The 72,089-nt window shown below is 29.9% G+C and overlaps 1 protein-coding gene across 2 annotated transcripts; it reads right to left on the bottom strand.

Annotated features, from left to right (window-relative positions):
- Positions 1 to 27,826: 27,826 nt before the first annotated feature.
- Polr1E (RNA polymerase I subunit E) lies at positions 27,827 to 71,763 on the bottom strand. Of its 2 annotated transcripts, none has more exons than XM_075367420.1 (7): positions 71,563 to 71,763; positions 62,760 to 62,962; positions 56,795 to 57,026; positions 52,545 to 52,740; positions 48,862 to 49,080; positions 41,908 to 42,033; positions 27,827 to 27,951 (listed from the first exon to the last, which is right to left on the bottom strand). In XM_075367420.1, the coding sequence occupies exons 1-7, from the start codon at positions 71,636 to 71,638 to the stop codon at positions 27,858 to 27,860; spliced, it is 1,146 nt and encodes a 381-aa protein (XP_075223535.1). In that variant the 5' UTR covers positions 71,639 to 71,763; the 3' UTR covers positions 27,827 to 27,857. The 2 variants fall into 2 exon arrangements, with proteins under 2 accessions (XP_075223535.1, XP_075223534.1); XM_075367419.1 differs by lacking the exon at positions 27,827 to 27,951 and adding an exon at positions 35,859 to 36,239.
- Between the last annotated feature and the right edge of the window lie 326 nt (positions 71,764 to 72,089).

Genomic DNA, 72,089 nt, shown 5'->3' with positions numbered 1-72,089 from the left:
CGCGAGAGTATATATATATATAGACTCATAATCAACGTACAGCCAAAACTATTATAGGTAGAGACTTGAAATTTTCAGGGTACCTTTGTATCTATAAGTAGGCGTGCACAAAGGATTTTGCGAAATTTTGATTTTAAGGGATTCAAATGAATAATCGATAGTATTTTCAGTATCGATTTATTTGTGTTGAATATATTTGTGTTTTAAAATCAATCGATATTGAATGAATGGATTACAGTAGTAAAATTTATTAATAATTTAATTTTTAAATTTAATTTAAATTTATTATTAATGTTGTTATTTATTGTTTATAAACATTTAAGAAAAAAACCTTATGATTTTTTGATGAGCAGTATTTTGATCATGTAAGCATGTGCTTTGTTGCTAAATATTAACTAATAATCTCTCTCTTTTATTAATAAAATGAATAAATAATAATAAGTAAATAAAAATACAAATATAAAATATAATTTAAAATAATGTACGCTTAGAAATTAAATAAAATAATCTGTAAATTAACTGACAGCAGAGTGCTTTAGAAGGAGAGAATCGTGAAGGGGTATTTTCGAAACAAACAAATATACAAACAGACTTTCTTCTTCTATGTATATAAAAGGCAATGCTCGTATGTGTCCGCTATAGACTAAAAAAATACTGGACCGATTTACGCGCGGGAAAAGAAAGAAGAGGAAAAAAAGAAAAATGGGAAATAGGGAAAACTGAAAAAAGAGAAAGGGAAATATTGAAAAAGGGAAAATTGGGGAAAGGGAAAAGGAAAATGGAAAGGGGAAAATAAGAGAACGGAAACAGGGAAACGGGGGATAAGGGGAAAGGGAAATATGGAAATTGAGAAAGGAGGAAAGGGGAAAACAGAAAATGGTGAAAAGGGAAAAAGGGATAAAGTGAAAGGTTAAATTTTGCGAATTTCGTAATGTTCGGTTTTTTAATGTTTTATCAAACTTTCAATTTTATTCATTTAATCTGTATATATATACTCAAATATAACAATACTGTAGTTGTATTGAATTATTATAGTTACGTGTTACGTTTTCACCCCCTCTTGACAACGGGTGCTGAAACCTAGCGGTGGCTAGGGTGCCCACAGCAATCTATGGTCGCCACTATCTACTCCTCGAGCACAGTACGTAGCATCTCAAACCAGTGTACCTCATACCTGACCCAAGGCGGTCGTGTCCGGATGGACTCTCTCAATTCTTGTTCGGATGAACATTACTGTGAGTTTTATTTAGCTTATGTTTGCTATCTTTGAAGTTAAGTTATAAGTTAAAAGAGTTATGTTACAAAATTATTTTAAACCGCCAAGACGGCGTACAATTAAACAATACTTCAGTAATCAACAAGGTGTTGTCTTTATATATTATCTATGAACACATACAATCCACCCTCGCTCTGAAATCTACCGCAACGCTGTTGAACAACGGCGTCCCGTCGACGTCGCAACATTACGGAAAAAAAATATTTTTGCAAAAAATGAAAAACGAAAATAGGAAGAAGAAGGGGAAAAGAGAAGGGAAAGGTTAAATTTTGTGAAGTTCCGGAATGTTCAGTTTTTTAGTTTTGGGCAACATTCCATTGTTTATCGTATATTCCTTCAGTATTTTTCATAAAAATTTTTATTTATCATTTTATCAGGATTTAATGAAAATCTAAATATAATATTGTTAATTAGATTTTTTTTATTTATAAAAAAATAAGTTTGCTATTAAAAAAGCATTGAGAGTGAGGCTACGTCGGGCGAGGCCGCGACGGGTAACCTGCTAGTATATGTATATTAAAATAAATTTAACGAATTCCGAGTGGAAATTAAAGAACTTCTTATCGGATAACAGAAAGAATAAAGATTTAACATAAAATTTATAATAAATAAAAAAATTAAAATAATAACAACAATATTAAAAATATGTAAAATAATAGCACGTCGTAGAAATAAAAACACCCTTCTAAAACCTCTTTATCATTGCCCAGGATTCGACGAATGTTTCTGGGCAATTTACATTTACGACGTAACGCCGCACAACATATGCAGTGAAACCTCTACAAAACGGAAACCTCAGAATTTACCGCTTCTCAAATCCCGATATATTTTTATAGAAATTGATCTCTTCAAGACGGAAAATTCCGCAATACGGAAACTGAAATGAAACAGATTTTACGTATTAATCTTGTCCCGTACGACGGAGAGGAAATTAAAAAAAAAAAAAAGATTGTACATTCCCACGATTTGCAAATTATAAATCTAATAGAAGTTTCAAAAAAAGTAGAGCTGTTTCAAAAATATCGTTCAGGTACCACTGGAATGTACGCAAATAAAAAGTCTTGGATGACGTCTTACATAATGGAAAAATGACTATAATTTAAATGAAAAAATGATTAGTGAAAATACAAATATTCTACTGTTTTTAGACAATGCGTCGTGTCACTATAGAAATTATTCTAACATAAAGCTTGTGTTCTTTCTTCCAAACACAACTAGTGTAACTCAACCAATGGATCACGGCGGTTATTAAAAACATAAAAATTCATTATCGGAAACATTCAGCACTCGCTAATCGCCAATACAGATTCATGTTAATCTGTTCAAGAACTAACGCATAAAATTACTATTCAGGATGCACTGAGCCGGTTTTCTTCATCGTACAAACAAATTACAAATAACTGTGTAAAAAGTGCTTTTAAAGAACCTGGTTTCTGCACGGAAACGGATAATGATATGTTCCCGGTAGTTTGTGCAATACAACAATATTGCGTGAAGTTGAATTTCTGTTGCAAGAAAATGGTCAAACATCGGTCCATGCTGAAGACTATGCGGGTATTGATAGTGATTTGATAACCGAAGAAGGATTTCAGACTGTAGATGAAATTATTTTGTCTGAGAGTAGCAAGATTAACGAAAGTTCAGAAGAAGAATGACAGGAAGAGGACATAGAAAAAAAATTAATAGTATCGGAGAAGCATTGGGTATGGTTGCACAGCTGGAAGAATTCGCGAGTCATATAAACAGCGATGATTTGCGACAGAATATGTTAACCGCTAGAAATATTATTGAAAACGAAAGTTCCAAAAATAAATTATTGAAACAGAAAACTGTACTTGACTATTTAAAAAAATTATTATTTTAGAATTAGTGTTAGATTATGTGTGTTAAGCTAAGTATATGTCTTCTTATTAAACGTAACTGTTAAATGAAAAATTACTAACGTGTAAAAATAAAAAAAAAACACTCTTTTAGTGTAACTGAACAATTTTTGAAAATTAGTAGTTAATGTTCTCTACATGCAGAATAATTTCCCGATTATTCCAAACGTTTATCCTTGTCCAACTTCATTTTACATTTGTATAATTCATAGCACAGGACCTCACGACAAATTAGCTCAGTTTTTAAAAACTCTGCAAGACGGAAACCTCTTCAAAACGAAATTCTTACTCGGTTCCGTCAGATTCCGTTTTTGGGAGGTTTTACTGAACAAACCACAACGACGTGGCGCACAGTCAAGCGGCAGTTACATCGTACAAATATTGGTGCGTTTACTGCTGACATAAAATTGCCTTGAGTGACTTTGGTATGGCCTAACCGCAATCGATAAAGGACCACTAACTCTCAGCGAAGGAAGGTTGACTATATGCGTCTTTAGCAGCGGAATCTCCACGTTCATTACAATTCCTTCATGGCTAGGGATCCAGCAGAAACTCACTTGTGTGTTGCGCCGGTTCAACTCGGCGATTGCATTATAGATTTCGGTGACCATAGGATGTCTAGAGTAGAAATCTTCTAAAGCTTGGACTGTAGTGCACGAATCGCTAGAAATAAGTATATGACAGTATTTTGGGTTAACGATATTCAAAGCCTTATTGATAGGGTACAGTTCAGCAGTAAATACACTTATAATGTTAGGTAGCCCAAACATATAGATTCTACTATTGACAACAAATGCACATCAAACAGTATCATTCTGTTTCGATCCATCACACAGATGGATCACAATGGTATACACAATACCATTGTGTCTGGTTTTATCTTGGAGAGAATAAGGTGAAACATTTTCTGAAAGTAGATAGATGGTGTTGAACGTTTTTTTGTATATGATAAGGTCAAAAATAAAATTTATAAAGTTGATTCTTCACGGAAGATATGAACAGGGATATGTTGGAAAAATAGAAGATATGTCAACGTTTAAAAGGTGTAGTAACCATCAGGTACAAATACCCATAGTTGCAGTATAACGTGGATTGTCTTAATTTGTAAATTATGATTCGCAAGAACTGCGTTTAAAGCCGGGTGGTTCAGTTACCCTTTAAGACGGGCAAAGTAAGATGCTAGAAGTTGGTCACGTCTATCCCAAAATGATGGTTCACCGCGCTCAACAAGTATGCTAGTGACAGGGCTTGTTCTAAAAGCACTTGTAGCAAGTCGAAGAATAAGCATGATGTACAGCTCTAATATCTTCAGCGCATCATACCGCGCTGAAGAGTGGACGTCACAACCATAATCTAAACGGGAACGAACTAAGAAATAATAAAATCGTAACATACACGACCTTAGCAACACCCCAATTGGTGTTGCTAAGAACTCTCAGCATATCTAGAAGTTTGGAACATTTCATTTTTAATTCTGTGTAATTGGTAGTTTTTTATATTTAACCTACGTAAGACGGCTGTCACAAATTAAATCTAACAACTTAACATAAGGAGAGATAGCAATTAGCTCTCTGTTTAGAAAGATTTGTAGTATAAGAGGGGCGAGAAAAGACTACACATTTTTTTTCAAGTGAAAATGTGAAGCCAGTAACCTTAGACCAAGCTTCAAGGCGAGATACAGTGTTCTGTAGTAGTCTCTCTGCTGTGGCTGTTGAACGGGACATAATATATAGCAAAATCATCAACGAATAAGAACATGAAACAGGTGGCTGTACACATTCAGTAATACTGTTGATGACTACAGCAAACAAGGTGGCACTTAATATACTTCCTTGAGGCACTCCATTCTCTAAGGTAACGCTATTCGATAAAGAATTTCCAACATGAAAATTTGATCATTTAAGAAACCCCTGATAAATGCAAGCATATTTTTTCCCCCATTCTTTATGAGTATTTGGAATACCACGTCGCCAGAGGCCTTGTCATACATCTTGCTGATATCAAGCAAGGTAGCGACGAGGCACTAGCGGATTAGAAAGCATTTTGATTAGCTGCTAACAGTGACACTAAGTGGTTAATGGAAGCTCTTCGTTGATGGGAACCACACTCTTGTGAAGATAAAAGGTATGGCTCTCTAAGTACAATGTAAGCCTACAGTTCACCATTCTCTCCATCAGTTTGCATAAAATGCTTGTCAAAGAGGTAGGGTGGTAGTTTGAGGGGCATGCTTTATCACTACCAGGTTTAAGTACTGGTCTGAGGATGGCTTCTGACCAGACTCGTGGGAAGACTTGTGCAGAGAATAAACCATTATAAATACAAAGTAAGTGTCATAGCGCCAAATTGGGTGCAAGAGCATTCTGAGACAAATGTTGTCAGATCCAGTAGAGATGTCACTTGAGTTGTTAAGTGTGACAACTTGTTGAATGTAAATGGAGCATTTAATTCACTGACCGAATCACCAACGTTTAACGTTAATACTTCCTCCTGTATCCATACAGACGTCACTACTTACTATCGTAACATTAATACTTTCCACCTACCTGTATCTTGTATCTCTGAAATTTATTAGTGTATGATGAAGTGAGAGACATCGAGCGGAAAGAATCTGCTAATGTAGTTACCACTGCATAAGATGATGAAACGAGTTCTCCTTCATGAATGAGTCTGAGAATGGGCTGTTCTGGTGATCCACAAATTGCATGAAGATTCTTCCACACAGCAGCTGTAGGAGTAGTATGTCAGGTGATATCCACATATTTACACTATGACTTCCCCTTAGCGTCCAAGAATACTGAACAGCCCACCGCTCTAGCCTTATGGTACAAATTTAAACTTTCATTTTTAAGCCTGTGATTAAATTTGTGCAGTGCCTGCCGTCTTTTCCTAATAGCATTTTGCAGTCACCATTCCAACAAGGAATGGAAGGACAACTAGGGTTTTCAGATGTTTGTGGAATATATCTACTAGCATTCTCAAGTATCAGGGATGTAAAAGAAGTAAGTTGTTCAAGGAGTGTCTGCACCGTTGTCATACTGTGATGGGAAGGCTTTATGGACGTGTTCCAATTTGCCTTTTCAACAATCTATCTCATTGGCCTTTTTTTCACCTCACAGTTGACACCAAAAGCCATAATAATTGTCCTGTGGTCACTGCCATAATATTCATCACAAACAGACCAATTCAGATGAGGGAGTAAACTCAGTGAGCATAAGGAGAGGTTGATATTGGACAGTGTACCACACGCATGAATGTGTATTATCCATCATTCAGTAGGAAGAGGTGTAAGTTCTGACTCATTCTGTTTGTCATAATTCCTCAAGAGGAACAGAAAGAAGAGCCCATGAAATATGTTGTGCATTAAGTCTCCTACTATTAACGATGGTGATGGAATCGGTGTGAGCAAATTTGATATGTCTAGAGCACTGAACTCAGAGTTCGGTGAGAGATAAAAATTGCACATATGTAATTTAAAGGGAACAGAGATTTTTACAGCAACAGCAGGAATGAGGGTAGCTACTGCTATTCTTATAGCAGACACCTCATTCTGAATGAGAATAGTAACTCTATCACTCTCTCTACTGTCCACGACACAGTCATATCTCTCATAGAAATGGCCTCTGAGTGTTACCACATCTTATTATAATAGATGCGTTTCTTGAAAGTACATTATTAATGGTTCACGTGCACGCATCAACACTCTACCATGCGGGACATTGTTACATCTACAATGCAGGACCAAAGACCTCTTAACGTTCCACTGAATAACACTCATAAATAAAGGTACAGATACAGAAATACAGATAAAAAAAAAATTAGTTGCAGGTGATCTGGATTTTCCTTTTTCAAATATTTTTGATTTTAAAAAACTTCAATGCCCTGGGATCGGACGGTTCCTCAACCATATCCTCCAGTATACGAGATGATGAAGGGGGAAACTGAAAAATGGGAAGTCACAGACGACATCCCAGAAGGAGTGTAGTTGTGTGGCTTCTCTTAACAGAGAGTATTAGGTGGCTTACCACCAGCTGTATTTACTCCTGTCTGTACAGGTAACACTTTGGAGTCAGGAACTTTAAGAGGATCCTACTAGTGTTAGATTCACTAGCTGCAATTACTATAATCTTTTTTATAAAAAAAAAAGAATGATCACTTATTTTGAAAATAAATTTGGAGGACAGCATTTGCATTTGAGGATGGACAGTTTTGATAAATTTTTTACAGCTAATTTCAAAAGTGGTCTACAATACCTCTTAAATTATTGTTTAACAATATAACACTAAAAACAAAATACAATTTAGCAAATGCTCCTACCTCTAAATGATATATTTTTTGTATAAAACCACTACTTGGGACTGAAAAATGGGAAGTCACAGACGACATCCCAGAAGGAGTGTAGTTGTGTGGCTTCTCTTAACAGAGAGTATTAGGTGGCTTACCACCAGCTGTATTTACTCCTGTCTGTACAGGTAACACTTTGGAGTCAGGAACTTTAAGAGGATCCTACTAGTGTTAGATTCACTAGCTGCAATTACTATAATCTTTTTTATAAAAAAAAAAGAATGATCACTTATTTTGAAAATAAATTTGGAGGACAGCATTTGCATTTGAGGATGGACAGTTTTGATAAATTTTTTACAGCTAATTTCAAAAGTGGTCTACAATACCTCTTAAATTATTGTTTAACAATATAACACTAAAAACAAAATACAATTTAGCAAATGCTCCTACCTCTAAATGATATATTTTTTGTATAAAACCACTACTTGGGATATACATAGGCCGCTTTTAAGACTAGGCTGTGAAAAAAAATTAATGATTGCCAATTTAGTTATTTTGGAAAATTTTTACAATTTTTTTTCAATGGATTTTAAAATGACTGTCACAACCTTTGCTTTACCATTTAACAATTTTGAACTTCTCCTTATGAAGGCTTAGGGTCTCATATCACATGGTGGTCTTAACCACAAATAGATTGTATTAAGGAAGAAACATTTTCTAAATTTCATTTTTCTATGTTTAACTGTTGAAAAGTTGTTTAAGGGTTCTCATACTTTATTAACACTCTCTATATCTAATACCTTACAAATGAAAATCTTCATTTCACAGTAATAATGGATAAACTACAGTTTCACTTTATTGATTGTATTTGATTATAAACAGCTAATATAAAAAATTACGATTTAAAATAATAAAACCCACTGGGTTGGTCTAATTGTGAACGTGTCTTTACAAATCAACTGATTTTGAAGTCAAGAGTTCCAACATTCAAATCCTAGTAAAGGCAGTTACTTTTTACGTATTTGAATACTAGATCGTGGATACTGGTGTTCTTTGGTGGTTGGGTTTCAATTAACCACACATCTCAGAAATGGACCTGAGACTGTACAAAACTGCACTTCATTTACACTCATACATATCATTCTCTGGGCCACGTCCTACATTCACTCTAAATGGTTCAAAACCTAATTATTCTTTACATATGCCAAATTGAGATAATTTTGCCTCGTAAGTTCTTCACATGTTATGAGTGGTGATCATCTTATAGTTTTTAGCAACATGCATTTTTGGTATTATCAGCGAGTAAAACTTTTACATTAATTAAAAACAAAAACGACAGACCAATTTAAAAACTCACCAAATAAGAAACCTAATATTTACTTAAATGCTGGTAATATCACTACAATATATACATAAATATTTAATCCTTAGATTATAACAATCTCATAAATAAAATTTAAATAACCCAATAAAAAATGTACACTGGGTAAATAAAGTAATAATATATTTATTTTCAGAGATGATATTCGTAAACAAATTGGTTTACGTGAAAGCTACAATTTACTTATTCAACAAGAAAAATTAAGACATAATCGTAATATACACTTAAGAGAAATATTAGAGAAAATAGAAAATGAAGCAAGTTTTTTAACAGCTAAAACAGACAGGTTACGTTTATTAAGGGTAAGTAAATTAAAACTTTAACAGATAATTTATCTTTTAATATTAAATAATTTATCAGTTTTGAATATTTAAATTAATTTACATTTATGTCATTTCTAAAAGAGCAATATATATTAAAAAATTGAAATATTAGAAAAAAAAACATTATAAAATACAATATGTGCATTTTTTTGTCTACACCAAAAATATTATTAATTTAATCTTAGGGTGGCCATATTTAAGAAGAATATTTCAAGATGACTGGAATTACATTTCGATTATTTCAAAAGTAAAGTTTAATTCCATCAATGTGATTTTACGCATTGCAAAATGATAAGCAAATTTAATCTCTTTAGGAACAATTTTAATTTTATCAAATTTATTTTTAAAAAAGTAAGAAACAATATTTTAATATGAACAATTATTACTTACTAGTATTTAGTGCTTTTTGTGATTTATTCTGACAAATTCACTGTCATTAAGAAAGTTTGGTAGAAAGAATTTATACAAAGCTTGCAACTACTTAATGAAAGTATATTTTCACTTCCTGAAGTAGGTAAATTAAAGAATGCAAACACCAGATAAAAAAAGGTAGCATATCAGCTGGAAAATTTAATCATGTGAAGTGATTACTATCACTAAACAAGTAAATATCAGTAAGCTAGATAAACACACGTTAAAATCAATATGAGCAACTTACCTGATTAAAAAATGGCTCTGACCAACGCATTCTGACCAAGACCTAAAAATATTTTCCATCCCTATATATTATTAAGACCGCTTTTTTTTGTTCTACAAATCAATTATTTACGCTTCTTAAATTATTCCAATCATTTAAAAATATTGAACTTTTTTGATTCTGAACTCAGCCCACATACAATCTATGTAAATGTTTGTTTGTTCAAAATCTTAAATCTCCGAAAGTTCTTCATCAACTGCTTTGAAATTTTGACACAACGTTGCATTCGAATACGCACGTGTTTTTATATACCTACTACTTATATACCTAAGATGTCACATCTGTGACAGGTAAAAACATGCATTTTTTTTATAACAGTGCTATCTGTTGGAAGTAAAGGCAACACATGCTATACTAAATATTTTACAATTCCATTTCAATGTTTCCGATATGTGTGTCTGCTTCAGACTAAAAAACTATTGGACTGATTTACATGCAGGGAAAATTGGGAAAGGGAAAAATCAAAAAAGGTAAAAGGAAAGAAGGAGAAAATGAAAAAAAAGTCAAAAGGAAATGGAAAGGAGAAAAAGAAAAGGGGAAAATAGGAGGGGGAAAGGGAAATAAGGGAAAGAGAAATGGAGAAGAAAGGGGGGAAATATGGAAAGGGAATATGGTAACAATGAAATGGGAAAAATTTAAATGGGAAAAGGAAGATAGGGAAAATGGAGAAAAAGGAAAAGGAGGAAAGGGTAAAAGGGAAAAGTCAAATTTTGTGAAGTTCCATAATATTCATTTGTTAATGTTTTATCAAATTTTCAATTGCTTTCATTTAATCTATGTATATATATAATTATTTTATATATGTACATACATATATATATATATATATATATATATAATGTACATATATAATATATGAGTATATATGCTTTGCTGTTGCTAGTCAAATCTAGCAACAGCAAAGCATTGCTGAGCCTTCTAGTTAATAATAAACCATGACTACCTGGAACAATTTCATATTTCTGATAACTTTCTTAGTATTCCTATAAGGGGCCATCCATTAATTACATAAGCATAAAGGGTTAACAGATTTTTATTTCATCTTACATGTAAAGCAAGGTTTAAAATATAAATATGTAAAGTCATTATGTAAGAAAATTTATTATAAAAAAAGTAATTTTATAATAAATTACTAATTATAAAATGTAGATAAAAATTCAAAGCAGCAACTAATTTATACAATTTTCAACAGTATTTAAAACTGATTAAATAGCACACTAACACTGAAAAATATTATTTGTTTAATAAATTGGCATGTACATTTAATGTTTAAATAATATTTAGATGTTCTCTACATTTAATATTTATTTAAACAGTAAAAATTAAATAAATAAAATTTACTATAGTATTATTTACTTAAAATTAAAAAATAAAATTTATAACTTTTTTATTTTAATTCGAAAATGTAAAACATCTTTGTAATTACCTTTTAAAATTTCTATGAATCCCTTTTAAAATTAAAAATGTTTTAAAACCTCTCAAAATTAAAAATTTCTTATACCCTTCTTTTTAAATTCATCAAGTGTTTTAAATTATTTTTGTTGACAACATCTTCTTCTTCCCATGTATATACATACGAAGTTGTTTCAATTCACAATTGCCTTCATAACATTGAATTTCATATCTCTTCAAAGGCCTACCTATTGCCAATCTTCCTTCTGGTTTGTATTTCATGACTTCTGGAGGGATTTTTCATAGTATTCACCATCCTTCTCTATGTAATTTTTTATTTTGTCATTAAAATGAAGATTCATAATTCTACATGAAGAAACATTTGGCTATTAAATACCACTTAGCAAACACTGGTAGTGTTACATGAGACAAAGATTCCTACATACATAGTTGGATAGCTCTGCCAGCAAATTCTATTCGATAAACTCTTGTCTTGGGTTCTAGAGACATGATGATGAATTAGTTGTCTATCATATGGAAAGATGTAATAGGAAAATGATGAGTTCTTGTCACCTTAAAATGGTGACAATTCAATTAAAGTATGGTAACTCAGATAGAAAGATTCCTGATCCTTCAGATTGGGAGTTGAATGACAAGGTGGTATTCGTACTGTAACATTCAGCTTACTCATGGTCTACTAACAGCCGCAGACAAAAAATAATCTTACAGAAAATTTTAGTGTCACTTTTTAAATTTATAGAAAAGTCAATTTTCATTTTTTTTTTTATCAAAAATATAAAAGGTAATCTATATAGAACATGCTGATTTTTATTTAAAATAAAGGTAACAGGCTATCTTAAGTTGTATTTTTTATAAATATTGGTAAGCTTTAATTAGGGAGCTAGAATCCTCTTCAACAATCAATAAAAAGCTCAGTTCCCATGAATTTTACTCAGTAATACTCTCAAGAATGTATTAAGAATTCTTTTGCTAAAATTTACTTCTAAACAGTCCTAAAGAGATATTAAAATTGTATCCTCAATTTCTTTTTATATTAGAAGATCCTCTTTTTAAAAAACATCCTACAGATATATCTTCTTTAACTCTGAAAAGGCAAGTAATAGATAAATTTTATCAGAGATACAAGCAAATGAAAGAAGATAACTTCTGTCAAGAATGTTTCAGGTCTTAGGACCTGCAAAAGTACAGAAATCTCAAATACAATCAAAAACTAGGCTAGCAACAGTTTCTTCCAGGAATGGAAAAAATATTCAAATGCCCAATCAAAACAGCTAAACTGAAAGCTGAAAACAAGGGAAAGTACCTTTTATTTACTTGTCCAACTGTTTACTATTCTAACCTAGGATGCAGTAGGTACTTAAAATTTATGAAATGGAGTGAACTTAACCAGAATTAATCTTATAGCAAAGATTAAGAACTGTTTACAAGTAAAGGACTTTTCTAAAAATACTTGCTAAACAAAATTAAATTTCAATCTATATTTATTTTAAATTAAAATATCATGTAATGTATGCTGAAGTTTAACTTTCATGAACACCACACAATACACTATTATTCTCTTACTACCTGTGTATCCTATAAATCAAACTGTGTGACGTAAAAATAAAATGCCAATGGTTAAAGCCACGTTTAATAAAATTGTTCTTGTACGTCTAATTTAAACACAGAATGCAGTTTCACAGTATGCAGTTACCATTTATTAATGGTTAATGACCATAAGAGTTGATGCCACTTTAAAAAAAAAAAAAGTAACAGAAATTATTACAAAAAACTTTGTAAAATTAACTATACTCTCAACTGTAGTGAATTAAGAATATATGATAACACTCATTGTAATAAATAAATGATGATACATCAAACAATGATTTTCTTATTTTATACAGCAAAATTATGAAGCATACATAGAACATCTTTATCCAGGATGGAGAGCTGCTGAAGATGAATTTTATGCAAATTATAAAAGGGAATTAGATGCAGTAGACTTAGATCAAAACGTAACAGTAGATGATAGTTATTTAAAAAATGAAAACAAAACAGTACCTGAATACGACACAAAATTATTTTCGTTTAGAGAAAATAATTCCACATCGAATAATAAAAATGTAACAAGAAGAAATACAGATTCACAAACAGATACAACATATAATTTTCAGCTGTTAAATAAAAATGCAAAAGAGAACAGAAGGATATTTTCATCAACACCTGATCTATCTATTGAACCAGTAATGAATTTTAATACAAATAGTATATTAATAACTAAACCAGAAATAACAGATACCAAAACAACATTTACAACATTAAATAACAAATATGATTCAACTACTGGTTCGAAAATTCTACCTGTGTTATCGTCTGGATATTCTTCTACAAAAAAGAATTATAAAGTAGACCTAGATAAAGATGAAAATACAAAAAGTGATTACATTAAAGATTCATACAATTCATCTTACACAAAAGATAACTCTTATAGCAATATTAGTGCTTTAAAACCATGGGATTATAGTAGAAAAAGTAATTCTTCCATATTACTTAGAAAATATAGTACAGATACACCACTAAGTACACAAAAATATACACCTCAATATTTATCAAGATCAAATAGTTTAGATAATTTTTCATTAAAATATTTAAATAACAAACATAAACAACCAAGTAAAATTTTAACAAGACCACGATCATTAAGTAATGATAAAATTAATAATTCAAGATCATTATATAGATCACAAAGTTTTAGACAAATTTCACCAGAACCAAGATTTTCAGTATCATCATATTTATTACCAAAGAAACCAGAAACAATAAAACATGACACTCATGTAGAAAGTTTGTATAGAAAATATGTGATACATCCTAATGACTATGATTACAATAAACTTTATGAAACTGACAAAATAACCGATAGAAATAATTATTCATACAGACATAACTTACATCCATCATATACATCAAGAAATCTAAGCAGTATTACAAGTGAGATAGATCCATACAAATATAGAAATTACTTAACAGAAAAAAATAATGAACCGTATAAATTAATGCGTTCATATATAAAACAACCATATCCAAATATTCCTAGAAGCTTTTCAATATCAAGTTTGGATGATTTAGATTATTTATCTATAAGAGATCGTTATCATAGTCCTTCTTGGAATAATTATCTGATACGACAAGAAGGATATAGTAACAGATATGATTACTTACAAAATCCTTCACCAAAATATCCATTACGATATAGTACAAGTACATATGGTAATTATTCACCATACATCAGAAGTTCATATCCAACCTATAAAACTGATAAATCGACAATAACAGATGAAAACATGCTTAATAATAGAAGAAAACCTGAATATAAAAAACCATTACGAGTTCATTACGCAGATGAAATTGATAATAACAATGATAATTACAAGAACATTGCTTATCCTTATCGTAATGATTTAAAAAGCGATTCATTAACAGGAAATACATTAATAAGAGATATGTATCCAGTAGAATCATCAAAAAATAAATATTCTAGGAATAAAGATGACAATGACATGGTAACTACATCTTCAGTGAAGGATTATTCTGAAATATATCCTGAAAAACATAATGAATTAAATACAGTTGAAGAACGAACCGAGGAAGATATGTCACTTGAAAATCCTTCCATAAGTTCTGAAGAACCCTGGGAAAAGAAAATAGATAAACTCAAAGAACTAATGAAATACGAATCAAATAATCCAGGTGAAAGTAGTGATAAAGATAAAAATCCAAGTGTTTTACAAGAAAATACACCAGATATGATTCAAGAAACTAAATCAAATATTGATTTAACAAATAATTTAAATTCCATTGAAATGAACAAAAAGCCATTAAATCAACTAACACAAAATGAAACGATTACAGAAACTGAAGATGAAAACGACGTTCAAGAAAAAGAAGATTTAACAAACAATGTAAAATCTATTTTACTTGATGATCCAGACAATGAAAGTAAAGGAACAGAATATGAAAAATATTCAGATTACCGAATCGAATCTGATAATGATGGATCAATTAAGTCTACAGAAAAGTACACACCAACAGAAGAAAATGAAAAACAAATAGCATATGAAGATTTGGATAATACAGATACTACTGCTTTATCAGACGACATGTTAAAAACAAAAGAATTAGATAATTTAGAATTAAATACAAAATCTGAAAATGAACAGAATTACAATGAAGAAACAGAAGATATGAGAACAAAAGATAATACAATAGATGAAAATAATGATAAATTAAATGAAGTTGAAATAAAAAATAATGATGACATTGAAAAATATCAAGATTTATCAATAAAAAATTACTTAGAAGAGAATAATGGTAATGATGATATAAATGAAAACAAACATCAAACTTCAGATGAAACTGAACAAATCCAACATGTAAATGATGAGGACTTAAAAGAAAACCAACAGACTGATCAAAATAATATTCCACAAACTACACCTACTTTAGTTTCTGAAGATACACAAAGACCATCTGTCAGCGAAGATAAATTTGAAGTAAATGATCAAGAAAAAATAAAATCAGAAGGGGAACAGCAACATAAAATAAACGATGGTGAAAATAATTTAAAACAATATGAAAACGAATCCCAACCATATACTGCAGTTCAAGATGATTTTCATGTTGACCAAAAGGAATATCCTTATAATCAAGAACCATATATGATAAATACTAATTATACAACAGAAAATCAATATCCCAGTGAAAATCAGAATATCGTTCCAGAATATCAACAAGATTTGCAAAACTATGATCAACATGAGCAGTATCAAGATTCGGATTATCAACATTATCCACAAGAAACTTTGAATGAATATAATGAAAATGAAAAATATCCTACAGAAGACAATGCATATCGAACAGATGACACAAATCAACAACAATATGTTCAACCAAATGAAGCATACCAAGAAAATATACCACCATATGACCAAGAAGTTAATCCTCAATATATTCCAGATGAAGTACAACAACCACAATATGATCAACAAATGTATTATGAAAATTATAATACACAAGAAAGTTATCAAACTGATACAGATAATCAAAATCCTGTTCCACAGTATGTTGAACAACAATCTTTTCCACAAGAACAACCAATAATGGAATCGCCTAATAAACTTCAAGAAGATCCGCATCAACAACCTGCAGGATATGTTGAAGATCAAGGGATATATGATGAACAAAAACAAATTCCAGCAATAAACCCACAAAGTGGGCAAGAAAATATGACAGAATATCCAACAGATAATTTTGATAACAATTACATAACTCAAAAACCAACTGAAAAACTACAAGAATATTCTAATCAACCTCAACAACCACCACTACAAGATTTTAGTAATTATCAACCTGATCAAACTCAACAACCACCACCACAAGATTATAGTAATTATCAACCTGATCAAACTCAACAACCACCACCTCAAGATTATAGCAACTATCAACCTGATCAACCATATGATCAATATGGTTATGAACAAAATGCTGTTAAAGATGGTCAAAACTATCCTCAGTACTATGAAGGTGATCAGTATCCAACAACAGCAGGAGAAGATAATCCTCAATATAATCCTAAACAACAATATACAGAATATCCTCAAGATGAAAATGTTATGCAATATCAAGATCAAAATTATTATGATCAATATCAAGGTTATCAAAATCAAAATCCTGATGAGTTTCAGCAACAGCAAGTAGGGCAATTTGATAATTCACAACAAAAGTACAATGAGCCCAATTATGATTACCAGAATACTCAACAGGTTGTGTCCGAAGGTGAACGAGGTAAATGAATAAAAAACTATGTGCATGTGTGTTGTTTGTTTGACCATGTGTTTAAAGATACACTGATAATCATATTATATTTTTATAATATTATAATATAGTATATTATATTATAGATATTATATTTATATTATTAAGTGCTATCTTAACATACATTAGTGAATACACCCACATTTATTAAAAAAAATGTATGTACATATGAATATTTAAAAATTAAATTTTGCCACACAAAATTAAAATGGCTAAAACCATTACACTACATAAAATAAAACCATTACATCTAATAAAATAACAACAAAATAAATTGAACAAATACATCAATATCACAGAAGTCAAATAAAAACAGCAAAATCTTTTTAAAACATAAACGTTTTACTGCACCAACCTTCATTTTTGTACACTACAGTTACTGCCATATAATTTCTTAAATTAAAAAACAAAGATATACTTTCATCCTACCATGTAAAATTGTGTTTTTTATATATATATAAATAGGTTGATGTAGTGGTAAAACTCATCATCATAAATCAGCTGATTTTGTAGTGAGAGTCCTTACGTTCGAATCTCAATAAAGACAGTGTTTTTATTAGGATTTGAATACTAGATCATGTATATTCGTGTTCTTTGGTTCTCAATTAACTACACGTCTCAGGTATCATCAAACTGAGTCTATACAAGATAACACCTCAATCACATGTCATGAACAACGTACACAACAGTCTACAGGACCTGAATCCAGAAAGCTGATTGGAATATAAGGAAACTTCCAGAATATTAATAAAATAACATTAAAATACTCAGTTTTATAGGATTTCTGGTTTTTTTACTGCTGTAAATTGAATAAAAATGATCAAGTAAGTTACATTCAATAAGGTACCACCTTTTCTTCACAATAATAATTGTAAAATTAAACATTTTAAAATTTAATTTAAATTTAAAATTTTAATTAAGAATTAAAATTATTGCAATATGATTAACAGTACATAAAAAGAAAATGGATGGTGCTACTGCAAAGGAAAGAAAAGATTATTTTGCTGTATTTTTGTCTAGAACATTAGGCAATGAAAATTATTAAAAAGATAAACTTCTCTAATGATAAACTGAATCAAATTTAATAAATATAACATTACATAATTATATATTACATAGATGTACAATAAAAATTTTAACTTGTTTGCTAACATTATTTAAGTTTTGAAACATTTTTTAACTTGGTTCAGTTTATCATTTAAAATTTTATGATTTAAATAAAAAGGAGGTAAATATCCATTTAACTCACTCATTCAAGAATATTCTTATGTAACAATAATTTAAAAAAACTTTATTAATATTCTATTATCAGATGACATTCCAATCATTAACACATAATTAGCATTACGGCTTTCAATAAATTACTGTATAATTTAAAATTTTCAGTATGATGTTCTATTGTGTACATGATTCAATGCTTGAACGGGTAACTTAAAATTAAAGATAATATAATATGAGTTTTCTAATTACAAACAAGTTTTGTTGCTTAAGTAGAATCGTTAAGCTTTTTTTTTAGTGAACACCTTATGTTTGTATTATCGAGTTCTCAAATGCAGTGCCACCATCATTAACTGCAATTAATAGCGAGTTAAGTGTAATTTTGACTGATTTTCTTTGATTATTGAACCTCAATAGGAAAAATGTGCTGATCAATCTAACTTTCATTTTTCTAAATAAGGCGTCATTAGAACTGTTTTATCTATCAATTACTGTGTAAATTACATGAATAACAGTTTATTTTTTTCAATACAGTCACTGTTACTTCTGTAAAAGGAGGAAGAGAGAGAGAGAAAGAAAGAGACAGAACATATTCTGTGATTACATATTCTACCTTGTACAGAAAATATATTTAAATTTTATTTTCCCAGAAGATAGAGCTACAAATAACTGTATTAAAGGGTAAAATATGGTGATCATGTCAAAAATGGGATACTGCTTTTTTGAAAATATTTATATTTTAAAGTCCAATAGTTTATCTAAACAAAAAACCTATATATATATATATGTGTGTGTGTATGTGTGTGTGTCGCACTGCTTTTGGCCTTGCATCTCAGGATTGATTGGTTCAAATACTTTTTGATATGGGACATTGATCATAATATTTTTTTTCAAAATTTGTTAAGGGGGTGGGGATATCAAAAAAAAATTTGATTTTTTTTCAGATGGATTTTAGAGAATACTTTATTAAAGCAAATTTGTTACCTACTTCACATATAAATAATTCAGTTTTTTCTCAAAAAATCAACCCCCACCTCTTAAAACAGAAATATAGTTTTTGTTCTATGCTTTAATTCCTTTAGTTAAAATATTTTTAAGTTTACACTAAAACAGAGGTATTAAGAAATGCTACAATTACATTTTCTATTATAGATCCTGGACCTAAATGCAGCTTTTTGAAAATTTTCTTCTTCTTATTTTACCCTTTATGGAAGAGAATTTTAGATTTAGAGAAAACCTTAATTAACCCCAAATTTGTTAAGCTTAACCTTTACAGCATGATTCCAAATTGCACAGCAATCTCTTGGGAGATGATTATATAGCCAAAAAGAAAATGGTTCATATGAATGTAAGTCATAAAATGGTTCGTTAGTGAGTTTTGGCAACATTTAGCCCTGCTTTTTGCAACTACTTTTGGCATTACGAAAGACGGCGTAAAACACGAAAAGGTTTTTTCAGAAAACTCACTTTTTTGGTTTGGAATAAAATAACTTTATCAATTTACAAATAAACAAAAATTTCTAGTTATGTTTGTAGAGAATTTAATTCTGAGAAAATTGATGTTTTTTAACGGTCTCCAAGGTGAGAATAGTAGCATCTTGGCCTTTCATCCGGAGGTCCTGGGTTCAAATCTCGGTCAGCCATGGCATTTTCATGGACTACATTTCCATATCCCAAGTACAAGTTTCCAGCTTACGTGGCAATGTCATCACACAAAAATAAATCTATTAATATTAAACACAAATTTGAAAAGTTCAACTTTAATTACAAATAAAACTGCATCGAAAAAGTGATACGATTTTAAACAGCCAATTTACATACAAATGCTAAAAATTATAAAAATAAATTTGAAAGTCACCCTTCTAAAACATATTACAATTTTTTTTTCATAGGTTGGAAATAATACCTGATCAACAATTAAATTTAGTGTCTAGCATTTGAACATTCATTTGAGTGGTGTTTATGTATATGAATATTTTTAGAAATGTTTTCGTAAAATTTATTCCCCACCTAAAAACCATATATTCTGTTCTTTGTCTTACACCCTTATAATTTTTATTATTACATTTTTTCTTCATCACTTAATTGGCTATAAAAATTAAAGTCGCTTTGACACCTATATTATGTTCCAGACCCAAAATGAGAAACAATTTTTTTCATTATTTTTATAATAGTTATATGTTATTTTTTCATCATCATTAAACAATTCTATTTTAAATCTATTTTTTTAAATAACTGTCAGACCCTTAATGTTTTAATTTCAACAACATTTTGCAATGAACAAGCTGAGCAAAGTATTGTATGGCTTGACCGGCTTAGTCAGGAAAGTCACACGATACTTTGCTTGTTTTTATTTTTTAAATTACAAAATAATTTGCAGTTCCATCCTCTTTTCAAACTGTTATTTTGCTTGTAATTTACTTACTAAGGAAAAGTTTTTTCAAATGTCAAGGATGTTAAAGTTTGAAACAACTTACAATAGAGATTTTTTAACTGAAATATCTGTTTTGAAGGTATTTAGACAAAAAGGTGTACTGAAGATTCCCTGTTACTCAGGGAGTCTTTTGTAAAGCAAGCATATCAAGAGTGATTGGCATGGTGCAAGTTTTAAATATTCTATATCTCTTTTATTTATAAAAATAAAGTTGCAACTCTTGACTACTGTAGTTGATTACAAGATGTTAATATAATGTTAAAAAATTTATTTCACTTATTCAAATTAAATTATTTTACCACTACTTCAATTTAATTTTTGAAAATAAGAAATATGACAATCTCTTTTTTCTCAAAAATAGCATCAACTTAAAATCCATTTCTTACATAAGGCAACCAAAAATAGATTTTACGTTAAATAAAAGGTACTTTGTTAAATGAGATAAAAGTAAGATGGAAACAATTAAAATTGTCAATTGTTTCCAAAAAGATTTAATTACTTAAGAAGGTCTAATAAAAACACTTATTTACAGGAATAGACCAGTTCCCAACAAATCCTGAACCACAAATTCCAGAAGTTAGTGGAGAGCAAGATGTTGATAAAGATAATCTTCAACAAGAACAAACAAGGTATGTAGAAAGGACATCTAATTAATAAAAATATAATACTTATAAATTATCTATATTCCTGATGACAGCCAGGAGTGATAGTTTCTACACCACCAGTTTTTTAAGATGGCTTTTTCCTCTTTAAAGAAGAGGAATGCTTTGATCAGGCAGTATAATCACCTAGTTAATGAAATACAACCAACATCTTTAAGAACCAATTCTTTCCAACTTTGAGCACCTCTATTTGTCACATCTCCAAAATTCTGACAAATAAAACACTGTTTGTGTTCAGCACATACGTCTTACTTGAACCAATATGTTCCCCACTTTACTTGTTCTGGAGATAACATTCAAAGTTAATAAGATTGTAGGTTCTGGCAATCTTTTCTATTTGCATGTCCCCAGATATGGTTCACATTCACCATCAACTAAGCTTTATATATCTCATCACTTGAGAGCTCCTTGAATCACAAAAAAAATAAAACTTTGACTGGAATTCAAAGATCTGCTTGGCCCATCAATTACTTATAGTTTTTTTGATCACAGAAGACAAGTTTTCAAGAAATTGCTCTAAAGCAATTCTTCTGTGAGTCTAGTTATTATAAACCTGGAGCATGTGGCATTTTATTCACACTACTGTTATTACCTCAATCGTTAGGTGAATTAACTCTTCAATTTATATCTTTGTTAATCCTAAGCTAAAGCCTTTGACATTTTTTAAATTTAATTTTAAGTTGTTTCTTAACCAACAAAATAAAGTTCTTTGTGAGAACCAGAACTACCATAAAACCAGGTTTGCACAGCAGTCCATAATACTTGTTTAAGATTCACTATGTAAATCTCCATTTCCATGATGTCTCACTCTGGTAACCCTAAGTTGGCCTCTCACTATTACAAGAGAGGTTTGTTTCAAAAACACATTGCAAGGGCCATGATGTGATATTGTTAAATAAAAAAAAGTACGTTATTTGCTTTATCATATAAAAATTGAGTAGATATTTAATGTAAGTGTAGCCTGTTTATAGTGAGAAGAAAGACTTAGGTTCCTGAAAGAAAGAAGCTTGGGCCCCTGGGAGTGATCCCAGGGGCCCAAGCTACTACTCCCTGTACTTCCAAAAATTGAGAATTCCTAAGGGGTCTAAAGAGGAAAACTATAATTACAGGTTAAACAGTAACAATCAAGAAAACTGATTTTGCAGCCCAAAAAGAAAAGGAGAGGGACTAGGGACAGGCTACTTATAATTAATACCATGCAATAATGGTCACCACATTCCTACTCTTAAAATTATTTGTTATAATTTTAAAACTTTTATAACTATTACTGACTGATAATTTTTAAAATACTGCTTGTGGCTGTTAATTATATGAACAAAAATAAATATTTAATCTTTATCATATGAACCATTTTTTTAAATTTGTTATTGAAATTTTTACCCTATCTGTAAAAATTCCTGAAAATCAGTCCATATTTTTCAGTTTTTAGACATAAAACTTGATGCCTTTTTGGAAATAACAAAAAAATACTTTCTCGAAAATAATCAGTTTAACCAAAAGCTCAGAATCAGTGTTAGTAAACTAATTATTAAAAAATAATTACAATAAACTATCACTAGATTGGTAAATAATAAAAATTATAAACTTTTGTTTGATCCTCCAATCCTGTTTATCTTATTCTGCTACCAGTTGACTTTTTTGTTTTATCTTTAACTATTCATTAATCACATTATATTCTACAAATTTTGTATTGTCAAAAATTAACATACAAACATAATAAAATACCATACATTAACTCATACATTATAACTGATTAAGTAATAAAAGGAAATAATTCTTTAAAAAAACTAAAAGCAAGTTTGTTAATTTAGCTAGAGCAGTAAGTTCACCGATATACTTTATAAAGTTTGTCTGTTTAATAGAATGATAATAAGCAGAATGACGGAGCAAAATAATTACTTAACAGGAATTGGTAACAGTTTAAATATAAAATCAGGCTTGGAGTTAACAAACAGAAAGTAATAATTATACTTTCAATTTATTAAAATTATGAATCTTGGATATTAAATGTAGAGTTTTAAGTGTCTGTAAGTGGTTAATTGGTATATATCACTGTTATTCAAACTGTGTTCCACAGAACCCTGGGGTTTCACAAAATGTCATAAAGGATTCCATAAATATACATAAAATATTCATCAAAATGATGAAAATAATAAAAATAAAGCATTCTGAACTGACCAAATGGGCCCGCCATTTTCGTGATGAATCAATGTAGCAGCAGGCTACATTGATCACTAGTAGTGTATGTAGGGGCATGGGGGAGCAGAACACTGCACGAGTGTCAAACTATCATCGATGTGCATGTTCATTCGACAACCAGTCACATATGAATGTATTTGTGTCAGCCACAAATAGTGCACATTTCAACCTGCTAACCATAATTAACCTTTTAACTGCTATGGGCACATATGTGTATAGTAATAGTAATGCCTGACTCACTATAGACATATACTTTTATATGTTTGCAGGTAATGGTGCCCGTCTTGCTATGCCCACACGTAAAGCTGTGTTTACAGCTTTTACGTTACAAATATACATGTTTTCAGTTTATATTTTTACTGTACTGTACTGTAATCTACCGTATATTTTATGAATCTGTGACAATTTTTACTATCCCATAGAAAAAGTATTGAGCCTGGTGGGTACGGTGACCTTGATCAGTATCTAGCATATACCTACTCACTATTTATTCAGTAGCCAGCAGTTAAAAGATTAATGTGTATAAATTGTATTTTTATAATTTGGTTATTTTTTCTGCAACATATACTTGTTATAGTATTCCGAGGTAAGCCTTTTGTAATTCTCGTGTTTTAATCATAAAATTTATATAATTTTAATAAATCCATTACAGATGGATTTCTGGTTAAAAACTGGACAATTAAAAAGAAATGGCAACAATACAGCCACAGCTACAACAATAAATGACAAACGTGCTTCTAATTTATCTTCTGAGACCGAAGAACACTTACCTGATATGAAGTAATGTAAATTATCAGAAGGCAGTATTGAAAGAAGAGAAATATGATAGAAATGATTTAGCATTGGGTTTACTTGGACAGGAAATAATGATGAACCGAATGGATTATGTATTGAATGCAAAAGTTGTTAGAAACAGTAGTGTAAATCTAGCCAAACTAAAATACATTTGGAATCGAATCTATATCTATATAATAAAACTACTGAATACTTTCAATGTAAACAAGAAGATCTAATATGCAAAAAGAACGCATTTTCTAAATACATATTTTCCAATAATGAAGCATCTCTTGAGGCTTCTTTTCGAATTAGTTATCGAATTGCTAAGGAGGGCAAAGCATAATAATATTGCTGAAAAATTAATACAACCTTATTTTATAGACGTAATTTCTTGCAAACTTGAGATAATTTTATTAAAAACTTTAAAAGCATACCACTTTCTGACACTACAGTGGCAAGACAAATAAAAGAAATGGCACAATATTGTGAACTTGAACTTTTGTGTTGCTTAAATCTTCTTCGCGTCGTTTTATGTTGCAATTAGATGAATCTATAGATGTTGCTGACTTAGCCATTTTGATTGTATCAGTACATTACATTTTTAATTCTTCAATCCAAGAAGATATGCTTTTTTGTAAACCACTTGTAGGAAGAACTACTGAGAAGAAATTTTTAAACTTATTAATTCATACATGCAAGAACATGTACTAAGCTGGGATTTATGTTCACATATTTGTACTGATGGTGTAAAATCTTTATTAGGCCGCGGAAAAGTAACTACATCATGAATTATTGCAATAGTTCCACATATTGAACATTCTCATTGTTGTATTGGATTGTATAATCCATCTCAAAATTTCAATAACAATCAGAATTTATTACCGACAGAACAAGAACAACTGATTGAACTATCAACAGATTCTATGTTAAAAGCAGATATGAACGAGATCTTGATTTTTTGTTACAAATTTACTCGAATATCCTCAAATTTCTGCAAAAGCTATAAAAATCTTAATGCCCTTTGTTACAACATATTTATGCGAAAAGTCATTTTCAACATATGTCAGAACAAAAATAAAATACAGAAATAAATTGGATGCTGTACATGAAGTGCATTTACAAATAACGACAAATACTGACTTTAAAGTTTTGCACAAAACAAAGCAAGCTCATTCCAGTCATTAAAACTGAAAATTTTATTTGTACATTTTAACCTTATTTAGTAATACTTTTTTAACTTTTATTATAATATAATAAAAGAATATTAAAACATTTTTCTTTACATGTACTACCTAGGTTGTGAATATTCTATTGTTTATGATCCCAGGTTCTGTGAAATACGAGTAATTTTTTACTCTTAAGGGTTCCTTAAATTGACAAAGTTTGAAGACCACTGGTGTATATCATGTAAACATATTTAAATAATTTTTTTTTTCTTTTGAACTGATTGTTGTAGAATATCTGTATAACCAAATTTCTAAAATGGTACTTTTTAGAGTGATTTAAATTAGGAAAAACGAACGATATCCAATAATTTTGTTAAAACTTCTTGAAAGTGCTTAAAGTACAAGGAAACAGAGAATAAAGTAGCACTCCAGGCAAAAGTAATTAAAATTAAATTAGTATATTAAAATTGTATCAAAATAAAACAAAGCAGTATTTGTCAAACTGATTTTGGCAATATCAGCTTCGAGATTTATTAACAGTAATTGTGCCTAGTGTACAAAATTAATGGCTTTTGTAATAAATTTAGATACGATTAGACAACTCACTTTGTTGTTTTTTTATTTTTTAGGGAACCTGTTAAGGAAAAAGAAGTTAACAATAAAGGTGAATTAAATCAAGAAACAAATGATGAACAGAAAAAGAACAAAGATCAGAAAATCATACCAGAAAAAACTAACGATATGACAAAAAGTAAAAATAATCAACCAGAATCAATACCAGCAAAAACTCCAAAAAAAGGGAATGAAAAGAGTAGTCCTCAATCAGAAAAAAAATAAATTGCTTCTGTTCAATAAAGCTAAAGCAATTGATCAAGTATAATATTTACAATAATTTAAAAATTTTTCTTCGGGATATTTTTTAAATCTTTAACAAAATAAAAATGATAATGTAGTATTTTCATAGTTATTGATGATAAAATTTGATTCTTTTCTATTATCTCTACTAATCTGATTTTATGAATAAAAATGCTTGCATCAATTTCAATTATTATTGACAATGTAAAAACAAAGTTGCACTGAGTTTTAATACTTTTCTAGAATTTACTGATCAAATGAAATACACAAATAATGAAAATTAACATTTTCATTCAGAATTAGCACACCCTTTGGGGGTTAATCATCCTTTCCCCTTTGGGTGCCCTGATTTCTTTTTCCCAGGATAAATAGTGTGTAAAATGGGTCAATCCCAAACCGATTACATATCCATTAGCTGGTACGTCAACTGTCCACTCAGTAGATAAGATGGCAACCTGTTTCTGAATTGTGTAGGGTTTTAATACCTTATTCAGCATTTGCAATCTGCCAAACTTGTGATAAAGGTGACTACAAATCAAAGTTTGATCTCCCAATCCATCTTTAATTTAATTCTTAGATTGTCTCAAGTATATCTTGCAATTTTTCAACTATATAAACAGATTTTCTAAAAGATAAAACCTCCAAAAACAAAACTTTGCTTTGTAATTACCATATTTATTTACAAACAGTTAGTATTCTTCATAAAAATGTAAAACTTACCGTAAATTCAATTTACAAAAAAAAATTGTAGCTGCTAGACTTACACTGTCTTAAGAAGTAAACACAAAAGTAATTAATCAATGAAAAGCAAACAATATAATATATTTTTTAACAAATTCAAATAATGAAACATGTTAAAAATATCCAAAATCAGTGAGAAATATCTATTACAAGTAATTGCAGTGTGAATATTACAATCTACCTGTAAAACCATGTCTGTAAAGCATACATTTAATTAAAGTAGCTAACGGTTACCAAATCAGATAACCTACAAAAAATGCTGCTATATAATGCCTACCCGGTGAGTATCTTTTCAAAACCCTTCAGGTTTTCAAAAGTTGCTCACAACACTCACGTATGCTTTTGTCATTCAGAGAATTTCTACAATAGAATCGCGATTAAATCTTTGTATGACAATTACTGAATTTGTTTCTGTAAACCAGTATAAAACGTTTTTTTCTCTTGTGGCAAAGCCATGGTACTGAAGTTCAGGCACATAACAACTTAGCCTGTGCAACAGTCAAAGCTGCTATCTGACAGAAATGGGTAAACTAAAAACTTAATTGTTGTTGCTTCAAGATTATGCATAAAACACTTGATAATGCTGCAAAATAAAAATATAGTCCTTTTTTGAACACCCAGTATACTAATAAAATTTAGGGGTTGAAATTCTACTTCTCATCAAAAGGTAAAGAAGTTGATCAGTACCTTATCCTCTGAAGTTACAGTGTTCTATCTAGAACGATCTTAAAAGTTGTTGCAGGGTTTCCATACTTTTGACTCCCATTGTATAATGAAATTAGTATTAACAAACCACTGTAATAAAATAAAAAATTTAGTTGGTGGAGAAAATATCTGTAGTGAACTTAATTACTTAACAGACACTTTTTTATTTTTAATGTTAACATTAAAATAAATTAAGAGTTAAAAGTGGAATATCATTGTTCTTGATTACAATAAACCAATACTTCCAACTTTGCGAGTTATTTTTTTATATATTATACATTTTCAAACCAATATGCATGTATTTATTTACATGCTCATATTCATGCATGCACATGTACATATAAATATTCAAAATTATTCATTTTTAATAATCAGTTACATATATTAATTAATTGAACATATTTTAACATAAAAATATATAGTGCGATCATTTTATCATGCACATCATGATATTACTCAATATAATTCCACTAAGGATTATAATGTAGAGATACACACATTTGATTTGATTCATGGAATGTACTTAACTGGTAATGTCTTAGAGCACGTGTTTGAAATGTTCAACATTTTCCTAAAGGTAGGTCCAAACCCTTAACATCACATCTTTTGACACTCTTTGTATGGTATCAGGGCTAATGGAGTTTATCTCTGCAATAATGGGTCGCTCCAGGTCTTGTATGTCCAGGAGCACGTTGGTTTGCTTGATAAATCCCCAGAGGAAGAAGTCTGGTGATGATAAGTCAGGGGAACGAGGGGGCCACAGACCTTTTGAGATCATGGTATGACCAAACATTTCTTCCAAAAATTCCATGGTGTTTTTAGATGTATGGCACATTGCCCCATCTCGTTGCAGGTAACAATAGCATTCATCAGGTTGGAGAAGAGCTTCAAATTGCATAATTATTTTCTGGTATGCCAGATTGTCAAGGGTTTCATAAAAAAAAATATCAGGCCCAGTATTTATCATCAAGAAATTGCACATCAAACCCACCCCTGCCGTCTGTAAGTGCAATGATGATTCATGTAATATCTGTTATGATTATTGATATAACCACTAAAGCAGAAAATATGCCTGATCAATAAAAAACACATTATCTAGTACGCTCATCCCATTACTTTCCACCTGGTTGATAAACCACTGGTAGTAACTTATTCTTTTAACTGTGTCTGGGGGTTTTAGTTCCTGTATGCATGTAGACCTAATTTTTTATGCAATATTCCTGTTTTGGATAATAATTTACACAAACTTTTCCTTGGAGACTATCTGAGTAATTCACATACTGCGCAATAAAATGATCATGATTAAATGAATATGATGTTTTTTAATAGCAAAAGGGATCCACTTTTACAGCCTAGTAACTAACTGAAGGTGTTCACAAAAGATATCCTGATAAGTTTATAAAATGCAATATTAAAATAAATTTGGTAAATACTGCAAATAAAAATTAATAGTTTTGAATTTTAGATGTGTATATATATATATATATATATATATACACACACACACATACATATATATTTTATATTTTGAGTTACAGTTGACTCTTGATAAAAACTTAATGGTGGTGGTATTGACTTAATAATGTAAAAAAAAATTAAATAAATACAACAAAATATAGCTGACAATAATTTCTTCATCAAATTAAAAATATATTTGAAAATTCTAACAAGAAGTAAATATTTACACATATTTTATACGGGATACATTTACATAAATTAATGAAAATAATAATTTACAAAAACACCAAACTAGTTGGAGATTTTTGTTTGAAAATATATCAGGGATATCTCTAAAGTAAAGACTGCTGGGAAATTTCTCTCCTTAAGGTTGGCAAACCTGTGTCATTCATGGTTATACTAGTAATGAACACACTGCATTGCTGTCTATAAGTTGTCGTGTTTGAGTGTCTTTGATTACATATGAGTTATTATGTTATAAAATGAATAGGAAAATCTATATTGCTGCCGACTGTGGAATACATTGTCATTAGTTTTTTTAAACCATCAAAATGTTAAGCTGGCTGAAATCCATAGGCAGTTGGTTGCTGTGCACAGAGATAATTTAATGAATGAAAGAAATGTTCAAAAATTGTGGGAAAGGTTTAGAAATTACAGAATTAATATGCATGATGAAGAATGTTCGGAGAGGCCCTCGATAATCACTGAGGACTTGCTGAAACACGATGATGAAATCAGAAAAGATTGTTGCTCAACGATTTCCGACCTGGCCCTTCTTTTAACTGATATTTCAAGAGCTGTTATCAGTCACATTGTTCATGATCATTTAGGCTTCAGAAAGGTTTGTCCACATCAGGTGCCACACATCTTAAAGGAACATCACAAAAAAAAATCCAAATGGGATCTGTTTTGGAATTTTTGATGCACTACTTATTTTTGAGTTCATTTTTTAACTCAAAAATGAGTTCAAAATGAACTCATCACCTTTTGATGAGTTCCTTAATTCAATAGTTACCAGCGATGAAACACAGATTTCGTATTACATACCAGAGAGAAAACAGCAGCTGAGTGAATGGCATCATCCTCAATTACCAACCAGACCGACAAAGGTCAAGCCATCTGGATGCAAACTGATGGCCACAGTCTTCTGGGATCGGTTTGGCATACTGCTTATTGATTTCATACCGCATGGAGCCAACTATAAATCCAGAAGCCTACTGCAAAACTGTATGTAAATTACAGCGTGCCATTCAAAATTATGTATTTTTACACGATTACGATAAATAACTGGTTTTCAAAAACTGAATCTCTTTTTACACCCCAAAAAACAGAGCGAACTGATGCCTGGGTGTGAAGCCCATCCACGCCGGGCTGAGCAGTTAGTTAAGGACATACAATTATTAAAGATAGAGAAAGTAATATAGTCATCCAAACCTGAATGACACAAGAAATGAGAGCTTTCAAGCAGAAAAGAAATCTGCTATTATCAAATACAGATCAGATTAGAAAACAACGTTTTTAATTGTACAGTATTGGATAAATAAATTTTATTTTAGAATAATAATTTTTTTTAGTACCTTTTGTATCAGGGTTAATTAATTTTTTAAATTTATTTTTCATCTATTAAAATTATAATATCTATTATACCAATCCAAATAACCTTAACAGCATTTGAAACAGCAATTTCAATAATTCAAGCATACGTATTTGCTACACTTGTAACTCTAAATCAGATCTAATCTTAATCAGATTAGAAAAAAAACGTTTTTTGTGGAGTCGAAGGCTTTGTGAAGGTGTAAAACACGTTAAAGAGGAAATGTAGAAAGACCACAGAAACCTTTGAAATTTAGTGTTAATAGCAGAATGTTAAAAATTAGATAGGCCGATAAAGTACGGTATGAACAAATCACAAGATGAATCTGAGAGGAAAGTAGATTGTGGCAGAACCTTCTAAACAGATGAACTGGATTGTTGGTTATATATAACACAACCAGTTCAAGTTAATCTAATCAGATAGTGACGTAAAGAAGGTAACAATTGTAGAGAAAGACAAGTTTAAAACTGATAACTGAGGACATAGGCTGTAAGAAACATTGAGATTAGAATATTAGGTCTAACAAAAAAAAAAAATTGAAAATAGTAATAATAAATCACTGATTGGTTACTCCAAAATATTGAAAAATGAAACTAACTATAATTTAGTACATTCGAATGTTTTAGTCTGTGTATATATATATATATATATATATATATATATATATACACACGAGGTGTGTGAGAAAAGTAATGAGATTGGTTACACTGCGAGCGATCTGGCAACGCTGTGTCTACCGGTTTGTTCATCCCTTCCCCATGCTACGTTTCAACTCCGTTCAGCCAGCATGTTATTTTTGAGAGCACCATCAGTGAAGTTGTGTTTTTGTTGAGCGTTATGAAAATGGAGCATCGAATTTACAGCGACGTTGTGCAATCAAGTTTTATGGTAAACTTGGGGACTCCTCGAGTGTGACCTTTGAATAGTTAAAAAAGGCCTATGGGGAACATTGCTTATCAGAAGCACAAGTTATCCGCCGGCACAAATCATTTTTGGAAGGCCGAGAACACGTTGAACATCAACCTCGCTCAGGGAGACATTCAACTTCAAAATCTGACGAAAACGTTGAGCTTGTGAGGGTTCTTGTGAGATCAGACCATCGTTTAACAACAAGGATGATGAATGAACAAATTTAAACGCTTTCATCGTACATCAAATTTTGACAGACGATTTGGACGTGCGAAAGGTTTATGCAAAATTGGTGCCGAAAAACTCACAACGGAACAGGACAATCGAAGAAACGTGTGCGTTGATCTTCTTGAGAGGATTGACAATGGCCAAGAATTCTTCAATTGTGTGATCACAGATAATGAATCCTGGATATTTGAGTACGATCCTGAAACAAAGCAGCAAAGCGAAGATTGGCACACTCCGTCATCTCCTCGACCGAAAGAATGTTGAATGAGCAAATCAAAGATCTAAAACCATGTTGATTTGCTTTTTTGACAGTAGGGGTATCGTGCATAAAGAATTTGTTCCTCCAGGACAAACTATCAACCAAGTGTTTTACAAAGGTGTCCTTGAAAGGCTCAGGAAAAGAATGATTCGCATGAGACCAGACATTCCAGACAAGTGGATACTTCATCATGACAATGCCCCGTGTCAGACGGCCATTTCCATCAGGGAATTTTTGACCTCAAAATATATTCCGACGGTCAACCCCCCTATTCACCTGATTTGAGTCCTTGTGACTTTTTCCTTTTCCCGAAATTGAAATATGTCTTAAAAGGACGTCATTTTGGAACTCTGGAGAACATTCAAAAGACTGACTGACAAGTCAAAAGCCCTATCAGTTGAAGCCTTCCAGCATTGCTACAAGGAGTGGAAACGACTCCGCCAGTGTATAACTGCCCAAAGCAACTACTTTGAAGGGGGTAATATTGTTGTTTGAAAAAAATAAAAACTTTGGTAAGAAAAACATCAGTCTCATTACTTTTCTCACACACCTCGTATGTAGTATATATTAGTCAGTCAGCTTTAGAGCAAAATAGGCAATTTTTTAATAATTATTATTAGTAAAAGAAGCTATACAAAATCCCGTTATGAGTGCCAAAATAATAATAATAATAATCTTGATGTCTGGGAATTCTGAATTTTACAGTTCAGATCTTGATGGCAAAAACAATTTCTACTATAGAAATCAATAGCAAATATCTTTTCACTTTAGAATTAGAATCTATACACATTACATATGCACTTTAATGATTCTGACTTTCAAGTGAGAATTGTAAAATGCCTTACCTTTGTCAGGAATTAACCTAAAGAGAACCAGATAATTAGTCAGCATGCTAAGAATTGAACAATGTGATACACAAGACTTAGCTAAATGTTATCAATTGTAAAGTTGAGTCATATAAACAGAGACGAAACTTTATAAAATTTTCTTGAGAAAATTTATATCACCAATTACGTATCCCAAAAGAGATAATCATTAATTTTGATCAATTATGAATTATCAGTGCAGCTGTACACTTAGAGAATCTAAAAAAACTTCAACAAGCAATAGAAATAAAAAAATTAATATTTTATTTTTATATCATAATGCTTTACCTTGCACAGTAATTTCAGCAATTTTGCTGAGAAACCTTTGATATCCTTCCAAATATCCTTACCTTACATAAAATTATTTCCAATGCCTTCTATATATTGAACAATAACAGGCATAGCACAGTTATGAAAATGAAAGAACTGAAAAACAACATTAAAGCATGGTTGAAGTAATGGGTGGAGAATTTTCTGAAAATGGAATAAAGAAGCTTCAGAAACAATATTGAAGTCAATGGTGATCTAGTGGAAAAATAATAAATTTATCAGTAATAAATAATAATAAATTTACTTATTTTACTTGGCTTGATAAGATAATCTTATGTCCTTTAACTTCATTTTTTATTTCAAAATGGACTTGTTTAAAAACAGAATATTCTACATATACTGGATACTTACACAAATTACATATTCATCAATTTCCTTGTATATATGAGGTCTGTAAATAAAGTAATGAGACTGGTTCAGAAAAAATGTTTATTTACAATCCAATTGTACATGGATTCTATCACCTTCAAAATAGTTCCCTTGGGAAGCCACACAACACTTTAAACGGTTTTCTCACTCTTCATGGCAGTGTTGGAACTCAAAAACCGGAATATCCTTCAGATGGTTGGTTACATTTTTTTAATGTTTTCTACTATTCTAAAAAAGCGTCCTTTGAAGTGTTTTTTAAAGTCGGAAACAGGAAAAAGTCACAGGAACTCAAGTCAGGTGAACATTGTGGTTGAGGAACTACAGGAGAATGTTTTTCTTTGTAAAGAACTCATTAATTGACAGTGCAGTGTGACAAGGTGCATTGTCATGATACAGCATCCAGTTGTCTGATGGCTGGTCTCACATAGGCAAGTGTCTAAAAATTAGACACAGGTTTCTGCTCTAAACCAAGCAAAAATAACAAGATAGAAAACATATACTCACTAGGAAGATTAAATCCTAATCGGACCAAATATTAACCAGATTTTTAAGAATTCTCTATCAATAATTCTCGAGAACAGAGATCAGAATAATATTCATTTAAATGATTAAATGTAAAATCTTTGAACAACAAAATAAAAACATAACTTTTTTATCAAGGTGAATTTTTTATTGGTAATAAATAGTTGTGGATTATGAGTCTTCCACCTTATGTCATATTAGTGAAATTAATAATAAGAAAAGACACATATTACTCTATTGCTGTAAACCAATGAAAGTGGTCAAGGTAAGAGTGATGGAACTATAAATTGCAGCTGGTATTGATGAATATGAACCATTTCTGTCATGCTTGACAAGTACTGAATAAATAGGCAAACGTCAAAAATATGATTAAATAAGACTTAGGTAAGTGTCTAAGCATGAAAGACATTATGTTCAATGAATAGCTAATACCTCCATTATCTGTAATTGACCAATAACTTCATTGTTTGAGAGCAGTCAATTGACAATGATCAGGAAAAAAGTTCCAGTTAATACTAAAACTAGAATAATATTAACAGTAAAACAAAGATTATTTGTATAACAGCCATGCCTTAACAATAAGTTACCAACTTAACTAACAGTAATAATATTTAAATTTATTAGCAATAACAGCAGCACAAAGTTACAAAACTGTTAAAACAAAGTAAGCGTAGGACATGTTACCTCATCAGGAATAACATTATATAACAGCTTATATAACATCACTACTACTTCTGTTGTACATATATAATTCATTTGTTAATACTTTTTATAACACTCGGATTATGCAGTGTTCTAGTTAGTTATACTGCAGCTGCTACTCTTTTACTTCATTTAATTAGAAATTTACTTTCTACTGAAGAAAAATATTGTCGGAATAAGTAAACAGAGCTATTTCTTGTAAACTTCTTAAAAAAGTTAATTAATTTAGTGACACTACATTATAGATAACTGTAATAATTATCATATTTAAAATATTATATATTGTAGACAGTGCTGCACGGTAAAACTGTTCCTGCTTCATTAGAACTTTCAGTACCATTCTAATTTTAAAACTATAATAAATACATAATCATATTAAATGTAGTTTGTCATTGTACTGTTCCACAACTAAACCATTACAATAAATTTTCTTTTTATGAATAATTCTTCACCAAAACATCTTGGAATGTATGAATATGATATAGAAAAATTAGCAGGTAAGTAAAAAATTAACAACCTAACCCCAAACTAACTTAACCTTTGAATAAAAATCAATACTGCAATCTACTATGAAGTTTAGCTAATAGTTTTATTAATCTGACAATATTAAAGCAAAATGTCTTAAAGCAAACTGTCTATACCTAATTTCATACTCTGAGTGCACCACAGGCTGGACTGTAGTTCACTGTAAATTAATTAAACATTTAACTGATTACAACTATACATATGAATAGTTCATAGTATACAAAAAATCTGCACATGAATTTACAATAAAATAAATCAAATTTATTATTTTTTTACACTTAGAATAATTATTTTACTATTTACAATTAAATTAGTTAAATTACATTAAAACTGTAATTTTTTTTAAAACAATTTTATAATCATTGTATGAATTAAAAAATAAGGCACTATAATATACCTCACAATATTCTGTACAGTTAATATAACTGTATATAAACAAATTAGAACATTGATTATTATTTAATTTTTTTTAAAAATCAACAGTTATTTTTTCGAAGGTCTTTTTCGACCTCTTGGTGAATTTAACTGATATCCATTAGGCAAGGGAAACTGTAGTTTCCATGCTTTCTGTCCATATAATTGAACAAACCCAAGTGCTTTAGAAACAGTTATTAATCTGTAAAAAAAAAAATATATATATATATAAATTTGAGATTGTACATAAAACTGATGAAATATAAGCATAAAGTAATTGTCATTTGATAATAAATTAATAATTTTGGGAAGAAATCAGGTAATCTTCACAGATAGTAATAATATTCACAGTAATTACCTGAGATTAACCCATTTTTACAGATAATTTATTCATTCTACAATAGGGTGGTAAGAGAGTATATAAATTAGCTGAGTTATCACCAACTAGAGTTCTACTCTCTAGCAGTACAGAGTACAGAGGTTCATTGACATTGTAATTTTTGTCTTACCTATATGACTTATCACTTGTCTTCTCCCTTTAAAAATAATCTGTATGGCTGTTGTATGAACATCATTTGATGTTCACAGTGAACTCCTGAGAGTTACTGTCAAGTTTATCATGCTGCATATGTGTGGTAAACAACTCTTCAGTATATTTTCCCCAGCTAAGTTGAGATAACGTAAGAAATGCATCATTCTTGTCAGAAGGGGTACATTAATTGTTGACATTATCTATCCCAGTTTTTCTTATTGCTGCTTTTGATATTTGCTTTACTTTAACCTTCCTTTGAAAGGATCATTGAATTAAAGCACACTGTAGAAGCAAGGAGAGCTTTTATGCAGGAAAAATGTCTGCTAGTATATGAGAAACAGATCTAAAAAATAGAAAGATATTCTTAAAAATATTCATGAGGAATGCTGCACTTTAATAATGAAACATGGACAATAAGAAAAAACAGAAAGGAAAGAAATAAGATGTTTAAAATGTGATGTTACTGGAAGATGTTGAAATTAAGTGGGTTGATAAAATATGAAATGAAGAGGTCTTAAGATGATTAGGTGAGGAGAGAGTTTTGTGGTGGAATGTTGTGAAGAGATGAACTAAAGTGGTAGGCTATTTAATAAAATAAGATGTACAGGCTTAGTTCATTTGGAAATAAAAGAAGGTGTAGAAGATAAAAACTGTAGAGGAGAATAGCATCAACCCAGCTAATCATTTGATGAAAAAATAAACAAAAATGTATACATACATGTATATGATGTGTGTGTGTGTGTATGTGCATGTGAATGTGTGCATGCACAGGCATGCAACATAAAAAAATAAGCATAATTTTTTAATTACACATGCTATGTAATTTTAACTGAATTTCTCTTTTTCTCACACGATGGCAGCATTGCCTACATTATTTTTATACAAATATTATTAGCAATATTAGATGCTCAGTTCAAATCTGGCAGCTGAATAATCAGAACATATTTTATTATGATGATTATTTTTTCTGTTCATAAATGACAAAGCAAAGGATTTTCATTAAATTTTGCTTCAGAAATGGAATGTGCAGTGAACTGGAGAAGATGATAAAAAAGGCTTTTGACAAGGATGTTATGTCGACACTAAGAATTTATGAATGGTACAAACAGTTTCAAAAAGGCAGAAGATAACAAAAGGTAGGATATCCTAACACATTGACAATCAATGAAAATATTGACAAAATAAAGGATAGTGTAATTGATAACCAATGAATCAATATTAGAGAAGTTGCTGAAGAGGTGGGAACTTTTATGACTTGGGTGAAACAATTTTAACTGACACTTTAGATATGAAATGAGTGAAAGCAAAATTTCTTCAAAACTGTTGAATTAAAATAACTTTACGGTTGAATAAAATAGCTGTGTCAGTTACCAGTAAATTAAACAATTCCTTTGATTTATATATTTCTACAGAAGAAACCAGTTTAATACCACAAAATTATGCTGATTTAGATAGAGATATGAAGAATTAATCATTAAAATAAAGGACAAAATGAAAACAGTTACATCAACCCAGGAAAAAATTAATATTTTAAGTTTATTACCAAGCAGCTGGAGCATTCAAAAAAGTTAAAATGAGTTTAGTATTTGTCAGTATTTAGCCTGTCAATTCAAACAATTAGTTAAAACAAGTGGAATTTTGCCACAAATCGGCAAAAAGAAACTCAGTCACGTAATTGATGAAAATGTTACTAATATATCCTAGATTTTTACCAGAATGATGAGCAGCACAGCCAAATGGTGCCAGGCAAGAAGGATTGTATCTCTGTAAGAAAACTGTCAGGAAGAAAATTAATATTCAAGAAAGGCTTATCTTATGCAATTTAAAAGAATTGTACACAGCCTTCAAAGAAAAACATAATTTAAAAAATTGGTTTTTCAAAATTTGCTGATTTAAAACCTATATTTTGTGTTGGCTGGTGGGTCAGGTACTCACCCTGTTTGTGTTTGTGTTACTCACCAAAATGTAAAACTCATGTTATCTGCTCTAAAAATGAAATCTGATTATAAAATTCTTCTTTCAACCATGGTATGTGATAAAAAAATGAAACTTGCATGCTGTCACAGTGTGAAAAAAGTCCAGGTACTAATGAAGTGCTCAGACTACTGCAAGAGAGCTGGGATGATTTTGATTCAGAAATTATTCTCAAACAATGGTTTCTGTTGACCGTTACTTAGATAAACTTGAAAATTTGAATAATCTAAAAAGGTATCATTTTGTTCAAAGAAACAAGCTAATTTCCTCAACATTAAAAAGGAAAACTTGGAGGATGAATGTATTATAATAGATTTATCTCAAAATTTTCCTTTTGTGATACATGATGAAATCTAGTCATATCACTGCTCAAAAACTTATGCCACAGTACATCCATTTCTCATATATTTTAAAAAAGAAGGAAAATTACAAAGCCAAAGCTACTGTGTGATTAGCGAGTACTTGTAGTACAATATTACATCATTCTTCTGCTTCCAAAAGCAGGTTATAAATAAGTAAAAACACTGTTACCACAAGTTAAACAACTTTTTTATTTTTCTGATGGCTCCTCAGCCCAATATAAAAAAAATGTCAGAAATTTGTGCTTTCAACAAGAGGATTTTGAAATCGCAGCTGAATGGCATTTTTTTGCCTCATATGATGGAATAGGATCATGTGATAGTATTGGTGGAACTGTAAAAAGGACTATAACTAAAGCAAGCCTTCAAAGGACAATCAAATTGTTACACCTTCTGAAATGTACAATTATTGCAAAGACAATATTAAAAATATAATATTTATTTTCTGCTCTAATAAAGATGTTCAAGAGACTGAAGAATACCTCAGTTCTCGTTATCAGTAATTACAACAGTCCCAGAAACAAGAAATTTTCACAGTTATGTTCCAACAAGTCCAGGTGATCTCTGAATTAGAAACATTTATGTTAGTATCAGTACACAAGGACACTAGTGTTTCTGATTGCTTTAAAGGTTTACTAAATCCAAAATGTAAAAATGATATCTGCTGCATATACAATGGCACGTGGTGGTTAGTCGAAGTCATTGAAGTCAAAATACATGAAAATGAAGAGGAATATCGAATACACTTTTTCCATCCGCAGGATCCTGGTATTTCATTCAAAAAATCATTGAAAGATAATCAAACACGGGTTCAAATGGAAAATATTTTAAAGATTCTCTCGCGTTCAGAGCTTTTTCTATCAACTATTGGAAGAGGACGGACATAACATTACACCAAAGATGAATGAGGACTTATCAGTTCTACTCAATAAAAAAATGGCAGGAGCACTAAGTTATATTAGTTAAGATGTTATCAAAAAGTACAAGATTTACATAACTTCCATTAGCAAAAGTAAAATAAGGCAAAAGAGAATCGAACAACTTGTTAATGTATTTGAATTACCATTTTGTAATTATTAATTTATCATTCTGTATTTCATTATTTATCATTTTGTAGTTGTCTATTTATTAATATCAATTTATTCATTCTAATCAGTTTAGTTATAATTTTTATAATCTGAAAAAAATATATACATCAGTATTATTGGATATGTCGTTTATGGTTAGAAGAAACAGTGTTTCTAACGGCTTCATTACTCATCAACCTCTTTGAGTAACAAAAAAATTAATTTTATATGGTTTTATTTTATTTTAAAATAAATTTTATATGCTTTTTAAGTACATAAAACATACTTACGGCTGTAAACATTTCAGATTTTTGTCACCTGTCCCACATGTGGTTTTTAGGCCTCAAAAATGAAACACTTTCAAAATCTTAAAATTTAGCAGCCATCTTTTTAATGAAGGACACTCAGTAACAGTCCAATTTTCTTTTTTATTACTACTAGTATGTAAGAATTAAAAGGTAAAAACAGGCCTGTTACCTTAAGCCCTTCATTATTTATTTTGGGCCCAAAATTTTAAAAAGCAATTATTTGTAAATGTAACTTCAGTAAACATTATAAGATTTGGTTATGCAACAAAATCAATTTTCAGTACACTAAGATGAAGTTCCATTTTTAGTCTTTACAAAAAGCCCTTTATGATCTCTGTATGATATAAAATAAGAATACTACAGCTCATGGAAAAAGTTAGGAAATAGTCTATTAATCAAGAAAATAATTTTTTTTAAATATAAAAAAAATTTTTTGCCACTACTATTTGGGTAGTTATCATATAACAAATATCACCAAAATCAAAAACAGTAATGGAATAAACCTAAGTGTGGTCAAACAATTCTTGGAATTTGCACCTCAATAACGCTCTAGCTCACACTTTACTAATAATTCACTATTATCCACCCAAAAATAACATCATATTGATGCTGCAGCCTATTCTACAGAAATGGCAACCTGCAAATTCTTCTTGTTCCCACTGATGAAGGGAAAGAATATTAAAAGGGCAATGATTTATGAAAATAGATGAAAAAAAACAATCGCTAAGTGAACAAAAGGCAATACCAAAATAACTTTCTAGAAATGTTTTGAGGATTGGAAGAAAAACACTGGCATAAGTGTGTTGCATCTCTTGGGTGCTACTTTGAAGAGGACAATATCAATTTAGAAGAATAAGTAAATCCTTTTTTAATAAAAATAGAAATTCTAGTTATTTTTTCATCTCCTATATATACACGTATATAACTTCAGATATAAATAAGGAATTGTGCAATTGAAGTGTCCACTAACAGAAGTCACTCATTCATTCTAGTGCAGTACATCAAAATCAAACCATTAAATATATGATTATTTTTATATAGTTATTTTTTTTGTTTAAGTTACTGTACTTTTTTAATAAAACTAAAGATCCACAGAAATATACATCAATGACAATCTCGAATCACCTTTTTATTAAATTGTTTCAGTATACTGTCAACATGTAGATGGTTAAAAAAGTGTTAAAATTCTATAAAACACAGATTTCCTTCTTTTATTATTTCTTTGAGGTATTTTGGTGTATTAACATAATATATCCATTTTTCTATAAATAAGACAAAATTAAATTTTGAAATGTTGAAGAAGTGCTTAATGTTTCATCAATAATATAATAAATGAGAAAAAGAACGCCAGTTATTGTTTTCTTAGTCTGAACGTAGACTATTTGGCGGATCTCATTTTGATATATATTTGAGGAAATCATACTACTTCCATGTTATCAGATTTTTTTAATTATTCAAGAAAATTTTTGTTCTAAAGACCTTGGATAATGAAGGCTTTAAGTAAAAGCAAGCTACACAAATAAATAAACTAAAAAAATACTTTTTAGTGTAATTTAATACATTAATTGTAAAATTGTTATTTAAAAAAAGCACACCTAAGTTAAAAAATAAAAATAGTACTATTACTTACCTTTTTAATGCATAATTATTAAATAAATTTGATGTAAACTCATGTTCTAATTTATAATCAAATGCAATCATTAATAAGACCAAGGCATAACAAACAGCTTTATCTCGCATATAAATAGGTCTTGACCTGGAAAATGAAAAAATGTACATAAAAGATTAATGATAAATAGGAAAAAATGTACAGTTTGTGAGTGACATTGCACTCATGCCTACCACTAAATTGTCACTTTTCAGATAACTATTGTCACTTAACAGATCTATTCTGTAACATTTTTGTCTCCCATTTCTTACCTTGTGTACCCATTAAATGGTGTACTCATTAAATTGAATTAAATATATCATATTCTTCTCATCGGTTATATACATGGAAAAACTGTTAAATTAATGAAGGGTGTGTAAATTAAGACATTAGCTACATGTGAGATCTGGTGTAAGGTTATAATTAAACAAATTACTCCTGCAATGTACACGGGCGAGACAAAAATTATCTATACTTTTTGTTCTACAATCTGTTTATACAAAGGTACGGATTCCACATGTACATCATATTTCTACACAGTCATCTTCCTTGTCAATGCACTTGGTACAGCAGTTCAGAAGCTTGCATATTCCTTCCAAGGTTTTCAGTTGGTCGCAAAGCCATTTTTGCACTGCTTCCTGCATATCTAAGTCTGTGGAAAACTGACGATCTCGCAAACATCCTTGAGTGGCCCAACAGATGAAAGTTGGAGGAAGCAAGATGTGGGCTGCAGGGAGGGTGTTCCACTACCTTAAAATTCAACCTGTTGATGATTTGAATGGTGTGACAAATTGTGTGCAGGTGAGTCTTATCATGCAACAACAACACTTTCTTTGACTATAGACCTTTGCGTTTGTTGCAAATTGCAACAAAAACAAATTGCTGGCTACAACTTGTTTTCCAATATTTCACTGTAACTCATGCTGTTGATGTAGTCCCTTTTCCACGAAGTCTTCTAGTATATACCCTTTGGCGTTCCAAAAAACAGTTAGCATAACCTCTGCCGCCAATGGCTCAGTTTTGAATTTTTTCTTCATCAGAGATCCAGGTGGTTCCACTACATACTCTGACATTTCAATTCTGGCCCTTAGTGATAAACCCCCCATCTCATCACTGGTGACTATTCAAAAATGTGCCCCATTCCTTGTTGAAGTGATTGAGTAAGCGTTGACAGACGTCAATTGTTTAAACTTGTATTCTGCAGTAAAATATTTTAGTAACCATGATGCAAACTTTATGAAAACCAAGCTTGTCGTGGATGATTTTATGGTCAGAATCATGCCTGATATTCAAAGAAGTCACTACTTCATTGATAGTAACTCATCTATTCACCAAAACCATCTTTCAAGCTTGCTGAATCTTGTAGTCTGTGGTGGAAGTTGATAGATGTCAGTTCCCTCTTTGTGTGTTACACTAGTCAGGCCACTTTTAAGACTTCTTTATCCATGAAAAAACACTTTTATGTGATAAGCACTGTCCCTATATTGTGAAAATCTATAATAAATTTCAGCCCCTTTCACCAGAATTTCAAGGTGAATGAAAAGTTAAGTTTTCCCCATATCGAAAAAATACATAATGGAAACAAACACATGAAAAACTTTATTACATTTTACAAAATAAACATTAAAATAATTTCATAACTTGAAAAGTTTTGTTACCATAAATGTTTGAAATGTCCTCCATTTTCTATTATATAGGCATCAATACATTTCTCCATATTAGTAACTACTTTTTTAATGGTTAGAGTACTGATATGGAATAATTCAACTACAATTTCTGCTTGAATCCATCAATTGTGCAAGGATTTCTGGACAATTTTTCTTTTAAATAAACCTAAAGAAAAAACTCTGAGCGAAATCTGCTGATCTACATGGCCATATACCATAAAAAATGACTTTTCCCCCAAAGAATTCACATAGCAGTAACATTGTGTATTTGTTCTGAGGAACATAATTTAGCTTTTTTGTGGCTTTGCATACACTACCTTACATTACAATCTGTTGAGATATCCTTCTTAATTACTTTCAAGGTGAACATGCCTGAGCATCAATTGGAAAGCATGCACAGACATTTTCAAAAGAATTGTCATTTAAAACTCTTGGCTTGCCAGATCAATTTCATTCATCTACACAACTGGTTTCTCTAACGCAAGTGGCTATGGATGAAAATTTTAACTAATTGGGTAAATTTGATTGAAGAAAGTTATAGCAGTCTTCCTGGGACTTTAAAAATGACTGAGATTTAAAATAACTCTCAAGAATTAATGCAGAATGAGACTGTGTAAAATGTATGATAGTCTTTTTACAGCACACCTTCTACTGAAGGAGAGAATGAGAAGAATACTTGATTGTTGTATATGTTATTTCTACATCAAAGATCACCATTCCAGCCATTAGTTCCAACCTAAAAGCAAATTTTCCACTTCAATGGATTAATGAATTCGGGGTTTGAATAACTTTTTACCCACCTTTATATCCTTCCTATGTGAATAAGAGAATTTTTTTCTGGGTACATTAAATACACATTCTGTAATTAATTGATCTTGTAAAACCAAAAATGCATAAAATAAACACGTGCAAATTAAAGAACTATATTATTACTGTATTTATAATTATATAATGAAATCTTACAAATTTGGACTGTAAATGTAAAATTTATAAAAGTGCAAAGTGTATGCGAGTGTAAAATTTGGACTACCTTTCACACTACATAAAAAAATCATATATTGAAAAAGATGTATTTCTTAACACTGCGCATTTTAGTAAAGTAGGTAGTGAATATTTTAGTTATAAAAAAAGTCATAGATATTACATACCAACAGCCTTATCAGTATCTTAAACAAGTAAATCGCTCTTAACCACTCCTTCCTTTTAACAACTTAGTATCATATCTTAATTCACACCTGTCTTGTATATTTTTTCTCCTTGTAATGTACATTTTCCCATACTTATTTTCTTATGTATTTTATAAAATTAAATTTTTTGTTCTCAACCTATACTACATGTTATAAACATTATTATTTACTATGAAGTGAGCAAGGTATGTAGGTAACTGCTTTCTGAACTCAGAAAGCCAAACCACTCAACTTGCGATCCATATCAACTTAAGATTCTACTTGATAATGGACTTTGTGACAAATTTTTTTCTTTTTAAGTAACAATTATGTATTTTTTTTTTTTTTTAATGTTAGCAGATGACTAGTTCTTAAATCTTATTAAAATTAGATTATATTAAAATTACATTTAAGCATGAAGTCATCTTTCAAATTACATAAAATAAAATTATATAAATTCAAACTGATCCAACACTCTACAGCAACATTTACTGGGTACTTGAATTTTAAAATAAAGATTACAATCAATGTTACGACCCAAACTGTAAAAAGTCATCACATTTTTACTTCAAACAAGCATTATCATATTGATATACGTTTGAATATTTTTTTTTATTAATTGAATTATTTTAGAAATGTCAAAAAATCAGAAAATAATAAGTAAAGAAAACAATAAGTTAAAAGTAATTTCTTAAAGTGAGCTAATCTTTAGAATAACTATAAAATATAACATTATTATTACTAATATTATCAGTACTGAAAATTAATAATGGAATACGCCATTACAGCTAACAGTATTCCAAAAGTTCCATTAATAATAACAACAATATTCCAAAAGTTAAAATTTTTTTAGTATAAAAATAAAAAAAATTATACACAGAATAGAGTCAACCTTCACCCAGATGTTTTTTTGACAAACAATTAAAAAATATTAAATGTAGACTCTTAACTGCCACTGACTACACTTTATTTTAAAAGTCTAAATCAATGAATATGTGTGAAAACCACATGAACAAGGGGCAGTCAATTACAAAACAGACTTTTGTCTTTATGGCTCGCATATGAACATGAGTGGACTGAGCATGGAGGGATACTGCAAGTAGAAATATGTGGAACATGGATTGCTCCAATTACCTTGGCATTCATACCTCTCTGGTCAGTAGTCTCTTGCCAGACCAAGAGGTTCCATCTTCAGTTGTGCAACGTATTATTGTGAAGTTTCTGATGAATGAGGGCATCACACACTCTAAAATTTTGACTAGACTCCATGCAGTTTGGAAATATAATGTTTTTAAGTACTCAAATCTATGACTGGACCAGCAAATATATAAAGGAGGTGTGAAACTGTAGAAAATTGGCAACAGTAGGCATACAAGGACAAGGGTGATAGATGATATCATTCAGTCGATCTGTGACCTGACTGAAGACAACTGGCACCTGCAGTAGATGAAATTACTTCGAAAGTGGGTATCATTCATGGAAGTACAGATTCGATTATCATAAGCACCTGGGTACAAAAAATTCTGCAAGGTGGATTCTTAGATTTTGACCCAAAATCAGAAACAGGACAGATAGGAAATTTACTAAAGGCTCCTGGGTCAATTTTCACAAGAGGGAAGATGTTTTGCATCAAATAATCACATATTGAGATGTGTTCTCACTTTACTTTTTATCAAAATCGGGCAAGTATGGATTGGCATAGGAGTGGAGAGTCTTACCCGGTAAAAGTGAAAACACATCCAACAGCTGGAAAAGTCCTTACAATATTCTTCTAGGACTAGAAAAGTGTACTGTTCATCAATTTTCTCCATGAATGTTGCACTGCTGCATACTACTGCCAGCTCTTGGACAAAATGAAAGCTGTGTACAGGAACAAAAAGCCTTGTCAGAGATGCAATTCTCCTTCACAAGAACCGATCTCACACACTATCTGGATAAACTGAACAAAATTTACTGGAAAACTTAGAACATATCCCAGTCAGCCCAGATTTTTCTCTCTGTGATGTTTTTTTTTTTATTTAGGCATTGAAGGAGGCCTGGGAGGGCATTGATTCCAAAGTGATAATACAGCAAAGGAGTCCATGTGCAACTGGCTCTTGAGAAAAATATGTAAAAACTTCAGGGAGAACATACAGAAAAGTAATACATATGTTTTGTGTTTTTATTCTGTAATAATAAATGTTAAAATCTAAATTCTAAACATTTAACTGATCTAAAGTTATTATTTTTTTAAACAAAATAGTGACTAATAATTGATTAAGCATCAATTGGAAATGTAGGTCAACTACATAATAAAAGGTCTTAAAATCTGTTAAAAATGTACAACAGAGAGTTTAAGTTACAATAGGAGGAAATGTAAGATTTCAGTCTTGTGACCGATTATGATGAGTAACAAGAAAGTTGCTTGATAAATGCATACCTAAGAGCATTTAAAATTTTCACTAGTTAAAAAAATAGTTTTAATATAATTTTTATGAATTACAAGGGTGGATCAATATAAAAGAGATTTTTCATTCTGAGTGTGTAAGTTTGAAGGAAGCGAGTGGCTGCTTCTACAGTGCATTGGTGGAAATGTCAGGAGTGGGGAGACTAGTGGTGTCTGCTTCAGAACAGTCTGACAGTAATGCTCATAATGTCAGAGCAACAGGTGCATCCTTCCACTGCATAACACATCATCATTAAATTTCTCGCTCATGAAGGCATAAAACCAGTGGAAATTCTGCAAAGATTGACTGCATAGTTTGGGGATCAAACACTATTAAGGGCTCACCTGACATAAGGAGTTCAAGGAAGGATGTGAACGGGTTGAAAATGAGTTACATGATCACTGTCCTTGAACCCATTACGGAGGAGAACATTCACAGGATTTGTGACCTTACTGAAGGCGATCAAGTCTGACAGTTTCCAAAATTGCATAACAGGTTGGAATAAGTTTTAGAAGCTGTCAAACAATCATGACAAAAGACTTAGGGTTCCGTTAAGTTGTCAGGTGGGTCCCTCGCCTTTTGACAGCAGAACACAGACTGAGATGTTTGCAAGTCTGTCATGAGCTTTCTGCATGGTTTGCAGAAGGGAATGAATTTTTGAATCAAATCATCACCTGCGATTAAACTTGGGTCCATCATTACACACCCGAATTCAAAGAAGCCAGCATGGAGTGGCAGAGGAAGAGTGAGGCAGCCCCTGTGAAACCCAAAACTGGGCTGTCTGCTGGCAAGCTGCTTGCAACTGTGTTTTTTGATCAGGGAGGCATTCTGCACATTGATTTCTTGCATGAACATTACACAATAAATGCTGCTTATTAATATGAGCTTTTGAATGAGGCAAAGGTTGCTTTTCGTTCCAAAAGACATGACTAACCGATTCAAGACATTATTCTCCTCCATGACAACACTCGGCCCCAAACTGCAGCTCTAAATTGTAGAAACTTAGAGGAAATGGGATGGACTCCACTTGACCATCCTTCCTATAGTCCTGACCTATCACCCTGCAATTTTCATCTTTTTGGGCTGCTTAAAGAAGTACTAGGAGGGCAACGATTCCAAGATGATGTAGCATTGGCATATAAACAAATGTCAATACTGCAATTTCAATCTTCACCTTTGCAGAGGTCTTTGTGCTCAATTGACTCCTGAACAACCCTTTTCATTTTACGAAGTTGGAATCAAAAACCTCCCAATACGCTGGGAAAAATGCATTTCCAAAGAAGGAGACTATGTTGAAAAATTACGTATGCATGGCTATTTGATTACACCAAATGTAACTTAAAAAATAAAGTCTCGCTTATATTTGATACACCCTTGTATATCAATCAAGATATAATCTACAAGGTCATAAAAGTTTTTTTGATTCATGTATGTCCAAGTTTTACTATTTCTGTTAGTTTTAACAACTTTGTATTATTTTCAAGAATTATTGTGGCAACTATTTTCATCATACTGTGGCAATTAATTTACTAGTAAAAATAAAGTTAATGGAGAAAGAACAAAAACACCTTTCATGCAATACAACATTCAAATAAAAAAAAATACATATAAACAACACCATGCCATAAAAAAATAGTATTCGTAAAAACTTATAAGAGAAAAAAAGAAATTATATACCTTCCAGTTTTTGAACTAACAGTAAATTCACTCATGACTAGATTACGAATTTGTTTTGACAATGGACATAAATTAAACGAGCACAATTTATTATTTAATTTTTTTGCTTCAGTTGATATAAACCTTAATAATGCATCTGCATACAATACACATTTTACTTTATCCACAGTCACTGTAGGTTTTAATTTTTGTAATGCCTTAATGAAAAACGCTGAATAGCTAGAAGAAAAAATTACAACATAAGAAATTAGATATAAAATTATTGTACTGTAAAATAGCATATCATGATTACTTTAATTTCAAATCAATTAAAAGTAAAATGTTGGGGTCAGAATCATGACTGTTAAAGAACTGCTAGTTAAGGGAAGGGGCTATATAATAAAAAGTGTATCTCTTTTTGCTACACATTTAGAATATTCTGGAAACTTATATACTGTATATAGACTACAATCTGTGTTAAAAGTTTTTTAAAAAAGTAAAACTGAAATAGGTTATTTTTATAGAATACATATTATACTGTTTACTGAATAAATTTTGACTTACCAGGTGGTAATGAGAACTAACTGTTTGCATTTGCAGATACTGTATTTCACAAATATAAAAAAAAACACTTATTTTTATCTTCAAGTTAGTTGTATTTCACTTGAAAGTTATATTAAAAAATTAGAAACACACTTAGCCTAAAAAACAAAATGAACACAGATTCTACAATAAAATTTTTAAAAGTAATCAAATAATGTACCGTATTTATTCGAGTACCCCCTCACTTTTTTTCTTGGAACTGGAGAGAAAAAATAAGGGTGCAGGGCTTACTTGAAACATAGCCTTTAGCCAGGATAATTTATGTAAAGTAAACGTTTTCTTAGAAGTACCTAAATTCAATCACATAAATATTGTTACTTATTTATGTTTATCAATATCGGATGCCGCTTATACAGAATACATCCTTAATTATTAACATCCTGTTCATATTATTGACAGGAACGAAGTTATGGTATTTTTATAAAACTGATTCATTCTGTATGGGCTGCATCCGGTTCTAATGACACTACAGTTACAGTATCAGTTACCCATTGTTGTCTTGTCTATTCACCATAGTCATTGTACTGTTTGTATATGTGGACGGTTATGTGCATTTTATCTGTTTAGTTTATCTTGTAAAGTTTAATATGGTGATTTATTTTAATTACGGCATTAAAATGAGTACAAAAGGACAGTGTCTACGATCTTTTACAGTAAATGAAAAACTGCGCGTTATAGAAGAGGCTGAAAAAATTGGAAATCGGGCGGCAGGAAGAAAATTTGACGTAGATGAAAGCTGCATTCAAGACTGGCGTAAGAAGAAACAACTTCTGGTGAAAGGCACTGATAATAAAAGGGCGTTTCGTGGCTTAAAAGCAAAATACACAGACATAGAAAAAAAATTGTATGACTTTGTTATGGAAAAAAGGAAATGCGGTTATGCTGTCATGACAGAAATGTGTCAATCATATGCTCGTGAAATCGCTAAATCATTGAATAAAGTTGATTTTAAAGCAAGCCATGGATGGATAACCCAATTTTTTGCACGGAATGATTTGTTAATAAGACGAAGACGACCATTTCTCAACGACTTTCAGACGCTTATGAACAAAAAATATTACATTTTCACAAATACATAATAAATCTTAGAAAAGATAAAGGCTATTTGCCTTCTCAAATAGGAAATGCTGATCAAACCCCTGTATATCTAGAAATGCCATTTGACAATACCGTAAACAAAAAAGGAGAAAAAAGTTTTACGATTCGCAATGGTGGTTATGAAAAACAAAGGTGTACTGTTATGCATTGCATTACTTCTGATGGATCAAAATTACCTCCGTACATTGTTTTTAAAAGAAAAACTCTTCCTACTGAACAGGTAAATGGAGTAATCAGAGCACAGCAATCAGGTTGGATGGACAAAACCTTAATTTTAGATTGGATCAGGTGTGTATGGCAAAAGCAATCAGGAGATTTACTTAATGAAAAAAATACCGGTATGCTAGTAATGGATAGTTATCGAGGTCATACAACTCATAAAATGAAAGACATTTTAAAAAAGGGTATGACAGACCAAGTAATAATTCCAGGTGGATTGACATCTCTATTGCAACCACTAGATGTCTGCATTAATAAATCGTTCAAATCTGCATTAAAACAACTGTGCAGTAAATGGATGGCTGATGAAAATTTCTTTCTCACACCTACAGGAAGAATCAAATGCCCAGATATTAACCGGATTTGTGTTTGGATAAAACATGCTTGGGAAGGTATTTCCACGGAATTAGTAAGGAAAAGTTTTAAAAAATGCGGAATATCTAATGAACTTGATGGTAGTGAAGACTATGGCAGAGTATGAAGTAGTGACACCTTTGGCAGAGCGATGTGAAGACAAGGTAACTCTTCTACAGACATTAACAGTGACAGTGATTAATTAAAAATAAAATTCCATATTAAAAAGTATATTGAAATGATCCTTTTCAACATGATACTTTCTTTTCGTTTTACTGGCCTACTGATTCTGAACTAAACTCGTGCTTATGGTAATTAATTATTAATGTAATATTATATTGTAATTTAAATGAACGAATTAAATGCTTTACTTTCTGAATATTTTCGTATTTACATTTTTTTTTATCATATCTGTTGCACTTTAAAATACCAGTATATACTCAATTTTTTTTTTAGATTTTTGGTTCGGATTTTTGGACGGGGGGGTACTCGAATAAATATGGTATTAATAAATATGGTAACTCTAAACAGATATTGAAAAATCAAAACGCAAAAATAGAACAATAAATGCTCATGATAAAATGAAAACTATTACTGCTTCCAATCACGGTGTTCATGGCACTGAATTAAATTATTCTCAGTTGATATGTTCAGAAAATCTAAGGTACAACTAATTAGTTGACAAAATATAGCACATGGATTATTTACATAAGCTGCCGCCTGCAACCATGCTTTATTAGTAACAGTCAGCCTAAAGACCAGAAGTTGGAGCCATCAATGTGATGATGTATCTTGTGCTTTAAAAAACAATTTGTCATTTACCGCAATTATTATTTTATAAATGTAGTTTGTGTATAATTTATTTTATAATAGGCTATTCTGTTTTTATTTCCTTTCCTTCATACGGGATAAATTTAACTCGTGCAATTAAAAGTAAAATTTATGTTTCTTTTCCATTTCCATAATATGGAGTTTTCAATCATGACAAGATTAATTTCTATTCAAATAAATCAGAGGCTGGGAAACCGTATGTTTTAAGGAGGTTATGTTATGTTTCCATTTTTAAGAGGTTCCATTTTTCATTAACTGACATTACATATAATTTAGTTTAAATTAACCTATGAGGGAAAATTGGATCAACCATGTAATGAAATCAACCATATCACATTTTAATCAATCATAAGAACATTGATAATAATTTCTTGTCAAATACATGTACTTTCAAAGCATGTCAAACATTACAAATGTAATAAAAGTTTGTACAAAGATGATAAAAAGATAATTTCATTTTGAAAAAACTTAGTGAAATAAGCAAATAAAATTACTCCATAAAGTACAAAATAAAAATTAACACACAATGTACACATAAAATTAACTAACACATACTATATATAAACTCAGACAGCCAAAAGTTTTTCAACTAAACTTACTCAGAATCAGGTTCTTGTGGGCAACTTTTTAAAACAGACTGAGCAACTTCCGTAAGGCTATCTAATACTTCTGATGATGTAAACAGATCTTCCAATTTATAGATATTTGTAACACCCGTGGCATTAGGATTAATCTTTGGTAATAACATACTTTCATTTCCAGTTTTGTTCAAATCTTCTACATCAACATTAACATCTAAAAAAAAGAAAAAAATTATAGTAAATAAATTAAACAAAGAGAACTACTTCAAAGTTATTCTTATATTAACGCATAAATATGTCAACATGAATAAAATTTATTCAAAAATTTTATCTCATTTTTCATAAATTACATTAGCTTTATTCACATTAAACTTTTTATATAAGTATTTAAGAAGTGATAAGTCAAAGAAATCTCAGTATATTATGTTGTTACCAGCATCATATTCCTTATCAGGATAGATTCTATATCACATATCACTAGGACTGACATCCTCCTCTAAGGAGTAGTACACAATAAGTTCAATTCCAATTTGTACAACAAGCACTTAAAGAAAAAAAGGTCATATTTCAGCTAAATCTAACACACTATTCAAGTTTAATGTACATACAAAGTTATCAAGTTTTGATAACTCTACAGATAGGGGGAAAATTTTTGGAAAATATACAAATAAAAAAAAGGATTAAAACAATCAATCTATAAGAGTTAATAATAAAGTGGTAAAAATAAAAAAAGACATTACTAAAAAAAATATGTTTTACCAATTTTTTTTCAGAACCATGAATGGCTTAAACTGGAAAATAAACTAACGATTAATTTGTTGAACATCATTAAGAAATTAAAAATATCAATAACAGTAATGGTAATCAATATTTCTTTTTCTGTTTAGCCTCTGGAACCATTGTAAGGTATTACTTCAGAGGATGATATATGAATGTAAATACAGAATAGTCTTGTAGTCTCAGATCGACCATTCCTGAGATGTTTGGTTAGTTGAAACCCAACCACCAAAGAACACGGGTATCCACAATCTAGTATTCAAATCCATATAAAAGCAACTGCCTTCACTAGAATTTGAACCTTAGAACTCTCGACTTTAAAATCAGCTGATTTGCGATGACGAGTTCACCACTAGACGTAATCAATCTGGTTCAGTAATAATGATAATAAAAAACCTAAAGCTACAGTGAAGACAAACCCACTTTCAAGAAATTCCACTGCCAATGACTTAAACCACACATTAACGTCATTTTTCAATTCCTCGTCATTGTCAAATCTGTGATGGAAGCCATTGGTTAAGATGAAAAAAAATAAAATAATCTCCCCAAGAGTTAAGTTAGGGCTATAGGATGAATGATTGAAAATTTTTTAATAAAATTTTTCCAGTTACCTTACCGATTTCATTTGTCATAAATGGCCAGGCTTGACATGCAAAAACAAAATCCTGTGGGATACAATCCACATCGTTTGTTTTTTATAGCTCTTGTAAGATTTTTTTTTTGCAATGTGTATCAGCATTCACAGTAGTTCAACGATTACTAAATCAACAAGTAAGACAACCCTTCTAGTAAAAAAAAAAATAATATCCATAAGCTTCTTTACAGAACATTCTTGTTTGAACTTCTTTGATCAAGGAGATAAAAGAATGCTACTATTGCACTGACTGCTGCTTCGTCTCAATGTCTGAGTAAGAAATTCAGGTTTCTCTGGTAATAATTTGATCAAATATTTCATCACCTTCACTTTCATAACCTTGCAAAAATTCATACAAGATTTTTTTTTGAAGCAAGAAGTTTTTTCTTATATGTCAGTTAACATCTTCAGCACCCATCTGATACAAAATCTTTTTTAGCCCAATTTTTCAGTCAAAAACAAGTGTCACAGCAAAAGACCAGTTTTCTTGAATTTTTTTTGTCAACTTTTTCAATCAAATCATCCATTATCACAGATGCTCAGCAGCTATATTCTGCATCATACACATTTTCTCCCCTTCTCAAAATGGCATCACTGTACTACTTTAGCGTCATTCATAATATTTATCATATCGCAAATATGGCTGTGAATTTCGATTACAGAATTGTTTGTTACCATCAAAAATTGGATTATCCTCGTACTTCACCCTCAGCAGGATCACAAATCACAGCAAACATTATAAATGGATGAATATAAACAATAATATAAAACTATTGTAACTAACAACAAAACAGCTGACTATTGATTGAAATAATTGATCAATGCAAGCACCATCATTTTACATCGTGAATGCGAGTGGCAAAAACAAAATAGACCTTTCTTTAAAAACTTGCCTTACATAAATGCACAATGACAACTAAGATGCTTAGATGCATGCAGTTTTGTTCACATAGGTAAATAATCATAGTAAAGCCAGCTATTTTTACACGGACTTGAATACTAGATCCTGGATACCGGTGTTCTTTGGTGGTTGGGTTTCAGTTAACCACACATCTCAGGTATGGTTAAACTGAGAATGTACAAGACTACACTTCATTCACACTCATACATATTATCCTCATTCATCCTCTGAAGTATTATCTAAACGGTAGTTACCGGAGGCTAAACAGGAAAAAGAAAGAAAGAAGGTAAATAATCTCAATCACAGTTACACAAACATCAATAACATATCTATATCCACAAACTGTGAAATTAAAACCACAGTTATTTATTGGTATAGTAACACTGATGAATCAATTAAATCAATAACAATTCATTGGAATTATTATTTTCAGAAGTTATTTTGCATTTGTCATTATAAATAGATTATATTCTCTAAACAAAGTTTCTTAATTATAAATAACACTTTACTTCACTTTTATTATAAAGTTTCATTCATTTTTTTATAACTGGATAATTATAAACTTGTGTTTGACAAAGCTCTGTAATATCTGCTCTCTAATCTGCTTAAAAATCGAATTAAATGAAATTGAATTAAAAACACATCAAACAGATGACATTTTTAGACCTAAGGTTATTCAGTTTTAAAATTATAATCTTATCATCCTGGACTGAATCTGATTGAAAATATCTGGTCGCTACTGAAACTTCATGTTCCTAGAAACAAGGTCTTATACGGTATAAAAAAGTTCCATGAAGTTCTCAAAGCACAACCTCCGAGACAGAAAAAAATATGTGAACATTTAATATAACAGTAATAAAAAAAGTAGAAAAATCTTTGCTCCAAAATTAATATCTAAGATACAGTGCTATCAATAATACTGCTAAAATGTTTGATGATAATGAAACGACTCACTCCATAAATGGTAGGCAAATTAATGGATAATTAGGAGGAATTAGGAATTATTCCTTTTATGTAAGAACTTATTTAAATTATAACAAAACTAATAATTTAAACTTACATAATTTATTAATTATAATAGAAATTATAGTAATAATGAATAAAAATTAATTAATAGACATATAAACATGGTATTCAACATAGCCAGTACCAAAAATCACTAATGTCACATTCTGACTTCACTACTAATTACTGCCATGCAATATGAAAGGTACTTGTTAACAAAAGTTTAAATCAGTTAAACTGGTATTATAAAGATAAATATTAACAAGATCATATATTTGACAGAGTGTCAACCTTCAGTAAAAGAAATTACTGCTACTACAGTGTATGTAATATCTGGAGGCTGGTTCGCAGTACGCTGAGACATCCTCTCCACTCTCCACACCAGCAGCCAAAGTAGTGTATTCCAAAAATCACATCAATTAACTTGCAATGACCTGTACTGTATGTAATTATGACGTTGTATCTAATTATTTCATTACCAGAACAAAATATGTTCTGGTAATTTGTTACTACAAATAAAATTATTTATGCCTAACTTTTTGTTCAAGATGTACATGAAGTAATTTTATTTATTTATTTCTTGAAAGTATATGTTTTTTTAAGTATGTTAAACTAAGGTTTTTCTATAAATAAACAGAAACAATGACGTAACACAAAAGTATTTTAAATATAAATTCATAGTCTGAAAAATCTGATTTAGTATCACTTTATAGAGGTTTTGTAATTATTTAAGATAGATCATATGATGGAAGCTGAGAAAAGTACATGTATACTTATTAGTAGTTACACAAAAAAATAACAAAAGAAAATATCTCTAAAAATATCCAGAGTAGATGGTACAGAATGAAGACCCAACCTTGTAAAAGTTTTACTGAAATAGAAAGGAATGGGGACACCAAATCACATAATTGACTATTAGAAAAATTATCCTAAATACTTTAAAAAACATACCAATTGCTGACTCTTCCATTTTTGTTTTAACAGCTTCAGCATTAATATTCACTTTACTACTTAATTCCTGAGCACGCTGTGATCGTTTTGAACCAAAAGCTCTTTTAAGCTCCGTCATATGTATCTGCTTATTATTATTACTTGTATTTATTTTATTCAAATTTGATTGATGAATTTCAGTATTTTCTAAGTATCGTGAGACAATAAGCTGATTTACTGTTGCAATCCGAATCTAAAAAAAAGTACATTATTAAAACAGTATATAAAAAATGTAATAACAATGTAACACAAATTATTACAACTTTCATAATATTAAATTATAGATAATTATTATATTATTATAGAAATAGAGGAACTAAAACATAATTTTTTAGATTTGAATTACTAAGCCCTAAAATTCTGAACTGTATCATTTACAATGGACCCTCAATTTCTTTTGTTGTTAAAACCCTCAAACTTAAGTCATTTAAGATTTAAAGCCTTTATGAGAATGAAAGTTGCTTATCAACGGTTGTTAAATTTTATAAAGGTATAAATAAAAAATAATTTCATAGAATTATTCTTACTGGAATAAACTATAACAAACTGTAATTGTGAAATCACGTACAAGAATGTAAGTTTGTCATAAATATTACTAAATTTATTATAGAAGCTTATTTTTAAATTAAAATTTCAAAATATACTGAAATAAAATTATGTTGGGAAACAACATTTTATGATCTTGTGCCACATTAATAACACTAATAGCAAGTCTAGAAATGACAGTTGTATGTCAGAGCTTACACAGACGGTTCCAATAGATCCTGCATCTAACAGGTAGTGCTGTACCTGTAAGATACTTATCGATTATATCAACAGATGGAAGCATCTTATTCAGTATTTCAAAAAACCATAGAACAAGCTAAGGGCAAACTAAGTTCAAGTAACACAAGCGTTTTGATTCATTAAGAAGTTTCACTTACCGTGGGCGATTTAGAAGATTCACAACCAACAAAATAATTGAGAAGGTTAATGCGTTTAAAGAATTCATTATTAATGAGTAGATAAATGTGAAATTAACAAATTTACTACAATTCAATTTTTTAAATCAACTGCAGGCTTTCTAACATGACAGCAAGTTAAGGAGGGGGGGTTTAAAATAACTTCAATTATAATGCAGTAATTAGAATACCACAGTGTGAGAATTTTACTAACATTTTTACCGCATAAATGAATCATATAATTTATCACTGCAACTTTGTTTTTTTAAATAAATTGGAGGTCTATTTACATGATATCAAGATAGCAAGACTGCTTAGAATAACTCTCACCTAGAATGCACATATCAAGATTTAACTCAGCTAAAATAGACTTCTTTTATCCCTAATTAACTTTCTATTTAATAATAAACTCTATTTTTTTCATCTAATAAAAATTTATTTTTTAAATAAATCAAGGGCCTGCAAAGTTGACATCAAGTCAATGCTTATAATAACTCAAATTAGAATTTAGTTATGAAGGTATAACTTGCACATCAATTTATTGATCTTTAACCCTTTTTAACTAGCAGGTTTATGTTCCCTTGTTAATCTCTGGGAATATTTTTCTTAAATGTTAAATTAAATTTACAGACATCTTTGTGATGGTCCACATTAAGATTAACTTAAATAAAATAGGGAAGGGAAGAGCTGTGCCACAGATATTGAACTTTTTTTGGAACAAGAACATACCTCTAAAGATAAAGTTGATTATTTGATATATTAATTAAATGTAATGCCAAATATGGCTCAGAAGTCTGGACTTTATCATCTAAAATTAGTAGAAGAATCAAACCTACGAAGGAGGGATTTTGAAGTGTCAACTAGACATAATGGATTGTCCACAAAATAGTGATATTTGAAATAAAACTGGCATCGCAAAACCATCATCAGATGAAATTCAAGAATAACAATTGTCCTGATATGGTCATTTGCAAGAATATCCAATGAACGAATTCCTATGCAGTCTTGGATATGGATCCCAACTGGTTGTAGAAAGTGTAGAAAACTGGGAAGAAAAGGTGGATGGTGTAAATTTTGCCATGTGAAGTAGGGAACTACCCAGTAAAGATGTTTTTGATAAATACAAATGGTGATTTGGAAGGCGATATATAACTGATGCTGTACTTCAACTGCAATAATTATAATAATAACCTAAAGGTACGCACAGCTTTTATGATTGATACGTTAATTTTTTTTATTAGTCTTTATTTAAAGTTATAACATGTTTCAAAAGTAATCATGATTTATCATTTAGCCACAGCTACTTGATTTATTTTCCAAATCGCATTTCTTTAATTTGCAAGTGGACATTAAATACTGAATTTACTTTAGGGAATTATGAGCACTATTACCACAATCAAAAAAATTTATTTCACAACCTTCTAATTCTCAATTAGAAATGTAATAATAACAATTAGATATCATTTGCAATGATAATAATCCACTAGAAGACACCATGTTTACTATTTACACAAGTCAAACAGCAGTGAACACCTGCTAAGAATTCATTTGATTTCATCAATGTAAAAAAAATGATATTACTCAATGTACATTGTGTTGCAAAAATAAAACACAGGATGGCATCACTTCAGGCAAGAATCTAAACTAGCACTACGTGTTTAACTAGATTTGACATAACACAAACAAAAATATCAATTAAGTTAATTAGATTTGGCCTGTCAACACTGTTAACTGAAAATGAGTATACTCTAATTTGGCAGTAAAAGGATTAAAACATAGATGAACCATGTAATTTTTTCTATCATTGAAACTTCATTTTTTTGAGAATTTAAACAACAGTTCATTAACATGACATCAAAATAATAGGGCCACACGTAAATAATTCAGTTAGAATGCAAATCCTGGGGTCAATTTATATAGAAATTTGGAGTTTATAAAATATAAATGAATAATGTAATTCCTTTCATCACAACTTTATTTTTACTTTTTTTACTTTATAGTAATATCAGGAGAGTATATAAATCAGTAAAAAAAAATTGGTCTTTTTAAAATTTTTTACCTTAAGGAGAATCAAAAATATATTTTTTTACACAAAAAAATTTATTCAAATAAATTGTAAATAATCCTCAAAAAATATTTTTTATTCAAATGCTCCCAATTCCAAAAAATATATTTTTGTCAGACATGTTTGTGCATATGTATGTTGGCCTGTATTTGGCCTTATTACTTTGAAAATCCCATTGACTGATTTTCTTCAAACTTAGTAGACCCCTTCTTGGGAGGGGGGGAAGAATTTATTAATTTTTTTCCAAAAATTGAAGCAAGGGGTGGAGATTTTTCAGCCAAAACAAAACTTCAAACTTTACACAATGCACTTTAGCAAAAACTTTTCTTACAAATATTGAAGATTTTTTCAAAATCACAAATTATCAAAAATTTTTGTTTAATATTCATCCTCTCCAAAGATTATTATATATTTTTCTTTTTTTAGCTATATCTTACTTCTAAAAAGGAATAATAAGTTTTTGCATCTATATTTTCTACACCATAGGTCTACAACATAAATATTTTTTGTCCATCCCACTCCAATGGTTGTGGTAACAAATTTTTTTAAAAAATTATTTAAAAACTTATTTTAAATTTAAATCATCTTACAAGTTACCCATTGCAGTTAAAATGTAAAAACTGTACTATTCTGAAAGCCATTACTATTTAATATTGCTCGGAAAATAAATTAGCCAAAAATTTCATTCCATTCCAAGAATATTACAACTTTGTTTACTTAGAATTATGAGTTTGTATTTTATAAAGTTATTTTTTTAAATTTGTCATCAACATTTAGGGATTATTTCCTTAAAAATTAATTTTACCTGAATGTTTCCTCTTGAGTATGGGAACTCCTAAAATGAAAAATATCTTATGTGGACACCACATAACTTCCTTGTAGGCCTATTAAATTACATATACACATATTTTTAAAATGAAAAGTACATAAAATTTTATTTCATTAATAACTTCTGATATTTTTTTTTATTATTGAATTATTATTTATCATAAATATTTTTTTACAATCAGAGGTTAATAATTATTAATAAATCAATACATTTAAATTGAAAAAAAAAGAATTTAAAAAAAAGGAGATGAAGTCCAATTCAAACCCGATTTGCCTTCTCCTTGTAAGATCCAAATATTTCATTAATAAAAATTTTATTTGGGTATAACTCTGGAACCAATGAAAATAAGTACCAGTTATGACATATCATTGAAAAGCTCTAAATGAGGGCTTATTACTGCAGTTAAGAAAAAGTCCAAAATCCAAATGTTTTGGATAAAACATTGTTTTTGGCTAATCGTTTTTGAGTTATGCGACATACATATGCACTACATACATACATGTACGTACATACATACAAACATAACACTGAAACTAGTCAAAATGGATTCAGGGATGGTCAAAATGGATATTTCCATTAAAATCTGAAAACCACAATTTTTCGCAATCACAATAGTTCCTTTACTTTTTACATGAAAACATTTGTTTCACAATTTCAATTTTAATACTCAAAATAAAATGTATTCTGTTACACAATAAAGTCACTAAAAACTTAATACTCCCCTGATGTGGGACTTCCTAAATATATAAAAAAAAATTGTAATTTCAGTTTTCAATTATTTAAAATAAATTTGAGTGAGTATTTTCATCATTAAAAAAGACACCACGTGTATGAGGCCCCTAATTTGAAAAAGTTGAAAACAAATGTTTTGAAATTGTGATCCAATTATACTAATGTTAAAAATTCTGGTTATTACATTATTTTGTTAAGCATCTCGTGTTCAAAAATTAAAAGATTTAGACAAAAGAAACAGGTAATTTTATATTTAATGAAAAAAAATGTAATCAATAACATTATGATTCATTACAATATAGGTTTTTTTAATATATCACAGAAGAAATATCTGAAGTTGGCTAATTGAACAGTTATGGTTTTGTATTCACCTGCTGTACTTTTAGTTATTGTATAAATTTGGAAAAAAAAACAAGTACACAAAACAGTCCCACTGTTTAACTTTTATTAAGTCCTCCACAAGTATAGAAATATTCAGTTTTTTGTACTTATTTATTTAACTATTTAAATAAATAAGTACAAAAAACTGGTGTAGCCGGAAAGCTTTTTCAAAAATGAATTTCATAACTTGATCAGCATTGCCAGGAAAGTTTGCAATTCATTCTCGGCTTTTTAAAACAAATTAAGGATTCATTAACGTAAAGTCAGATAGCAGCAAAGCTTTCAATAACTTGAGTTAAAATGAATGTATTAAATCTACTTCCAACCAAAATAAGTTCTCATCTGTTAATAATTGCGCTAATTTTTTTGTTCTGAACTTTATTTTTCAAGAGGTTGTTAAACATCAATTAGCAGGCACTCAAATTGTTAAAAAAGAAGCTGCATTGGTAAGAAAAATTACATGGTTCATTTAAAGTTAAAAAACAGCAAATTCCTGTGCTAGTTAAGTTTTTCTATGAAAACTGGGATCTTAGCACAGACAGCGCCATTACAAACAAAATTTTAGATTATCAAATTTCGTATAAAAATATTTCAAAATATATTTATATGAAATTTGTCTTTTAACAAAATATTTTTGCTACCAATGCACAAACTGTTAGAAATGAATGTACAACTTAAAATAGCACCTTTAAGATAAAATAAGTATTCTGGATAATACACAATAACAAATACTGTTTAAAGCACACAAAATATCTGAACTTTTGACATTTTGAGATTTAAAGAAATTTAACTAATCTACTTTTAAAAACTACTAAATAATTGAAAAATTACATCAAATGGAACTTTGTCTTTATAAACATGTCTAGGTCTACAATATTAATAAAATTTGATTACATTAACACAAAGTGAATAATTAGTAGCAATGAACAAAATAGTTCTAATGAAATCTAAATAAAAAACTTGAATGTTTAAATTTACCTTATTTGTTCTTTTGTTTCTTATCACAAAAAATCTCTGACATAACTCTGAATCATTATCTACTTTAATTCCTTTGTACTTGTACTCAGCTTGATCAGAATTGAAAATTATCATCACATTATTAGGATTTTCTTTTTCTTTCATCAAATCACATTTTAATTTGGGAATTTCTTTTTTCTTCAAAGCACCATGTTTAAAATCAACTGAAAAAAACATGTAACATTTACATTTGAAAAAGTAAAAACACAAAATTTTTTTTTCTAATTTACAACAATGTATAATTCCTGCATGTTGTTTCAGAAATAGAACACACTGAATACAGCACATAAAGTAATGTTCCATTCTTAATCAATCAGCTTTATTTTCTACTAATAGAGAAATTTATTATTATTTTTCTTTAAGACAGAGGAAATGGATTTTGTGAGATTTTTACAACTGGATGCTCTTCCAATCAGCACTACATGACAAAATTGATTCCATCCATTTACAAATACTTACAATGTATTGTATATCAAACACTTGGACACCTGAGATGCTTCCATACATTTCCACTGTAACTGTTTTCATAAAATGCAATGTCTTTTGACAGACTAAAAATATTTACATACAAAATATTTCCTGATCATTATATATTTTTTCAAATCTGGTTTTTGTATTTATCAATAAACATTAAAGGTTTGATTTATTATTTCAATAAACAGTATCAGAAACTTAGTTTAATAAATTGTTATAGTTTATATTAAAAAAATAAAAATAAAAAAAATAATGCTGCACTTTTGAAACTTTTCATAACTATAACAGTAATACATTATTTGTTATAATTTTTCTATAACCAAAACAAATTAAAATTGCTTTTTATTTTGTGTGATTTTACATAGAAAACCATTGATAACCAATAATACAGTGCATTAGGAAAGTTGCTGTGCACTGGAATTATAGAAATATAATGATGAAACTTTCTTAATTATAACTTTGTATTTTTATTTCATTATTTTATAGAAACGGATATTACAATAACTGGAATAGTTAATAAAAGTTGTTGAAAATGACCTCCTCCAGCACCAATAATACAATACTGCAAATGTTTCAATTTATTTTCAAACACTTTAACCAACTTGATAACGATCTCTATTAACTACATTTTAAAAAAAGATTGAATCCACAATGTGTATTTTCTACTCACACCGACCCAGGCTACAATTTTTGCTTCGTGTAAAGATTGTTCGTGTAATTCATGGGGGTTAGTTGTCAACCACATTTGTGTATTTTGTGAATTAATACACCCTCCCAATTGAAACCACATGTCATCTGTTAAAAACATAATTTCGAACATATCTACAGAATTTTGATCAATAAAACATCTAAACCATTGACAATAAATTTAGTCTTTTGGCACAATCTGTAGGTTTCAGTTCTTGAACACACACTTTGTAGAGGAAATGTTTCGGTTCTTTTTTTACATGCAGTAGCAAGTCTGATATCTTGCTGCTGTGCTAACTTACACATTGACTTTGATGGACTTTTGACCAAAGCATTGGAAATATCAAGCAGCTTCTATTCATTTAGTTTAGGTGGTCTTCCATTTTGATCACCATCTTCAACAAGCTCGTAGCCTAAAATTGTTTGACAGAGTTCAAACTGCATTGTAATGAGGAACAAGAGTATTTTGAGATTTTTCAGAAAACTTGTGCTTCACTAAATCAGCACACTTGTCAACTTCACGAAAGACATATTCAACAAGAAGCATATGTTCCTCCATCAAGAGAACCATTACTTTTCTTGCAACTACTGATTCTGATAAACAAAACCAAATGAAGCACGTTCACCCAACAAACCCACAGGACAACCAACCTAACACCAAAAAAACAGAATCCACCACATAATTCTAAAGCATACTGCACAGCAACTCTCCGAACGCACTGCATAAATTTACTTTATGCCCTATCCATTTATCTTGCCTACATGCATCTTTAATAGTTGCCAATTAATATGTTGTAATGATAAATATACAACTGCCTGCCTATTCAAAAATTCAACTACACATCCAATTACTTTTTATTAAATTTTAAATTCTATTTCTAAGAAAACTGGGCTAATTTAGCAGAATTATATTTCTAACACATCAAATCAGTCCACTGGTATTTTTTTTTTTTTTGCCTTATATAAAAATATATATATCTTTTAAAGATAAATCAGAGAAGTTAAATTCAGTGAGAACAAAGCAAGGGTGTAATACACAACAACCTTTTAGAATGTCAACAAATCAGTCAAATTAATTAAGATTTTGATTTTAGAATTGCAATAGTTCATAAAGGATAAATACACTAAACTCATAGATCTATCACAATAAATAATATATCCTTTTTATAAAGCAGTAAATATAACCAACATTTAAGCAAAAATTAATTGCAGAATTCATTTCCCATTGCTTATTTTTGTAATTCAGATAAACTAACAATACAAAACACTGTAATTACATCTACGATAAAAAAAAATTATAATTAAAAAATAAAATCCATCTCCCTAAATTCTGTTCTATCATTTGTTGGAACAGAAAATAATTATAAAACAACAAACAAATGGACAAAAATATTTTAACAAATTTTGCCTGTATTTATAAAGCAGGTACTTTATGCACAAGATTTAAACAGTTATTTAATGAAAATATAATGCAGATTACGTTATTTGACTACTTGTAGACTATAAGAACATGTTTTCTCAAATTGTTTATTTTATTATAACTTGTACAACATAATAAAAGTCTTGCAGATAATATACTTTTTATAACTCTGCTGTTGTTATAATTTCAAACTTAAATTTATTGTTACAAATCAACAAGTAGTGTTATTACAAAAATAAAAAAAGTAAATGAATTAAAATAATTTGTTAGAAAGTCCAGACTAAATTTCAAAGCAGTATCATATAGTTATATTATAAGAAAGTAATGACCCAACACATAACTGGATATTAATGAAATATTTTTCAGTTTTTTCATTCTATTAATAATTTCACTCTCTTTAAAAACACAGATATACTAATATTAACAATATAATTTTATACAGAGCATTTGGAATGTCACTTAATAGATGAATATTTATTAAAAATTTCAGGTTAACATTATAAAAGATAGGTAAAATTATCTTACATATACAGATATATAGTCTTGGACATGATTTGCTTATCTGAAAACACTTAATTTATGATTTCACGCACAGTTTGTCTATGAACTCATTTGTTCAGGCTTGCTTGATCATTTGTAGTAACCTTTGTTATGTTGATCTTTATAAAGAGTAATGAGATAAACTCAAATCTGGTGATAGAAAGATAAAATCTCTCCAATTTGATATAAGTATACATCATGCAGGAATATCTTTATGCTGACAAGAGAACATTTTTTTTAGGTCTTTGTTGTCACATATAACTTAGCTCTTTGCTTTATGAGATGATCGATGAAATTGATTACAAAGTTTGCAAATAAACAATATAATAAATTGCATAACATATAATAAATTACAAATAATAAGGTTCATCAACTGAATCACAACTTCAATTAAAAGTAATGGCTGTCAAGCACTCATTAAAAAGTCTAGTAATACCTATTGGGTATTATTCATTAGTACTTAAATTCAATGTAGGTAACTTTCCGAATGTTCTGGATTAAGATATACATAATTTCTGTCCAAATTTATAAATGACAATGTACTTTAATTTCTGATCAAAAACTGGTAATTAAAGAAAAACATTTTTTTGGGGGGAGGGGCAAAAATGCTTTTGTGTCATAATTGACCAGAAAACATATTCATAAAAAAAAAATAAAAATACCAAAACAAAATGTTAGAAAAGAAAACCTTACACCCAATATCACAACTAAACTTATCACTAAAAAAACTAATTAATATCACAAAACCAAACAAAAAATATAAAATTTAGACAAACTCAAATAAAATTTAAATAAGTCTGAAAGGAGTGTCAAGGGCCCCTTTTCGGTAACAAAAGATTAAGAAACAAAAATAAAAATGGTCTCAGCACCATGACAAAATATACACACGAGTAAACAAAAATTGAATCAAAATGATTGTTGGTTTCAAATGGTAAAACAATATTAAATTATAAAAAGTATGTTTATACTTCATAAAATAACATCCAGTCTGAAACTTCCTTATCGTTGCCCAGGATATGGGAAATGTTTCTTGGTAATTTAATTTTACGATGCAAGGTTACATAACAACATATGCAATCCACAAGGATATGGTGCATAGTCAAGCAGCAGTTACATTGTACAAAGAGGGGTGGATTTTCTGATGACATCAGACACCCATGGGTAGCTCTGGTATGTTCAAACCACAATAGGCAAACGAACACTTCCTCTTGGCAAATGTTTCTATATGAAGAGTCCCATGGAAGCACAGTATCCTTCATGCTTTGAAGTGTATTATCTGTTGTAACAGTTTAGTCACCTTGCCACTTTTCTCAAGGAGTGTGTTTTACAAAATTAATAAACTTGGCAGTAGTAACATGAGTGGTAAAAGTCAGTTGACTACATGCATCTTTAGCAGTGAAATCTGCATCTCCCAAATTTCCACTTGGCTAGGGATCCAATAGAAACTCAATTTGTGTTGTGATGGTTCAACCCAATGACTGTATTATAGATTTTACCAATAGTAGGATGGCTGGAATACAAATCTTCTAAAGCTTGGAGTTCACTACACAAGTTGCTACAAATAAGGACATGACAGTTCTTTGGTTTAATGATATTCAAAGCTTTACTGATGGAAGTACAGTTTGGCAGTGAAGACACTAGTGATACTAGGCAGACCAAATGTATAGATTCTACCATTAATGACAAATAATGCGCATCAAACGGTGTCATTCTGTTTTGGCCCATCTGTATATATTAAAGATTCATGGTGACTCAATAGATGAAATAGGAATTTTAATTATTTTTTAAATAGTTATCAGTAAATACAAAAAAGTTAGTAAATATTAGTATAAAAACACTATAAAAAAATTAATAATTAATATATATATAATAAAAAACAGCAAAATATTAAAATATTTCCAACTTGTATTAATAGAACAATCTGAAAATAGTGAATAATTCAATCTGTTTTAGTTAAAAATAAATGGTTAGCTTACAATGTAGTCAATGCCCACCTAAAACACACCACCACCTGAATTCACCAATATGCTAGTTTAATTCCCCTTTTGTAAGTAAAATAATATAAAAGCTTAACTCATGAAAGGCAAATAACAAAATATTCAACCATCATATTAAAAATTTTTTAATTTAAAAAGCCTATTACATACTGCACATCCATCATTACTTAACAATGAATTTTCTCTACCAATGCATCAATGCTAATAAAATAGTTTTACTCATTTAATTCTTGTTTATTAAGAACTTTTTATAAATTGTAGTTTCTAAAAGATTTATTTAATTACTAGTTTTATGGGCCTGTTGATTTCCATATACTTCACATAAAATGAGCTTAATCTCCCATTATCGATGATCTCTGTGGCAGAGTGATAATGTCTCTGTCTTTCATTCAGAAGATCCTAGGTTAAAATCCTAGTCAGGTTTGATATTCTTTCACGTATACAAAACTCAACTTTTATCTAAAAGAAAGTACTGTAACAGAGTGTTAGCCTGTAACTGTGAACATGTACAAACAAATTATTCTACTTTCTATTTGTGCATCATATATAACTTAATTACAATTACTGTTTTGACAGATTAATACAAATGCCTGCTTTCTTAATGAGTTTATCTTTAGCATTTTCTAGGACAGAAACAAATTTTCACTGTTAATGGGAGCCATAGTGACACTAAAATTATATTTTTACTTTGTATTTAACCTATGTACACTTTTTACCTTGTTGCTACATCGGTCAACAAGCATTATTTCCATCTTTTATCTACTTTTTTATTACTTCAAAGAAAGGACTTTTTGCAGTTTCTAATCAATTTTTGTCAATTCTTTACTGTTAAGCGCCAATGGTTACTCAAGTAAAATAAATACAGATGTGTCTTTGATAAAATTCATTTTCAATAAGATTCCAGATCAGATAATATCCAGTTTATCCTGAAATCAACCACCACATTGAAAATTGACTTCTTGCACAGCAACAAATGAAAAGAACTGTTGGTAGTACTAGTTGGTATATATTTTTTTACTTTTAATACCTTAAGTGATTTTATTGTTTTTTAATTAAAAACAGTTAACACCTAATAACTCTTAGGTTTTGAATGTAGAATTCATGTTTTGTTTTAAATCTGAATGAATTGTTTTAACAAAATGTTCAATATAGTGAGAAGATTTAAAGACAACAAATACATTATCTACCTCAACCAAACCTGTTGAAAATATTGGAATTTACTTTTATATTTTCATTTTTATGTTACCCGTGAAAAATTTATCTAAAACTTTACAAAAAGGAGTTACCTACTGCTGTTTTAATTATTTGTTTATAAAAACTTTATGATTAAAAGTGTTTTCATTTACAGCTGTTATTCTTATAAACATATTTATTTTGAATGAATTGTGCGCATATCTCTCTCTGATTTGTGTTGTTCAGATGCAGTGGTCTCAAATGCAACAAGCATAAATGAGCATGTTGCAACATGAATTTTCCTGACGACTAGAAATGACTTTAAGCACCTGTTATAACATGAACACTGCAGTTGAATGGTTCAAACAACTCTACATCAACTACAGTAATAAGTATAAAAATAAACTGCCAAGAAGACAAGAAACCCCCTTGGAGCACTTATTTAGCGAGTCAAAATCGTATGGCTTTTAAGAGATTTTTGATGATTTTAGTGAGGTTATAGCATTTTTATTAGTTCAATACACATTAAACTTTTTTATTAGTCATAAACAATTACAAAAACACTGCAAGTTGTGCAGGAAATTTGAGATTTTTATCACCAGCCCCATCAGAGATATTTGAAGTCAAAATCTGAATCTTTTTTAAAAAATCGGTTTTTGTCCTTCCAGGACCAACAGTTTTTTAGTTACGATTTTTTCCATAAACCCTTATGATCGCAAAAATAGGTATGCGCACCATAATAAAAATGGCCACCACAAGTATACTGTTCAAATAAAAAATTTAAAAAAAATAATTTTAAGGCCCTGAAACATGTAGGAAACAAATGGGTAAGTTTCAATTTTTTTTTGAATTGGTCAAGCAGCCATCCTTGGTTCCCTTCAAATGAATTGACCCAGTTTTGTATTTTAACAGTCCCAATTCCTTTTATAGGTAATTCTGTATTGTTACCTAACTTGAAACTATCATGACCATTGTAAATTTTCTATTCACTAAAGAATCTCACATGGGTGGAAGTCATGTGGTCATTATTGAAACATGAAAATTCAGCAGTTTCTGCACTAAAAGCTTTGTTGTAACAAGTTTTATTACAGCATTTACTACCATAGTGTCTGTTTTTTTACATGAATAACAACTAATTTTTTATTTATCCTTTTGCCTTCATGTACTGTTTGTTCTAGCATTACCAGGTTTTCATTAACTGTTAGTAGAGAATTCAATTCGAGTCTTTCTTGAGTCTTTTCTTGCAAGAAATATTTATAAACTTTATTTTCAAAGGATTTTCAAAACATACAGAAACAAAATTATCACTACATCTGAAAATTAGTTGTAGATAGACAAATAGCAGTGGAATAATATATACCAACTGAACAAGCAGCAGATATTTTCACTGAACCTTTATCATCAAATAAATTAGATCATATCAAAAATTTTATATGGTATCAATAATAATAATTATGACTATTAAGTGATTATGGTATTAAGTGATAATAATTTGACTGGTATTATCACTACATAATCTTTTGATGGTTATTGTATTTACATATGAATATTTCAGGAGACTGTTTAGATGTGTATAAATATTCTTATAATTAATTACATATTAAATTATGCACATTAAAAATTACATTTTAGTAATTTAATACGTATGATTTATTCAAGTGAATGGTCTATTGTTGTTAGGTTGTCATAATTGGATATTTTTTCTCAGTTAATAGGATATACTGAAATTAATAAGATATTTTATTATAAAAAAAAAATTAAATCCTAATTTAATATAATTTTTACATCAGAGTTAACCAAGAATAGTACAATGAATATGAAAATCAGTTCTGGTGCAATTATTTCAGATGTAACATTTGAAAAGCACATAAAGCCAGGTTAAATGTGTATTTATCTAGTTAAATGCATAACCTCAAAATCATATATTCTGTAAATATGAAAAACAAAATTTAAGATGAATAAAAACTACTACAAAATTAGGTCTAGAAATAATGTTGTTTATTTCTAGATCAGTTTTAAACAAAATAATTAATAAAAAAGTTTTTAATATTTAAAATGATTTTTTATAACAAATTCAGTTAAAATGAATAAGATATCCAGTTCAATTCTAGCATTTTCTCAGCGTGACACTAGAACTATGTTTAAAATACTGTTAAAAATAATAGGCAATTCACGGGTTTAATAATTGACAAATATTTACAGTCACTAATATAAATATTTTGTCACTGACTAAATGGAATTACTACTGTGAAAGCAATAGTAATTTTTTATTCGATTTTAAACTGCAACGAACTTTCGCCTTTGTAACTTAGAAATTTATATGTTGATGTAACCTCCTTACATTCGCTAACTTTAAGTTTGTTCACCCTTTAATTAAACTAATGAGATTAGAACATTAAAATTAAGTGGGATTTGTCCAAAAAACTTGAAATACAATACGACTATAAAAATTAATATTTTTATCCAAACTTACTTAGCATTGGCTTCAATGAAACGTCAGTAGGTTTGACATCAGTTACTACACTCAAAGACAAATGTTTTTTCCCCATGATTTTACAACATAAGAAGAGTTAATCTTAGTGTAAAAATAAAAAAACACTAACAAATCATGCACTGCAAATCACAACACCGCACTTCACAGACGCTTACTTCTGGAACACATGGACAATAACCAGCTGATCACATCTACCAACATAACTTAATATACTCGTGGTAAAATATAATACAAAGAAACTCTTTTCTATTAAGACAATATATTTGCAAATGAATAGATTTCTAATTTCACTAAATTTAAAAAATTACACTTAAACCGATCTTAATTAAATTATGTCAGTACTTCTATCAAAAACTATGTTTATTATTTACAGGTAAACAACCATTCCTGATAACGGGACTGTTTCACTAATTTTGTTTTATTTATAATATCTGCCTTTTTACATAATTAATTTGAACAATTTTTACTTTTTTAAAGAGAATTTTCCATTAATGATTTTAAAGCAA

The sequence above is a fragment of the Lycorma delicatula genome, chromosome 5, assembly GCF_047948215.1.
Source record: "Lycorma delicatula isolate Av1 chromosome 5, ASM4794821v1, whole genome shotgun sequence".
Taxonomy (NCBI): Eukaryota; Metazoa; Arthropoda; class Insecta; order Hemiptera; family Fulgoridae; genus Lycorma; species Lycorma delicatula.
This window is presented reverse-complemented; position numbering and strand designations above follow the sequence as displayed.

Excerpts from the sequence above, each read along its gene's own strand:
- Polr1E (XM_075367419.1), bottom strand. The coding sequence starts at position 71,638 with ATGGGGAAAAAACATTTGTCTTTGAGTGTAGTAACTGATGTCAAACCT. Across the intron at positions 49,081-52,544 it reads CCACAAGAACCTGATTCTGA|CTATTCAGCGTTTTTCATTA; the intron begins GTAAGTTTAGTT and ends TTTTTCTTCTAG. Across the intron at positions 36,240-41,907 it reads AATAATTATGCATTAAAAAG|ATTAATAACTGTTTCTAAAG; the intron begins GTAAGTAATAGT and ends TTTTTTTTACAG.